A 72,089-nucleotide genomic window follows, 5' to 3' on the forward strand; every position below is an offset into this window, starting at 1 on the left:
TCGTGAAACTTGACACACACATCAGGCAGAGCAAATTTATCAATATTTTATACGTTAGTTGTGCAGCTTTTTTGAAATGGCTCGCCATGGCCCTCGAGAAATGTTCAAAAAAGCAGCCCTGGTTGAGTGTTTCACCTCGCTTTTTGTAAATTTTATGGAGTACAGTGAACCCTCGGTTATCGCGGTTAATGGGGACCGAGACCACCCGCAAAAACTGAAAATCCGCGAAGTAGCGGCGCACCTTCAAAAATGCTTAAAAAAATATACAATATATATAATAAATATATAAATATTTATATTTATATATATATATATATATATATACGGGGAGAGAGAGAGAGAGAGAGAGTGAAATTCATGTTATAACAAAAAAACCAAATTATTATTAAAACGTATTATTTTTTTATTCCCCAGCCATTCTTTTTGTATTTATTTAATTACTCCGACTTTAACCTGATGGTACGCCGTCCGGTGTGCCCTGTGAAAAAAAGGTGGCATTCTTTATTTATTTATTCTTTCATAACGGACAGCCTCGCGCTCCGCTCGTGCCCGGGCGGAAGAGGTGCTCCAATTCGGCTTAACTGTGACACACGCCCGACCTCCTCCTCGGAACTTCCATTCGGTTAAACTTAGGGGCCGCTTGGCACCGCCCGTGCCCGGGGAAGGTGCTCCTCTTCGGCTTACTGTGACGCGAGCATGCCCTCCTCCTCCGGAGCTTCCATTCAGTTAAACGTAGGGGCCGCTTGGAACCGCCCGTGCCTGGGGAAGGTGCTCCTCTTCGGCTTACTGTGACGCGAGCATGCCCTCCTCCTCCGGAGCTTCCATTCGGTTAAACTTAGGGGCCGCTTGGAACCGCCCGTGCCCGGGGAAGGTGCTCCTCTTCGGCTTACTGTGACGCGAGCATGCCCTCCTCCTCCGGAGCTTCCATTTGGTTAAACTTAGGGGTCGCTTGGCACCGCCCGTGCCCGGGGAAGTGTTAAAGAAATTTAAGTTTGTATGTTCATCTGTTAGTTTTGTTGTTTAGTTTGTCATCTTAGCAAGTTTCAAACTATAACTAATCTTACAGGCCCCCTTTGTTGCACATGCATTCGTATCTTTCTGGCCTCTAATTAAACTTTCGACAGCTACGGGTGCCAGGTACGGCCTCATCGCGAATGTGACTCCCCAACGCCAGAACCCTTTTCTGTAAACACCTCCCTTGGGGTGTTGATGACCCCTTTAACCCTTCGTAGATAATGTTGGGGCCCGAGGCCTCTTAAGGCTGTAACTTATGCATTTAGGGAGGTCCAACACAAGGCTTGGTATTTCTAAAGCAACAATATCGTCATGGCCATAAAATAAGTTCAACATGTTAAGCCTTGTGAAAATACACTACACAGGTCAAATGAAGTTCAGAGTGAACATGCTCCCTTTTGCTGTTAGAATAAGCAGAAGTATGAACAAAAGGTGTCTTGTAAGCTGAAACCGTTAGAATAGGCAGGAAGAGGGTGGGCAAGTGGGATGGAGTCAAATGTCAAGTTTTCCATTCTGTATGTATTGCATATTCAAATTGCTTATGCTGATGCAAATAAAAACCATGTGTGCAGTCGAACACGCTGGCTTCGCCTCGGAGTTCGAGGGCTGCCCAGCGCGGAAATGACAGACAATCTTGGCTGGTTGATTCATTTGTTCAGGCTTGTTTTGATAGAAACATCCTTAACATTACTTGGTCCTTCGAATGCCGGATGAAAACGTGTGATCTGCGGTGGACGATTGACGACGACTGAAAACGGCGCCATCGTGAAAAGTCCTCTCTTCCAGGAGGCCGGTCCTCGGCCATCCTCCACCGGAGAGAACACAGACTTCATCCATGAACCGCGAGTGTCTCGACCAGCGGAGAGATTGTCACAGGTCAGTGGTTGTATACAACAGATAGTAAAAAACTTTTTGGGGTTTTTGAAGGATAGTAGGGTTTCAGGGAGTTCCTTTACCCGAAGAGATAGTACATCTTAGCTTAGCTATTTTCTGGAAGAAATACAGATTTAACTTTGCTATTTTGGAAGACTTGTTGGAAGACTCGGACAGTACAGAATTAACTGTTGTTTATTCTGGAAGGCAGATTAAGGCATTCCTTGTCTGGTAGAGAGTACAAGTGTAGTTGATTATATCTGCTCGGATAGTACAGAATTAACTGTTGTTTTTTCTGGAAGACAGATTTAGGGGTCCTTATTTCTGGTAGAGTACAGATGTAATTATTACTATATTTGGAAGTGATAGTACAACGTTTGTTATTTATAGAAGACGAAAATAGTTTATCTATTTTCACAGACACAGAACTGATCAATCTGTGAGTGTGTATGTGTATTGTATGAATGTCCAACGTTTGAGAAATCTAAAACTGACCGAGGGTTGTGAGTAAAAACACCCAGGAATACCCGCTCCAAATTGGGAGTAGAAGCTTGGTATTCAACCCAAAGTCAGGCAATTTGAATTTTTCTCAACACTGAGGAACCATAACTAGACACCATAACAATTAAGACTGTCAGAAATGGCGGCAGAATTGATGAAGGAAGTTAACTGTCAACTTTCCGAATTTGAAATAAAGGAAAAATGTAGGTTAGTTGAAATTGAAAAATATTGATTAGCTTCTCGTTTGTAGCTGTTCAATGTTGAGAACTGTGTGTGTTGTTTTGTGGGCCCGTGTATATGTCTGAGTCTGACTATGTGTGTGTGTGAGAACAAAGAAGAGAAAGGGTGGGGGTTGAGTCAGTGAGCTGGAGTGTGTGCGATTGGGGATTACTAATACCACTTGGTATTTTATCCCATGTAATACAGTAGGATTATAAACAGCAGACTGTTGTGGATGTAATAGACAAGAAATCTCCACCTGAAAAAGTTGAAGTGAGAATTGCCACAACAGGAAAATTGAGTTGCTGTCCTACTGATGAGAAACCAGTTTTTAGAACACCCTAGGTGTTGACAAACTGGTCCAATTTTCTAAAATTGGGGTATTGGGTAGTATAGTAAAGTCCAGGGAAACTTTGCAGTGTAGAGATTGGAAGTTAATAAGAAAAGAAAAGGAATGTGTAAAGAAAGAAAAAGAATGTGTAGAAAAGGGAAAGGAACAATTAATGTTCCATAGAAAGGATTGATGAAGTCCAAATGATAGGGCAAGTGAGAAAGGTGTCATAGGCAGATTTGCAAGTGGAAAACTGTATAGAGTAACAGAATTAGAACCTATGTGGTTGAGGGATGTAAGACACTGAGTTGGTTGCATGAATTGAAAGAGAGAAGTAGGTGTTATGAAAGATGGAATGAAGGTTTTGAAAGTGAACATGAGGAATCTTTGCAAAAGCATAGGTGTTTCCTGATTTTGAATTTTAAGTGGTGTCAAACCTGAGGTGCGGGGGCAGAATTTGGTTCTCTAACTGAGAGGCAAGGTAGGTTGAGAAGGAAAAGCGTAAGTGAAATAGGATGAGCGGAAAGTTAAGAGGGGGTTGGAGATGACTGAGAGGTAAAGTAGGTTGGGCAGATGCCAGAAGGAAAGCGTAAGTGAATTGGAACGAGCGGAAAGTTTAGGGGGAAGGAGCTGTTGCCATTGGCTTGAGATTGCCTGCTCGTAAATTGGCAGGGAGGAGTGGCCAGTAAACTGGAGCCTTTGGTAGGGGGCGTAACCCCTGGCAGCTTGGTTGCCTGGGGACCGCGTGATTGGCGTATGAACAGTGAGGCCCCCCCCCTCCCTTCTTTTTCTGCTGTGAGCGTCTAGGATAGGCTTGCACACGAGGGCGGCCAAGGAGAAGACGAGTAATTTACATAATGAATGAAGGGTTTGAGAACTTGTTTTAAGGAAGTGTACGATTGGGAAAATGAATGACTAGGCCGGGACCCCAGTGGGGCTTCGGACTGCGAGTTGATGTCCAAACCTCTGGATTCCCCCTCTGACAGTGACAACAGTGAGGACATTGAGGAAGATATTAAACATATGTTTGACCTCGAGAATTACTTAATGCGTCATCAAACTGAACCGATGAGATGCAGCTGTTAAAAAAGGAAGTCACATATTTAGGCCGCATTTTGACTGAAAAGGGGCGCATTTTTGGTGACAAGCAAAAAGAAGGCGTTGCCCGAGCCCTAAAACCAATAACAAAGAAGTAAATGATGTCCCTTATAGGTGTACGCAATTATTGCCAGGCATGGATTGCAAAGTACTTAGAAATCACACGACTATTGCTGGACATCATTTATGACAAGCCAATGACATTTGAGGAAAAAAAAAATGTTTGAACACTTGAGGTTGACAAGCTTTTGAACTTGTCAAGTGTGAACTCATTGATTAAGATGTATTAGCACTACCAAATTACTATGAGCCATTTGAGCAAACAGTGACTGCAAAAAATGGTTTCATGACCTTGTGTGGCTGCAGACGCGCAGGGCTCATGAAATCACTTGCATATTAGTCACAACAATTGGATCAAGCAGCCTTCACCCACCACATTCACATTGCACGGCGACCTAATTGTCACATTACACTGATAAGGTGCGCTCAGCCCAGCGTCACTTTTTCCCGCACCAGTAGAAGGCACACCACACGACTGTGGAAGCCGAGTCCAAATTACCACCAAACAGCGACCTGACCTCTTGGACACCTTTCTCCCGACTGGAGAGACAGTTTTTTGACGGCCGCAAAGGGGTGGGAATTTTTTTTTTAACAAAGCATTTTGTTTCAAGGGATATTAAAATCTGTATGTGCAGGACAAGCAGCAGAAACTTCTGTGCTGATCCAGAATTGTAAGATGTTTTCTAAAAAACATTTTACAATTTGGACTGACTGCCAAGATATATGTTTATGTGTTCTGTCGACATTGGGCAAACGGCGTTTTAAAAAATCACAAAAGATGAAAGAAAAGTTGTGCATAAAGCACGTCTAAATAAGTATTTGTAAATGCAAAATTTTCTGAACAGAAAATGAAACGATTACAATTGAATACTGCCTCGCAGACAATGCAGCAAGGGGTAATGCACACACACACACACACACACACGCAGCAAATCAACTTGACAATTTGATCTCACGCCAGGGAAAAATACACCACTAATTGAATGCACACATTGGGAGAAAAAAGGTGCAAACATTGCTGAGGAGTAGAGGAGTAACATGAGTGACACATGTGTGTCAACAGGGGGAAGTATGATATGAAATTGTTCCCACATATAGACTTTTCAACAAAAAACTTTTTTTTAGACAAAGTGTTAGTTGTTTGGGTTGCAATATTGTTTGGTTATAATTAATGTGTTTTCAAAATGGATTACGTTGTTTCCAACAACACATGATGATGTTAAAACAGTTGGAAAAAGTGTTGTGTAATCGAATTATCCTGACATTTGGAATTTCAAGAGTGATTTAAAGTGAAAATGATGCATTTTGTGAATAATGTTTGTAACAAGTGGGACAGTTGTTGCAAAATTGACTCAAAGCGTCATTTTGCATACAGTCTGCAGGACTTGTGGAACGCACGAATGGAACTGACTTATCAAGACAAAGAAAAAAAAAAGAGACAATGGCCAGACTGTGTTTCAATCACAGCAATGAGGATAGTGCCAGCCGAAGGAAGGACACTATCCCCTTTTTATCCTATATGGCCTCACACATAGACTCTCAGGTTCATCAGAACCACCAGCGACTGGCACATCTGTCCCAGTCCACATGAAAGACATGTTTGACCACAATTACTGGCCAGTGTGTTTTGATCCACAGATAAACCACGTCCATGTGGGAGACCAACTCTTCCTCAAGGTGCTGAAACGACCTCGTTGGGACAGTGAACGCTGGGACGGCCCTCATCAGGTGATTGCAGTGACCCCGACGGCAGCAAAGGTCGAGGGGCGTGGCGGCTGGAACCATCAGTCGCAGTGCAAGCTTCTCCGGTCCCTGCTGAAGGCTGAGCGACGCAAGTCCCTTGGAGAGGATCTCCACCACGTACACTCCAATGTACCAACAAAAGACCACAGTTGGAAAGAGGGTTTTCCGTGGCAAACACACCCCTCTCGGAAGGATGGAGCAAGCCGCCGAACAGCAACTGGGCACTGCCCTGTCGACCAGATGCATCATCTACTTCCTTGCAGGGCTGTGCCTGGTCAGCGCACAACCTCGAGACCAGGACAACGTCAAACGCAGACGAGTTGCACAGGCGCAGACTGCTGACTACACGCACATCAAATAAAACCTGCAGCCTCTGAAAAAACGCTCAAGGTCACTGATTCATGTAACTTGCATCACAGAAAAGAGTTGCAGTTGTGAATGTTTGATGTTCCGGGTTTATTTTGTACATACATGTATTGGACCAAAAACTGCATTAGCTTTGCTTTATTATCTTTTAATTGTTATTATTTTTTTGGGCTTCTCGTTCGGGGCATGGGTTTCTACCCTTTTCTCCAAGAATTTTTGAGTTTTTGGGTAGTTTTTCTCCCCCCTCAAGCGACAGCCTTTGATGATGAGATTTGAAACTTGATAAACAGGAGGGATATGTTAAAGAAATTTAAGTTTGTATGTTCATCTGTTAGTTTTGTTGTTTAGTTTGTCATCTTAGCAAGTTTCAAACTATAACTAATCTTACAGGCCCCCTTTGTTGCACATGCATTCGTATCTTTCTGGCCTCTAATTAAACTTTCGACAGCTACGGGTGCCAGGTACGGCCTCCTCGCGAATGTGACTCCCCAACGCCAGAACCCTTTTCTGTAAACACCTCCCTTGGGGTGTTGATGACCTCTTTAACCCTTCGTAGATAATGTTGGGGCCCGAGGCCTCTTAAGGCTGTAACTTCTGCATTTAGGGAGGTCCAACACAAGGCTTGGTATTTCTAAAGCAACAATATCGTCATGGCCATAAAATAAGTTCAACACGTTAAGCCTTGTGAAAATACACTACACAGGTCAAATGAAGTTCAGAGTGAACTTTTGCTGTTAGAATAAGCAGAAGTATGAACAAAAGGTGTCTTGTAAGCTGAAACCGTTAGAATAGGCAGGAAGAGGGTGGGCAAGTGGGATGGAGTCAAATGTCAAGTTTTCCATTCTGTATGTATTGCATATTCAAATTGCTTATGCTGATGCAAATAAAAACCATGTGTGCAGTCGAACACGCTGGCTTCGCCTCGGAGTTCGAGGGCTGCCCCGCGCGTAAATGACAGACAATCTTGGCTGGTTGATTCATTTGTTCAGGCTTGTTTTGATAGAAACATCCTTAACAGGAAGGTGCTCCTCTACGGCTTAACTGCCACGCACGCCGGCCGGAGCTCTGGTACGGTCCGAACCGCGCGAAACGTCGCCACCGATCGTGCCCGGGGGAACGTGCTCTTCTTCGTCCACTCTCCTCTTCGCCCACGCTCTTCTTCGGCGCACGCCGGCCGTCTAACCGCTCCAGCGCCCTGTCGTGCCGCTCGGCGAAACTACAATGCCCCCGAATATTTTTTAGACCCGCGAAGCACTGAACCCACGAAAGGTGAACCGCGAAGTAGCGAGGGTTCACTGTATGTATAAGACCAAGACCTACAAAAAAGTCTCTTGGAGCAATGAGCTAGGTTTTACAGGAAGTCGGCCACTTTGAATTTACTTAAAAGGGGGCGGGTCACCACAATGGACTTTGTGTAGAAATTATTATTGGGGCCCGAGCAGCGACCACGGCAAGGTCCCTATTGTTTTTGTAGAAATTATTATTAGGGCCCGAGCAGCGACCGCTACGAGGTCCCCATTGTTTTTGTCGAAATCATTATTATTTTTATTATTATTATTAGGGCCCGAGCAGTGGCCGCTGCGATGTCCCTATTGTTTTTCTAGAAATTGTTATTAGGGCCCGAGCTGCGACGGCGGCGAGGTCCCTATTGTTTTTGTAGAAATTATTATTAGGGCCCGAGCAGCGACCGCTACGAGGTCCCCATTAACCGCGATAACCGAGGGTTCACTGTATTACTCTTACTCGATCTTGGCGCCGCTTTTGACACTTGATCATAACATATTATTAAAACGCCTTGAAACTTGTGTTGGCATTTCAGGTTCAGCGCTTTCTTGGATTAATTCGTATCTGTCGGAGACGACGCACCGTGTAATTTATGGCAATGCGTCTTCTGATCTTTGTAAGATCACACGCGGAGTTCCGCAGGGATTGGTACTAGATGCTACCGCTTGGTGATATTATACGGAAATATCACATTAGTTTTCATTGTTATGCTGATGATACGCAATTATACATGCCGTTGGATATAACGAATCCGTGTGATTGCTATAAATTAGAGGCATGCCTTGCCGAAATTAAACTATGAATGTCTTTCAATATTTTGCGTCTTAACTCAGATAAAACCGAGATGCTGATCATTGGACCAGCGCGTCATCTGTACCTTTTTCAAAGACACCACTATGAGTATCGATAAATTGCCCAAAAGGATTCAACAAAAAATCTCGGTCTTATATTTGACACAACTATGTCGTTTCAAATGCACATTAAAAATATTACTAGAACTGCATTTGTTCATCTGCGTAACATTGCTAAAATTCGCCCAATTCTATCAACTTGTGATGCAAAAATCTTAATCCATGCGTTTGTTACGTCTCGCCTCGACTATTGTAACGTTTTGCTCTCGGGTCTCCCCATGTCTAGTATTAAAAGTTAGTTCAAAATGCAGCAGCTAGACTCTTGACTAGAACGAGAAAGTTTGATCATATTACCCCGATACTTGCCAATTTGAATTGGCTTCCGGTCCACTTGAGATGTGATTTTAAAGTTCTGCTACTTGCCTATAAAATATTGCATGGCTTAGCACCTTCCTATCTCGTTGACCTCGTGGTACCATATGTTCCGTCCCGAAACCTTCGCTCACAAAATGCTGGTCTTTTAGTGATCCCGCGAGCCAAAAAGAAGTCCACAGGTTCTAGAGCGTTCTCTATTCGGGCACCAATGCTTTGGAATGTACTACCCTCAGGTATTAGAGGCGCCACCTCAGTAGAAATGTTCAAAACACTATTAAAGACGCATTTATACTCTTGTGCATTTAGTTGAACTATTTGTTGGCCTGTTTACTGCCGCTTTTTCTCTTATCTTCTCTTTTCTGCCCCCTTTTCCCCGGCTGGGGGATTAGGTGACGGTGACCCACTAGGAAGTTTAAGGCATTGACAAACTGGGCATGCACCTGTTCCAGTGATGTCGTCTTCCTGCAGCGCGACATTTATTTATATACTTTAGCATCTAATTTAATTATTTGTTGGCCTGTTTACTGCCGCTTCTCCTCTTTTCTGCCCCCTCTTCCCCTGCTTGGGAATTAGGTGATGGTGACCTGCTATGAAGATTACGGCACTGACCAACCGGGGAGGGACCTGCTCTGCCGAAGTCGTCTTCATGCAGCACCTCTTCTGATTTCCCTATATTTCAGCACTTCGTTGAACTACTTGTTGGCCTGTTTACTATTTCTGTTCTTTTTTTTCTGTTCCCAATTCCACAGCTTGGGAATTAGGTGATGGTGATTCACTTGGAAGTGGCTGTTCTGAATTTACCCCAAACTGACTATTTCAAGATCAAAGGCTCAACCTCGGATATGCTGCCATGGCGATTACGGTCCTGGATGAGGACCCACTCCACTAAAGTCATCTTCCTGCAGCACTTCATTTAATTGACTCTCACATTATCTCATCTAACATTGTATAGCATCATTGTATGTGTCAAATGTTGCCCACTTGGCATCCAAAGCAGCCTGGTCATCCTGGAAGGGGGTTTCCCCCCCATCTGTGGTCCCTTCTCAAGTTTTCTCACTTTTCCCCCAATGGGGTTTTGAGTTTTTCCTTGCCCTCCTGGGGGTTAAGATCAGTGGATGTTGATTGTGGTTATGTAAAGCCCTTTGAGACTGTCTGTGATTAAGGGCTATACACATAAAATTGACTTGACTCGACTTGGACCAGAATAGAAGTGGATGAGGGAAAAAGGGAGGGGCGGTGTTGACTGATATTGTGCAGATGGAAGTAGGCTGACCGGGTTGTGTTATTATGCTTATGGAAAGATAGAGTGCTGTCAAGGATGACACCCAGACTCTTGACCTGAGGGGATGGGAAAACAATGGAGGGGCCAACAGGAATGGGAAAACTGCCAACTTTGGATTGTATTGATTTTGTACTGAAAAGAATAACTTCTGTTTTGTCGCTGTTAAGCCTCATGAAATTATTAGAAAACCAGTCATTGATTTCAGATAGACAGGAGGTGACGGAGGTGGGAGGGAGTGATATGCTGGGTTTGCAGGAGAACTAGAGCTGGGTGTCATCCGCGAAGCAATGGAAAGCGATATTGAATTTTCGGAAAATTCTGCCAAGGGGAAGGAGGTATATGATAAATAATAGGGGGGCCAGGACCGAGCCTTGGGGCAAACCTGAGGTGACTGGGAGGGACTTTGATGAGAAATATTTAAGCTGGATGAACTGAGTGCGGTCTTTGAAGTATGAATGGAACCAGTTGAGGGCGGTGTGGGTGATGCCGATGGAAGAAAGTCTTTTGAGAAGGATGGTGTGTGAGATGGTGTCAAAGGCCGCAGTCAGGTTAAGAAGGATGACAATGGAGAATGAATCTGAGTCAGCTGCAATGAGGAGAGCAGAGGTGACCTTGAGTAGAGTTGATTCAGTGCTGTGAAGTGCACGGAAACCGGACTGAAAGGGTTATTGCAGGTGAGATGAGAGTGGAGTTGAGTGGCGACTACATTATCTAGGACTTTTGAAATGAATGGTAGGTAGGAAATAGGGCGGAGGTTCAGGAAATAGTACTGAGCGGCTTTTTCTTAATCTCATGAGAAAATGTACTTGGGCAAGCACAGTCGAAAAGAGTCGTGCGTTATCTCAGCCCAGCCTCACATTCTTCCCCCGGCACGGGTCTACGTCCAAGGGAAGGTCCTCTCCAGATTAATCATTGTCTGGATGGTTGATTCCCAGCTGGTCCCCAAGACTGGTATTCCACGGCTGGCCTTCTCCGGCGGGCAGTCTCTCCGTCTCTTCTGCTGGTATTCCCCTGTAATCTTGTCAGTGTGCATGTATGTGTGCTCCAAAATCAAATTATGTCTTTCAGAATGTGTTTTTGCAATGGCGTCCCCTTGAACCCTCCAATCAATCAATCAAATTTTATTTATAAGAGCACTTTTCATACATAAAATGCGGCTCAAAGTGCTGTACAATAAAAACATCCAAATTACAACGAAAAACTAAAACCCATTCCACCCACTCAACATAAACACAAGACACATCCACATACACGCCTGAACTCGCACACACACAGAACACTCGCATTCACACAACTTAATAAACCATCTTAGTAGAAAGACAGGGTAAGGCACAGAGAAACCATATGAGAAAATGTACCCAGGGTAGGTCATCCGCGCTGAGAGGGATGACGGCTCACGCCCACAGGGAGCTGCGCCAACACACAGACCCCTAGCCCAGACTGACCGGGGTAGACCCTACACATAGTGCAGAGGGCCCCGGTCCGCCGGGCCTAAGGAGCCTCCGGGATGAAGCCCCCTGTGAGAAGGCCAGCCACACCTCCCAGCGCGGAGGCCCCCCTTGAGGAAACACTGGAGCTAAAATATATAAAAGAAAATGATAATGCTAAACAAAAAAGAAGCTAAAAATTAAAGGACAATAATATAAAAAGACGAAGCTAAAATATATAAGAAAAATTATGATACTAAAAGACAGAGAAGAAGCTAAAAATTAAAAGACAATAATATAAAACGACGCAGCTAAAATATATAAGAAAAATGATGATACTAAAAGACAAAGAAGCTAAAAAAAATTAAAGACAATGATAATATATAAAATGACAATCCTGAATTAAAAGACTAAGATAAATTATTTAAAAGCCAAACAAAAAAGGTGAGTCTTGAGCAGGGGTGGGCAATTATTTTTTCCATGGGGCCACATAAGAAACATTAAATATTGTGGAGGGCCGGGCCAAAAGGCTGAACTCAATTCTGCATAATATTAATTGTATTTCTTTTTTAAAAAGCAGTAAATAGCACTGTTTTGACAAGCTGGCATTAAAGTTAAGCAATGAAACTAAATACCAAATAAACTGAAAAAATGAGGTTGCCTTACAAAAATGTATTCATTCAAATTTCTCAACACAATGGTAGACATAATATTAACATTTTTTACTATTTGTGACTCATATTAGTAAACATATTCTGTCACATTCACTTCAAAACACATTTTGAGTTCCATATACTGTTGGATAGTTGTGTAAAGGTTCTGAGCATTTTAAAGACATCACAATATTGTCTTTTTGCACCAAACATTAAGCAAGATACAACATATTGACTGTCACTGAACTGTGATTTTGAGAAAAAGTGTCCCAGTTCATTGTTATCTGGTGCCGTTTTTATATTTCTCTGCATGTTTCGTCTGGTAATGCCGACTCAAATTGTAGTCCTTCAACACGGCGATCTGCTCCCCGCAAACTAAACACACAGCTTTACCTCTAACTTCAGTAAATAAATACTTCGCTGTCCAATTTTTGTTGAAAATTCTACATTCGGCATCTACCTTTCTTTTTGTAGCCTGAGCGGACATTTTTGAGGACGAACGTTGTCTTGTTGTGATTCAATCGCGCGCATGTCTTGATAAACGCATTACGTCATTATGTGCGACGCACATTGTGCGGGAATAAAAAAAAAAAACAATTTCAGAATAAAAGCAGTGCAGCTTTCGCCCATGAATGAGGTGAAATTAAAAAGTATGTTTATTTTGAAATTTCCAATTAACCTTACACTCGCGGTCAGAGTCAACCAAAGGTATGTGGCCCGGGCCATACAATGCCCAGGTCTGTCATACGGGCCAGTCAGTGCCACCCGGCGGGCCGGATGTGGCCCGCGGGCCGTGCAATGCCCAGGTCTGGTCTTGAGCCTCCTTTTAAAAATATCAACAGTCTCTGCGGACCTGATGTCCTCCGGCAGGCTATTCCATAGACGAGGACCAGAATGGCTGAATGCAGCCTCGCCATGTGTTCCAGTCCTCACCCGAGGAATAATTAACAGGCCGGTGCCAGAGGACCTCAGGGTCCGCGAGGATGGCCCAAGACCGTTAAGGCATTTAAAAACTAATTGAAGAACCTTAAAATCAATCCTGAAACACACGGGGAGCCAATGCAGCGATTTTAAAACTAAATCCAGTGCCCAATTTGGTATGTTTGCATCTCTATGTCCTATGTGGAGAATGTGCTTTGTCATATTTGTCCATGAAGTGCTGTCTGGCTTGTCATCAGTTTGTAATGTGCAGACTGAATATGTATGATGTGAATGTGAGTGTAGGTCATGAAAATACTATGTTCACACATTTATAAACTAAGTAATATAACTTTAGCATGTGAAAATAATATCATAAATCAGTAAAGACCATGACTACAATCAGTCATTCCTATGCGTAGTAGAATTAGAATTAGAATTAGAAATCCCTTTATTGTCATTGTACTCAAGTGTGCAACGAGATTAGAAGGCTCCCCTCTCCAGTGCAATACAACAATAAGACAGACAAATATATAAATTAGATTAATAAATAAGAGAGTGCAATGGAATTTAGTACAGAATAGGGTATATAAAAACACATCACGATGCTGTTCTGCAAGGTAAGGGTGTTCTCGTGTGTGTGTGAGAGTTCAGAATGGAGATGGCTCTCGGAAAGCAACTGTTTCTCAGTCTATTGGTCCTCGATTTGATGCATCTGTAGCGCCTGCCAGAGGGCAACAGGTCGAACAGGTGTGAGTTTGGGTGGGTATTGTCTTTGACGATGTTGAGAGCCCTTCTGAGGCACCGGGCGGTGTAGATGTCCGACAGTGAGGGGAGAGGGCAGCCAATAATCCTTTGCGCTGTTTTGACTGTCCTCTGGAGCCTCACTCTGTCGGCCTCAGTGCAGCCGCTGTACCAGGTGGAGACACAGTACGTCAACAGGCTCTCAATGGACGAGTGGTAGAAGGCTAGCAGCAGCTTCCTGTCCAGGTTGAATTTCCTGAGGACTCTCAGGAAGTGCAGACGCTGGTGGACCTTCTTTACCACTGCTGTGGTGTTGTGAGTCCAAGAAAGGTCGTCGGAGATCTGTACTCCCAGGAACTTGAACGTGTGGACCCTCTCCACACACACGCCTTCGATGCAGAGGGGGGGCGGCACCGTCTTGTTCCTCCTGAAGTCGACGACAATCTCCTTTGTTTTTGCAGTGTTAAGGTGCAGTCTGTTGTCCTTGCACCAAGCTGTCAGTCTCTTTACCTCCTCTCTGTAGGCTGTCTCGTCACCTTCCGAGATCAGACCGACCACTGTCGCGTCGTCAGCAAACTTGACGATGGTGTTGTTGCCATGTGCCGGGCTGCAGTCGTAGGTGTAGAGGGCGTATAGGAGAGGGCTCAGCACGCATCCTTGAGGGGAACCGGTGCTCAGCATGCAGGTGGAGGACGTGTAGGGGCCGAGCAACACAGTCTGGGATCTGTTGGTCAGAAAGTCCTTAATCCAGATGCGTGTGAGGGCAGGGAGGCCGAGAATGTCAAGTTTGGCGACGTGGATGTCTGGGATGATTGTGTTGAATGCCAAGCTGTAGTCCACAAAGAGCATCCTTGCATAGCTCTGCTGTTGTTCCAGGTGGCCCAGCACAACATGCAGAGCAGTGTTGATGGCGTCCTCAGTGGATCTGTTAGCCCAGTATGCAAACTGGTAGGGGTCCAGAGTGGGAGGAAGGCAGTCCCTGATGTGCTGGAGAACCAGCCTCTCGAAGCACTTCATGATGACTGGTGTGAGAGCAACAGGACGGTAGTCATTCAGGTGGACGGCTGGTGACTTTTTGGGGACAGGAATAATGATGGAAGTTTTCAAGCAGGAGGGGATGACTGCTTGAGCCAGGGAGCGGTTGAAGATCCTGCAGAATACATGTGACAGTTGGTGGGCACATGTTTTGAGGACCTTGCCTGGTATTCCGTCGGGTCCAGTAGCTTTCCTGGGGTTAACAGCCAGGAGCGCGCGCCTCACATCGTGTTCCTCTACGGTGAGTGGGGGGGAGTTGGAGCATGAAGTGCGGGGGTGTGACGGTTGGGGCGAGTCAAAGCGAGCAAAGAAGCAGTTAAGCTCCTCTGCCAGCGATGCACTCGGGTCTGCAGAGGTCGTGCTGCTGCCACGGAAGTTGGTGATGCTCCGTAGACCCTGCCACACCTCCCGTGGTCTGTTACTGGCAAGGTGGGCCTCCAGCCTCCCCTTGTAGGTTGCCTTGGCTAGCTTGATGCCTTTGCTCAGGTCAGCACGAGCCACCCTGTACTGGGCTTTGTCGCCTGACCTGAAGGCAGCGTCACGGGCCTTGAGGAGAGAGCGAACCCTGCTGGACATCCAGGGCTTCGCATTTGGGAAGGTCCGTATAGTCCTGTGTAGGGACACAGTTTCCATGCAGAACTTGATGTAGTCCACTACACAATGTGTGTAGACATCAAGGTCCTGATGATCAAAGAGGCCCCAGTTTGTGTCTTGAAAGCAGTCCTGTAATTCACTCATGGCGCCGTCACGCCAGGTTTTCACAGTCTTTGTGGTGGGCCTGAATCTGCGCCTGAGAGGGATGTATGCAGGTGCGAGCTGCAAGGACAGGTGGTCTGACTGGCCGAGGGGGGCGAGTGGGAGGGCCCTGTATGCGTGCTTGATGTTCGAGTACACATGGTCGAGAGTGTTGTCTCCCCTCGTTGGGCACTTGACATGCTGGTGAAACTCTGGGAGTACAGTCTTTAAATTGGCCTTATTAAAGTCTCCCGCTACTACGTGAACGCCATCAGGGTGGGCCCGCTGATGTTTATTGATGACGCACGCGAGTAGCGAGAGCGCCGTGCTAGTGCTAGCGTCGGGAGGGATGTAAACAGCTGTGACAATCACGACCGTTAGCTCCCTCGGGAGAAAATAAGGCCGGCATTTAACGGACATGAACTCGATGTCGGGGGAAGAGTGCTTCTCGACGATCGTGCTATCGCCGCACCAGTTCTCATGCACGTAAACACAGAGCCACCCCGCCCCGTCTCTTACCGGTGTCCCTTGTCCGATCCGCGCGATGTAGCTAGCGCCCGGCCAGCTGGATGCTAGCATCGGGGACGTCTGCGTGCAGCCAGGATTCCGTGACGACGATCACACTGCTGTCTCGCACATAGCGGTTTCCCAGGATTTGTAATCCCAGGTCGTCGATTTTGTGGACCACGGATCTGGCGTTGGTGAGGTACAGACTCGGCAGTGGTTGCCTATGGGGCTGCCGTCGCAGCCGTTGCAAGACACCGGACCTGCAGCCCCGCTTCTGCTTCCTCTCTCTGCGTCGCCTGCGCCGCCTCCCGGTCCCGATGACAAGCCACGGTGAGCCGGGCAGCCTCGCCAGTTCGTCCGGAATTTTGCGATCATAGCATATTCAGTAAATATAAACCTGCTAAATTAAATAATTGACATTCTGTCCCATAAATGTTTAAAATGCCGGTAATTGCCATACAATCCTTCAAGGGTCGACGAGCGATGTTCGGGAGGAGGAGCAGTGGTGGTGGTGCGTTTCCCTCGGGCATGTGTCGGTAAATCCAGCGGAGTTCAGCGGCAGTGGATTGAAGTTGTCCTGACACAGGTTGATGACATGACAGGAACAGGCAGAAGTGCGAGAAGCAGACTGGCCTGCGGGTCCACATGGCAGACAGGTGCTAACTTTGATAGGTAAGCTAAACTTTAGCCACAGTAGACGCGTCAGCGACTATGCAATCGGTGGGTGGCATTCATGAGAATCGGGATCGCTCAACATACAGATAATAATAAATAAAATCACTGTAACTGGAGGGATTGTAAACTGCTAAAGCAGGTACAACAAGCGGATCCAAAAAATTTCTGAGAGTTACCGGTGAGCAGTGGCAGCCAAACGTGCCAGCGTCCACTCAACCGGGAGTTGATTCAATATTCACAATATTTTATTATTTTGTCGTACAGTTGTTTAAAAATGGCTCGCTATCGCCCCCTAGAAAAAAAAAAACAACAAAAAAAAACAGCCCCATATCTCTGTTTCACCAAACTGAAAATTTGATGAAGTGTGTACAAAGCCAAGACCTAATAAAAAGTCTCATGGAGCCGTATGCTAAATTGAACAGGAAGTCGGCCATTCTAAATTTATCAGAATCCGAAATCCTTTTATTGTCATTGTACAGTGTGCAACAAGATTAGGGAGCTCCCCTCTCCAGTGCAATACAACAATAATTTAATCAAATATATAAATTAGATAAATAAGAGAATAAATATTGTGATGGAAAATAGTATGAAATTGGAGAAATACAACACAATACGTCGCTGTTCAGCAAGGTAAGGGTGGTCGTGTGTGTGTGCATGTGTGTGAGAGTTCAGAATGGTGATGGCTCTCGGAAAGAAAATGTTTTTCAGTCTATTAGTCTTTGATTTGATGCACCTGTAGTGCCTGCCAACAAATTTACTTCAAACATTGACGAGGCTTTGAAAACAAAAGCTGCTCTAACTTTAACTACAAGCAAATTCCTCTTGAAGATTCCTCACGTTATTTCTCGGAAATATTTCACATTTCCAACGTGCCAGTACCCCAACGTTGTCCGGGTGGCGAGGGCCCTTTATAGCTGCTCGCAGCTCTAGTTTTTAATTAATTTTTTTAAATCAATGGTGATGACAGTGAAATATGTCTTGTCTGGTATCATGATAGCTGGAGGATATTTTGTCATGATATTTTAGTCAGGCCTGATAACAGTGATGTATGCTGATTTAAGGCTACTTTTATTTTGAAATGCCGTATCACATTTTGGTGGGACCGCATTTGATGGACAACTGGGGTTGTCTAGTGTCCCCCAAAATGGGTCTGATATCACGATAGCTCGAGGGTATTTTGAAATGATTATTTTAAAATCAGTGTTGATGACAATGAAATGTGCATATTTCAGGTGGGTTTTTTTTTTATTGTGAAATTACACATCAGATTTTGATGGGACCATTTTTGATGAACAGCTGGGGTCGTCTAGTGTCCAACAAAACTAGTCTGGTATTACGACAGCTCCAGCTCTTTTATTTTAAAATGCCTCCTTACATTTTGATGGGACTACTTTTGGTGGAAAGCTGTGTTGTCTTGTGTCCTCCAAACCTGGTTTGGTATTACCATAGCTAGAGGATATTTTTTAATGAAATTTTAAAGTCAGGCATGATGACAGTGAAATGTGCAGATTTCAGGCAACTTTTAGTTTGAAATTACAAATTAGATTTCGATGGGACCACTTTTTATGGACAGCTGGGGTAGTCTCGTGTCCCACAAAACTGGTCTGGTATCACGATAGCTTGAGCTATTTTTTTTTTAACTCAGTGGTGATGACCGTGAAATAAGCGAATTTCAGGCTACTTTTATTTTGAAGTGCCACATCACATTTTGATGTGACCACTTTTGGTGGACAGCTGGTGTGGTCTAGTATCCCCAATCCTGGTTTGGTATCACGATAGTTTGAGGATATTTTTTAAAGATTTTTCTTTTAAATCAGTGTTGATCACAGTGCATATTTCAGGTGATTTTTTTATTTTTAAATGCCACATCAAATTTTGAAGTGACCACTTTTTGTGGACAACTGGGGTGGTCTGGTGTCCCGCAGAACTTGTCTGGTATCACGATAGCTTGAGGATTTTGTAATGATTTTAATTTTTTTAATCATTGGTGACGACAGACAAATAAGCAAATTTTCACGCTTTTATTTTTAAATATCCCATCAGATTTTGATGGGACCACATTTGTTTTTACGGTTCCGTCACCACGCGAGTGGCTACCTGCTAAAGCAGCACGGCTCACTATTTGAGCCTTTTTCGCGTGTTTTTGCCTTTACCCAGTTTTATTTATTTTACCTCATCGCAGCAATGGACATCCAAATTGCGGTGGTTTTATTGCTGCTGGGGGCTGTTTTTTGCGTGATCGTGTCCGGAGATGTCACTGGGAGCTACGGATCAATCGTTTACACAAGAGATCAGCTGTTAGCACTTCGTGCTAACCCCGTGCCGACTCCCGGAGCGAGACCCGATATCCCCCACGAGTTGAGGAGGAAGAGACGGGGGATGTCGCGCGGGGGCGAAACGCCAGGCAAAGAGGAGGCGTGACCACCCCGTCCTCCTGTCCGTTTTTATGGGAAATGTTAGATACCTTCCCAAGAAAATGGACGCGGCACGAGAGGAACTTCCAATGAGCTAGCTTGCTGATGTTCACGGATTCATGGCTAACAGACCTAACGCCGGACACCGTCGTGGAATTTGACGGCTTCCAAATACTACTTGCGGACAGGACACTGGAAAGCGGTAAGAGGAAAGAGGAGGGCTGGCTGTGTTTGTTAATGATAGATAGTGTAACCCTAGGCACATCACAGCTAAGGAGCAACTTTCCAGTCGGGACAATGAGCTGCTAGCTGTTAGCATGCGTCCATACTTGACAAGCATCGCGAGTTAACAAGGACGTGCACGTAACAGGTGCGTGAGTAAACTGCTTAAAACTTTGATCGTCATTCAGCTGACCTACAAATTGAGACGCTACAGTCAGTTTGACGTTTTTGTTTGCTTGATTGTGGATTGACATGGAGGAACAAGACAGTGGAAAGCGGACATTAAAAATGACGGAGAAAAGCTGTAGAAGATCACAAGCCTAAACGGATGCAGGCACGCAGGTGCAAATTTGCTCAATTGACCTCCATGCAACGTCAAATTGAACAATTGATGGAGGATGATGCAAATGTTGACGCTGTAAAAAACTGAGCTTTGTGTTTGCTTTAGCGGCATGGAGCAAGAATTTGTGGACCTCAATTCCGGTGTGCAAAATTTAAAGACTGAAGAGGATTTTGTCGATGACCAAAATAACTGGTTTGATCCAAAAAATGTAATTAATGGAAATGTGAGCAATGGAAGAAGGACGTTTTGAAACGTGCAGAGGAAGGATGCAATAAACAAATATCACCTGATGATAGTAGATCTGCATCAACTAACTACACCCATAGAAGTAGAAGTAAAGAATCTAACAGACAGAAGCTCACTTCTGTCAACGTCTTCAATTAAATTAAAGGCTCAAATGGAACGAGCATGTTTAAAGGCAAAGGCTGCTGATTTACAACAAAGGTTGGCACTTGAGCAAGAAGAAGCTGCAATTAAGGCAAAGAAGGAAATGCATGCAATGCAAACGGCACTCCCTGAGTCTGATGCTAAATTGGATGTCTTGAGAAGATATGAAAATACCCAGGAGGATGGTATCCACATTCCTGATGAGTGTGTTACAATTTAAACAAGGAAAAACATTCAATTACCATCACAGCCTATCAGAGCAACAAGCAGTGTTGACCTGAAATGCTCCCACTTCGACTATTCCAATGGCTAGATTTCCACATCAGACAGAAAGTAGAGAACAACAGGGACATGTGCTTGATGGCCTTTGCCAAGCAATCTCACAGCAAGCCAGTGTCGCAGAATACTTAGCAAAGAGTCAAAAAGCATCGCTACTTCCCGAACTTTCCATTCCTACGTTTAAAGGCGACCCTCTGCATTATAAAACCTGTATAGGTGCCATTGAACATGGGATTGAAGGCCGTACAAGTGATAACCGTGATCATCTTCAATTTTAGTTGCAGTATACTAGTGAACAACCACATGAGTTGGTGAAGAGCTGCATCCATATGGAACCTCTGACAGGATATACCAAAGCAAAACAAATCTTGAAGGAGTTTTATGGTGATGACTTCATGATAGCAGAAGCATATTTAAAGGAAGCCATGGATTGGCCAACAATCAAGTCTGAAGATGGTGTTGCACTTCAGTCTTTCACATTATTCCTTATGGGCTGTTTGAACATAATGGCAGATGTTAATTATATGGAGGACTTGGACAACATGGCTAATATAAAGGCATTGGCAAACAAACTTCCATACAGACTTATAGAATCTTGGAGAAAATTTGCCTGCAATCTCCAAGAAAGAACAAATAGAAGAGTGAAGTTTAAGGATTTTGTTGACTTTGTTGACAAGCACGAAAGATTCTATAAAACAGAAAACAAAATCACAACACACAGAAACACCAAAATCAAAGAAAGTCTTCACAACAGTCATTGTGCCCGCCAAGATGGAAAACAACAAAACCACCACGCCAAAGGCAGAACCTGTTTCAGTGGATGCTATTGCCAAACCATGTGCTAATTGTAATGGAGAGCAACAGTCTCACAATTTGTAAGGAATTTAGGAGAAAGCATCACAAGGATAAGATTGACTTCTTGAGGAGCAAGGGTCTGTGTTTTGCATGTTTGATGCACGGTCGCATTAGCAGTTGCTGGAAACAAAAGCTTCAATGTCAAGAATGCTCTAGACTGCATCCTACAGCACTACACATTGTCCATAAACTTCTGCAAAGAAACAGCCTAAGACGATTGTGAATAGCAGTACCTATTAAGCGCCCTCGTACAAACAACAGAAACCTGGGGTGTCACTGGGGCCTGTAAATAGGACTGCATCCTTTCAATAATTCCGGGATGGGTCAAGGCACAAAAAGGAACCAAGACAGTGACGACTTACTGTCCGGTTTAAAAATGCCCTGACGCCTTTTTTAGACTGAAATAACTTACTAAAGTTTTCGTTTTGTGCCATTCAGAATGGGAGAGGGAGCCAGGAGGCGAAACAGCCGTCTTGCCAGTTCAATCCCGCACACCCTCTGACTCTCACCCTCCGTTCTGCCTTTTTATTGAAACTAACTCATCAATAACTAATCACCAGAAGACAGAAAAGCATCAACAACTAATCACCAAGAGACAGAAAACATCAATAACTCACGGTATAAAGGTCAGTTTAACTAAAGCATCAATAACTAATCACCAGGGACTCCAGCAGGCAGAAAATCATAACCCAAGGTCAGTTTAACTAAACACATCTTCAGGATACGGTGTCTGTGTGTGTGTGTGTTAAAATAACAAGTAAGTGTCTCTGTGTGTGTTAAACATTAATGAGTGTATAAAAACATGATTATGAATACACAAACTGATTACCTATCCTCAGCCCATCTTACATTTCCCCCCTGTTGTGGATTTAAAAATCATGTCCTTACGGCTTTAAGACAGATCATCATAATGAAATCATACAACAGTGTGATCATCAGTGGAGGAGCGAAAACCTCACATTAGGGAAAAATTCCCCTCCTCCCTTCCGGCGTAGAATGAGATCCTCATAATTTGATGACCATCAGGGAATAAAACTTGTCCCTGGGGTGACTTGGTGGAGGCCCTTGCCTCGTTGTAGGAGAGGACAGCCGTCCTTACCTCCCGGATCTTCGTGTATGGTGTGTGTGTGTGTGCACGTGTGTGGACAGGGGCAAGAAGTCCATGTGTTTTTACGTTTTAGTGTCCAGTTTGAGTTCGTCATTCTCAACATTAATCAGGTTGTAACGGTACATTTGGGCAACAAACCTACGATTAACCATCATCTTTGTCATAAAAATAATGCAACATGAACAGACTAAACATAACAAAATGAAAACTATAATTATCCCTATATATTGTTTTTTTAAATTCTTCATAGTGGTCATAACATCAATAATTGTTTCATTTTTATTAAAAATTTAAATGCAGTAATGTACTCCAATCAAGGCTGATATTCCTTTGTTATGTACGTCATTAATTTCCAAACAATATCTAATCTTTTTGTTCTGTGGCTTCAACATATTTATCATCTCATCAATATTAGCACCACAGAGTACTGAGTTTCGAGATCCTCACAATAGTCGTTCTCAAAATGATATTTTTTTTTATCAATTTAGCTTTGTTAAGGTAAGATATTTTATTGACAATCTAACATTAATATGCAAAGAACATGTACATTAGTACGAAATGTAAAAAAAAATTGTGGTGGGGGGGGGTGCGAATTGTTTTCTTCTTGGTAGGGGGGGCATGACAGGAAATAATTGAGAACCACTGGTCTAGTCACACACCAGCTCGGGTTCATTCCCTACCAGAGAAATGACATTCCATGTCCCCAGAGCTAGGCGCTTTATGTTGCCGGGGATTGGACTGCCTTTGACTGCCTCCTAGCTCAAAGGAAACCCAAATTCTTTGGTCCCGCCCACTGGTAGTGAGCCGAAGCCCTTGTATTAAATAATAAATAAATACATAAAATAAAAAAATTAATAAATTTAAAAAACGGACCGATCCACTGCTTGGGTTAGTTTGACCCACCTTGAGATCCGTTCCCACTCAGTGACAGTGTCTACAAGCCACTGCCACCAGGCCAGTGAACCGACGTCCAGGCAGTGACAAAAAACGTGATCAAATTACATTGCTCATCATAAGGTGTTTGTGAGACGCTCTTTGTATGTTTCCTCAATTAAGACCTGTTTTCCATTGGTGTATTTGAAAAAAGTGGTGAACCTGTTAAATTCACTACAAAACGTTAAGAAGATGAAAGTAATGTTTGAAGGAATATTATTTTTCTATCGACATGCCGGCGGGCGGGCACAGATAGAGAGTGATAAAGCAGCACCACCCGCGCGGGGCGTGCTGACGAAAAGGCAAGCGCTCCTCCTCTCATCGCGTCCTTATTAAGACAGAAAAAAGACGCTGTTGAATTTGACCTATTCGCAGTTCGAGCAGGTGCTTAACGCTGGAGAATATCACCACTTCGAAGTTCGAACTGCTGTTGAAACGGAGAGGTAAGTGTTTTTCGTTTGTTTTTATTCAAAACATGCCTCGAGTGCATTTGTTCATGGTTAGAGATAGTTGTGTGGAAAACACTATACAAAGTAGCACCATGGATGTGGGCCTACAACACTGGCCTAGCAAACATGTGCTCCTACATCGACATAATTGACGAGCTCCAGTTAAGCATTGAATAATTATAAAACGTCATGGTGCTTTTACTCATTTAAAGAACTAAACCGACGCGTATTTTCATTCGGTGGTCAGGTTTGCATTGAATGTGAGCACGAGGGACGCTAGCTTGTTGCGTTAGCTTTGCGGAGCTAACAGCTTGCACTTTTGTTATAGAACAACAGAATGCAAGTACCATGATAATTTCTGTCATTAATTTTTGTGTAAGACACGATGTTCACTGGTTAATTACATGATTCTTAAAGCAAAGGTTACTGTGAATGCAATTTTGGTAAGATTTTTGTAGTCACACTGCATAAATCTGTCTGTCTGTTGTTTAAACTTCAATATAAACTATTATGGTTGAAATCGTTAATTGGGATGGAGGGATTGATATTTTTTTAATTTATAATTTATTTTTCTTACACTGATATTGTTAAAACTCCATTTAGCCTATAGTATTAATAATTCTCAACACAAAACTGTCTTTTTTCTTTATAGAATAAACAATGCCTTCCCTGAGATGCAGGAAGTCCCCAAAGCAGGATACTATTGAACATGCAGTCAAGGGTCTGGACAAGACTGCAGAGTTAGAAGCGAAGTATATAAACTCATTTAAAGGTATGATGTTAACGCTTTTGCTAAGATATATTATTGTTTTCTGATAACCAAGCTGACATCGTTTTTTAAGTGGTTATTTTACATTAAGAGTGTCTTGACCTTTTCTTTTGTCAGTTTCAAGTTATTTCAGTGAGCGTGAAACCTGATGGTAGGAGTTCTATCTAAATTAAGGCTGTACTTGATGACGCCCTCCGGCATTTTTATACCACAATAGACCGGTGAACAAGTCCGATATTGATAGTCTAGTGTAAAGCACGTTATACGTCACAGAGATCACGTGACGCGATCCAATATGACTGTGTATACAGTGTATGTCATTGTTATGAAACTAAATAATCTTAAAGTTTTTTTTTTACGTAACCAGGTGCCATTGACATTTGTACTTTCAGTCCTAATACATACTGGCTAATGCAATGCTGGAAAATGAATTTTGGCTGGTCTGTTCCTTTAAAATCATAAAGAAGGGCTCTGCTCTATCCCTCACAAGAAGCAATGTTTCAAACCACCCTACATTAGTATAGTGGCCCAAATGAATATGATGACTCCTTATTTGTGTGCTTAAAAATATGACGAAGCTATCTTGATTTCCCTGTTAACTAGGTCGAGGAGTATTTACCAAGGCCCCTTTCAGGAAAGACGACTTTATTCTTTATTATGGAGTACAGAGGAAAATTGATAGATTCTGATAAATCTCAACGCAGGAAGATGGATGGAAGAGGCACTGTCTTTTTGTTTGACTTCCGCCGGCAAGAAAAAACTTGGAGGTGAGGCAAAGATTGAGATGTTATCTTATTTTTGTTTTTATTTAAAAAAATAAACACATACTCATCCCATAAGTGTTAGGGGAAAAATCATTCTCTAAGCAAAAATGTATACCGTATTTTCGCACCCAAAAGACGCGCCGTGTCAAAGGGCGCAACACCTGTTGAGGCCGCTATTTCTGTCTTTGTAACATATACTGGACGCACCGCCTGACAAGACGATAGCACAGCTGCTGTTAGCATAGCATGAACTTGGCAGAGCTGCCCACACTGACACAGCCGATAGCAGCCTACTATGCCCCAATAACATGAGCAATCACCCCATTGTTGCAGCAGACGCCAAGTCTCTATTGACAATAGCTGACAATGGCTCAGGCCAATATTAGGTGCATTGGCAATAGCCTACAAAGCAACGTCAGGGGAGGGACTTGGCTGCTCACCACACACAAAAAATAAAAAACTCATCATACAAGCAAACAATGAAACATAGAAATAAGATTAACACAAACATGTATCTCTCATGCCATCAATATACCCAAAAAAAATGAAAATAATACAAAAGCCACTCAGCCTTAGCTAATTCAAGCAATGCATTCTGGGAGCAGAGACCCACAATCCCATAGCTGTTTAGAGAGATTTGCATGGCTGTTTAAAGAGATGTGCTGTTATGCTTTGGACTTTTTGTCTGTTGTCTAAACCTGGGACGTTTCTTGCTTGCAATAACATAAATGATAAGACAGACTAAAACATTGTGGACAGCTGCCCTTTGTCCAGCTTTTTCCAACACCATCACCCAAACATTATAGTCAGATGGTGTATTTGTCACGGTCGATTGTAAGCATGGACAACTCACTCTTTGCCCAGCAGGGTGTGCTAACATGCACTTCCAACAGCTCGTTGATGACAAGGGCTGATGGACGTGAGTGGTACTTTGTCCATTTAATGGACGCATCGACTGACAGGGCGCTTTGTTTGCTTATGACTGCGAAAATACGGTGATTACTTTTATTCATGCGTTGAATCTGTACAAATGAAAATATAGACCATGAAGTCTCAAAGACAAGCTGTTAATAGGGTCTGATTCCAATAGAAATTTCTTGTATGATTTTATTTAGAAGATTTAAAAATTGTGGATTTCCTATTTTTATGTTTTGTGTACACAAGATTGTCTCAAAGATTAATTTCTGACATTGATTGAATAATTTTTTTTTTTTTTTTTAAATCTATTTTAAGTGTTGATGCCGCTCAAGAAGATGGCAGTCTGGGAAGACTGGTTAATGATGACCACATGCACCCCAACTGTAAAATGAAGAAGAAGACAACAGAGGACAGACCACACCTCTGTCTGTTTGCGCTCCGAGACATTGATGTTGGCGAAGAAATAACTTAAGACTATGGACCAGCTGGCCTTGGAGAACACAGGTTTGTAAGATGCATCTTTAAGTACAATAACAGAGCCCACTTGTGGTGTTCTGGTGATGTAGTTTCCAATTAGTTTGGCAATCTAATAAATGTATGTTGAGGTTTCTATGGAAGTTGAACATGCTGACTGACTGGGGGAGTTCTCCATTGTCCACTATCTGTAATTCAAATTTGTGGGTCTGAGTCAAAGTTTGGCTCTTCAGGAACAACGAACTGGTCAGGGAGTGACAGTATTACAAAGTTCTGCGTTACTCTTTTCTGGGCGGTGGCCCTGTTAGGCCATCATATGCCATGTTGCAAATATCCCCATTGTGGGACTAATTAAGGACATCTTTATGTTGTGGTTTCCCTACCAGAACCAGCACCAACCCTGTATATTCATGATATAAAACACTGTTTCAATTTGATATTTAGCCTTTCTATACTGTAAAAATAGAAGACCCCAGGCTTTCCTGCGCTCCCTTGCCCAATTGGTGGTGTTCAGGAGACAACCTGGGACTGAAATATCAGTCACAACCAGTGTTGTTTTCGTCACTGATGACTATGACGAAAATACTTCGTTAACGCCCCTTTTTTAATGACGATGACAAGCTAAACGAGGTTCTTTTATGACGAAAACATGACGTGATGTACATGAATTTTTTTCGTTGACGAGACAAAATTGTTAGCATGTGGTTCATAAATTATTTTATGTTGCTTTTAGTGAAATAAAGCCACAACAGTTGCCCAACAAAATGTTTTGCTTCTCTGCTTATTTTGGAGCAGTGAGCATTGATTCCACTGTTGCCACTTTTTTCTGTTTGTAATGAAGAATCCTTTGTAGTCCATCCAAAAGTCTTTGTTATTGGGTGGAAACCTTGAATGCCTTGTTTTAACTCAAATGGACTTAAACCCATCCATCCATCCATCCGTTATCTGTACCGCTTCTCCTCACTAGGGTCGCGGGGGGTGTTGGAGCCGATCCCAGCTGTCTTCGGCAGTAGGCGAGGTACACCCTTGAATTGGTGTCCAGCCAATCGCAGGGCATACATAGACGAACAACCATCCACGCTCACACTCATGCCTAGGGGCAATTAGAGTGTCCAAGCAACTTGCCATGCATGTTTTAAGAATATGGGAGGAAACCGAATTACCCAGAGGAAACCCACGCAGGAAGGCCGGAGCCAGAATCGTACCTACGACCTCAATATTGTGAGGCCATCCTGCTAACCAGTTGGGCCACCGTGCCGCTTGGACTAAAACCTTTGTGAATAAATTGACGAAAACTAGGGTAAAACTTTTTTTGCGTTTCCGTCGATTAAAACTGGACTAAAACCCTTTTTTTAGTTTTCGTTGACTAAAACTGGACTAAAACTATAACGAATTGGGATGACTAAATGTGATGTAAACAAATCAGCACTTTGTCCAAATGACTTGGACAAAATCTAAAATGCCTGCCAAAAACAACACTGGTCACAACACGTGTCTACAGAAGATTAATTGGCATGGGCGAAATTAATTAGTTTTATTTCATTCATGAGCTTATGTTTTGTTTTGGGTGGCTAAGGCTTAAAATGTGTAAAAATCTAATCCAACCTCAAATATAATTAATTCAATAAATTTATGATGCTACTAAAACATCGAAGCAGCCTCCTCCAGGCTTTACAGACTCAGAAATGGAGGTATGCGTATCGTGTACTCATCCTGTCGTGTCTCGAGATGTTAAAATTGCAGTTAGATAGACGTGTGCTGATTAGACAAGACTTCTAATATATCTGGTGTCACAGGATATTTGTCAGTGAATGTGTATGTCTGGTTTGAGGCTCACTCAGCTTTTTCAGAGTTTTGTGACGTTTTGGCAAAAGGCGTGGCTATTACGGTGCTGAAAAGTCCGATTGTACTTTGTGGCAACAAAAGCTCCGGCAACATGACTCAGATGATCCTATCTTCTCGAAGTTGTACACATTTGAGGATACTTCAGCCCTGAAGACATCTACCAACTTATTTTTCATCGTAGTAGTAGCGCCACCAACTGGTAAAAGCTAATACAAGTTATTTTCTTGGATGTTTTTCTCCGTGCAACTCAACAAGGTCACCCTCATATATGCTCGGAGGACTGTTTCGGCCATGAGGATGTCACAATACGAAATTCATCCTTTTTCGTGAAAAGTTGTGGGAGTGGCATTGCACTGTTTGGCAATAAAACAACGCTGATTATGAGGTTCTAAATATGAACGACAACTCGTGAAACTTGACACACACATCAGGCAGAGCAAATTTATCAATATTTTATACGTTAGTTGTGCAGCTTTTTTGAAATGGCTCGCCATGGCCCTCGAGAAATGTTCAAAAAAGCAGCCCTGGTTGAGTGTTTCACCTCGCTTTTTGTAAATTTTATGGAGTACAGTGAACCCTCGGTTATCGCGGTTAATGGGGACCGAGACCACCCGCGGAAACTGAAAATCCGCGAAGTAGCGGCGCACCTTCAAAAATGCTTAAAAGAAAATACAATATATATAATAAATATATATATATATATATATATATATACGGGGAGAGAGAGAGAGAGAGTGAAATTCATGTTATAACAAAAAAACCAAATTATTATTAAAACGTATTATTTTTTTATTCCCCAGCCATTCTTTTTGTATTTATTTAATTACTCCGACTTTTACCTGCTGGTACGCCGTCCGGTGTTCCCTGTGAAATGAAAGGTGGCATTCTTTAATTATTTATTTATTTATTCATTTATTCATTCATAACTGACAGCTTCGCGCTCCGTTCGTGTCCGGGCGGAAGAGGTGTTCCAATTCGGCTTAACTGTGACACACGCCCGCCCTCCTCCCCCGGAGCTTCCATTCGGTTAAACTTAGGGGCCGCTTGGCACCGCCCGTGCCCGGGGAAGGTGCTCCTCTTCGGCTTACTGTGACGCGAGCATGCCCGCCTCCTCCGGAGCTTCCATTCGGTTAAACTTAGGGGCCGCTTGGAACCGCCCGTGCCCGGCAAAGGTGCTCCTCTTCGGCTTACTGTGACGCGAGCATGCCCTCCTCCTCCGGAGCTTCCATTTGGTTAAACTTAGGGGCCGCTTGGAACCGCCCGTGCCTGGGGAAGGTGCTCCTCTTCGGCTTACTGTGACGCGAGCATGCCCTCCTCCTCCGGAGCTTCCATTCGGTTAAACTTAGGGGCCGCTTGGCACCGCCCGTGCCCGGGGACGGTGCTCCTCTACGGCTTAACTGCCACGCACGCCGGCCGGAGCCCTGGTACGGTCCGAACCGTGCGAAACGTCGCCACCGATCGTGTCCGGGGGAACGTGCTCTGCTTCGTCCACTCTCCTCTTCGCCCACGCTCTTCTTCGGCGCACGCCGGCCGTCTAACCGCTCCAGCGCCCGTCGTGCCGCTCGGCGAAACTACAATGCCCCCGAATATTTTTTATACCCGCGAAGCACTGAACCCGCGAAAGGTGAACCGCGAAGTAGCGAGGGTTCACTGTATGTATAAGACCAAGACCTACAAAAAAGTCTCTTGGAGCAATGAGCTAGGTTTTACAGGAAGTCGGCCATTTTGAATTTACTTAAAAGGAGCGGGTCACCACAATGGACTTTGTGTAGAAATTATTATTGGGGCCCGAGCAGCGACCGCGGCGAGGTCCCTATTGTTTATGTAGAAATTATTATTAGGGCCCGAGCAGTGACCGCTGCGAGGTCCCTATTGTTTTTCTAGAAATTGTTATTAGGGCCCGAGCTGCGACGGCTGCGAGGTCCCTATTGTTTTTGTAGAAAATATTATTACTTTTATTATTATTATTATTATTATTATTAGGGCCTGAGCAGCGACCGCTGCGAAGTCCCTGTTGTTTTTGTAGAAATTATTATTATTATTATTTTTCCGATTTGTACGATCGCATTTTTGACCCCGAAACATGCACAAAAACTCACCAAACTTGGCAGTCTCATCGGGCATGGCGAGAAATTTGATATTTTAACGTCTAATATGAACAGGAAGTGAGTTATGAATTTTTGAAAGTCCGACTTTTGCCCTTTTTTGCATGTTTACAGGGGTCATTCTTTTGCACCATGATCCTAAAGGCTTCATCTGATTGCCTTAAAATTCTGTCTGTAGCATCTTAAGACCTGGGACAAACACTGGGGCTAAAATCTTTTGTTTCCGAAATACTATATGACGGGGCGGGGCTTCAAAGTTTTCACTTAAGATTTCCTTCGCCGCAATGGACAAAATGCTTAATAACTCTCCTGCACATGCTGCTAAAAATCCAAAACTTCACATGTACATAAAGAGTCGGTACCTGAAGACATCTATATGTTTATATTCTGTTATACACCTTGCGCCAATCAATATCATTTTTTACATTTTGTCGTACTGCACGGTGCCTTTTAACGAATCCGATTGAAAATTGGCTAGAAAAGACTCAAGACATTGATCTTACTCTATCCCTATTTTTGTGACTTTCCTTCGAAGGGCGTGGCTATTGCGGTGCCGCAGAGTCTGATTATTCTCCGTGGCAACAAAAGTTCCTGCAAAATGATTCAGATGATCCATCTTCTCGAAATTTTTCACATTTGAGGATATTCAGGCCCTGAAGACGGCTGCCAACTTATTTTTGATCGCAGTGGTAGCGCCACCAACTGGTTAAAACAAATACAAATTATTTTCGTTGATGTTTTTCTCCGGGCAGGTTCACAAAATCTACCTTATATTTGCTCGGATGAGTGTTTAGGCCTTGAGGATGTCACAATACGAAAGTCTTTCGCCTTCTTCAGAGTGTCACATGATGGTGTCTTGTGACCCGTCTTTATCAGCTGATGTTCCATGAGGGCGTGACTTACCTGTCACAAGAATGAAGGCAAGTCACACCCCCCGCTGTCCGTTCACTCCGCCAAGATGCTGCTCTAGGTGGTAGAGAGGATGAAGGCTCCCTTGTCTCTGTTAATGGTTTTTATGCCTCGCTTGCAGATCTCAATGGCCTCTCTGATCCAGCGCTGTTGTTTGTTCTCTTCGGTGCGGATGACCCTGCCCTTCTCCCGGTCCATGATGTGGTTTTCCCTTTTGCAGTGGTCAGTGATTGCTGATTTGTAATGTTCATGTTGTGCTTGTTCTTTTACTGCTCTGATTTTTCATTTTTTTGACAGGTAAGTCACACCCTCATGGAACATCAGCTGATAAAGACGGGTCTCAAGACACCATCATGCGACACTCTGAAGAAGGCGAAAGACTCGCCGAAACATGTCAGGTAAAAAATTAACCTAAAACATAATTGTCTGCTTTTAATGAATCAGTCAAATATCAATAATAAGAAGACAAAATGAACCTAATACAAATAAATGAATGCTTAATAACTCCCCTGCACATGCTCCTGAAAATCCAAACCTTCACCTGTAAATAAAACGTCCCGACCTGAAGACATCTTAATGTTATTATTTTGTTATACACACAGCGCCGCCAAGTGGAATCAAAAATGTGTTTTTATTTTAATTTTCACATCCTGCACGGTGCCCTTTTGACAAATCCGACTGAAAATTAGTCAGAAAAGACTCAAGACAATGATCTTACTCTCTGCCGAATTTTGTGACGTTTTGGCAAAAGGCGTGGCTATTACGGTGCTGAAAAGTCAGATTGTACTCTGTGGCAACAAAAGCTCCGGCAACATGACTCAGATGATCCTATCTTCTCGAAGTTGTACACATTTGAGGATACTTCAGCCCTGAAGACATCTACCAACTTATTTTTCATCGTAGTAGTAGCGCCACCAACTGGTAAAAGCTAATACAAGTTATTTTCTTGGATGTTTTTCTCCGTGCAACTCAACAAGGCCGCCCTCATATATGCTCGGATGACTGTTTCGGCCATGAGGATGTCACAATACGAAATTCGTCCTTTTTCGTGTAAAGTTGTGGGAGTGGCATTGCACTGTTCGGCAATAAAACAACGCTGATTATGAGGTTCTAAATATGAACGACAACTCGTGAAACTTTACACACACATCAGGCCGAGCAAATTTATCAATATTTTATACGTTAGTTGTGCAGCTTTTTTGAAATGGCTCGCCATGGCCCTCGAGAAAAGTTAAAAAAAGAATAGAATAGAAATAGAAATCCCTTTATTGTCATTGTACTCAAGTGTGCAACGAGATTAGAGGGCTCCCCTCTCCAGTGCAATACAACAATAATACAGACAATATATAAATTAGATAAATAAATAAGACAGTGCAATGGAATTCAGTACTGAATAGGGCATATAGAAACACATCACAATGCTGTTTTGCAAGGTTAGGGTGGTCTCGTGTGTGTGTGTGAGAGTTCAGTATGGAGATGGCTCTCGGAAAGAAACTGTTTCTCAGTCTATTGGTCCTTGATTTGATGCATCTGTAGCGCCTGCCAGAGGGCAACCGGTCGAACAGGTGTGAGTTTGGGTGGGTATTGTCTTTGACGATGTTGAGAGCCCTTCTGAGGCACCGGGCGGTGTAGATGTCCGACAGCGAGGGGAGAGGGCAGCCAATAATCCTTTGCGCTGTTTTGACTGTCCTCTGGAGCCTCACTCTGTCCGCCTCAGTGCAGCCGCTGTACCAGGTGGAGACACAGTACGTCAGCAGGCTCTCGATGGACGAGTGGTAGAAGGCCAGCAGCAGCTTCCTGTCCAGGTTGAATTTCCTGAGGACTCTCAGGAAGTGCAGACGTTGGCGGACCTTCTTTACCACTGCTGTGGTGTTGTGACTCCAAGAAAGGTCATCGGAGATCTGTACTCCCAGGAACTTGAACGTGTGGACCCTCTCCACACACACGCCTTCGATGCAGAGGGGGGGCGGCAGCGTCTTGTTCCTCCTGAAGTCGACGACAATCTCCTTTGTTTTAGCAGAGTTAAGGTGCAGTCTGTTGTCCTTGCACCAAGTTGTCAGTCTCCCTACCTCCTCTCTGTAGGCTGTCTCGTCACCTTCCGAGATCAGACCGACCACTGTCGTGTCGTCAGCAAACTTGACGATGGTGTTGTTGCCGTGGGCCGGGCTGCAGTCGTAGGTGTAGAGGGCGTACAGGAGAGGGCTCAGCACGCATCCTTGGGGGGAACCGGTGCTCACCATGAGGGTGGAGGACGTGTAGGGGCCGAGCAACACAGTCTGGGGTCTGTTGGTCAGAAAGTCCTTAATCCAGATGTGTGTGAGGGCAGGGAGGCCGAGAGTGTCCAGTTTGGCGACGAGGATGTCTGGGATGATCGTGTTGAATGCCGAGCTGTAGTCCACAAAGAGCATCCTTGCATAGCTCCGCTGTTGTTCCAGGTGGCCCAGCACAACATGCAGAGCAGCCCTGGTTGAGTGTTTCACCTCGCTTTTTGTAAATTTTATGGAGTACAGTGAACCCTCGGTTGTCGCGGTTAATGGGGACCGAGACCACCCGCGGAAACTGAAAATCCGCGAAGTAGCGGCGCACCTTCAAAAATGCTTAAAAAAAAATACAATATATATAATAAATATATATAGATATATATATATATATATATACAGAGAGAGAGAGAGTGAAATTCATGTTATAACAAAAAAAACAAATTATTATTAAAACGTATTATTTTTTTATTCCCCAGCCATTCTTTTTGTATTTATTTAATTACTCCGACTATTACCTGCTGGTACGCCGTCCGGTGTGCCCTGTGAAATGAAAGGTGGCATTCTTTATTTATTTATTTATTTATTCATTTATTCATTCATAACTGACAGCTTCGCGCTCCGTTCGTGCCCGGGCGGAAGAGGTGTTCCAATTCGGCTTAACTGTGACACACGCCCGCCCTCCTCCCCCGGAGCTTCCATTCGGTTAAACTTAGGGGCCGCTTGGCACCGCCCGTGCCCGGGGAAGGTGCTCCTCTTCGGCTTACTGTGACGCGAGCATGCCCGCCTCCTCCGGAGCTTCCATTCGGTTAAACTTAGGGGCCGCTTGGAACCGCCCGTGCCCGGCGAAGGTGCTCCTCTTCGGCTTACTGTGACGCGAGCATGCCCTCCTCCTCCGGAGCTTCCATTTGGTTAAACTTAGGGGCCGCTTGGAACCGCCCGTGCCCGGGGAAGGTGCTCCTCTTCGGCTTACTGTGACGCGAGCATGCCCTCCTCCTCCGGAGCTTCCATTCGGTTAAACTTAGGGGCCGCTTGGCACCGCCCGTGCCCGGGGAAGGTGCTCCTCTACGGCTTAACTGCCACGCACGCCGGCCGGAGCTCTGGTACGGTCCGAACCGCGCGAAACGTCGCCACCGATCGTGTCCGGGGGAACGTGCTCTTCTTCGTCCACTCTCCTCTTCGCCCACGCTCTTCTTCGGCGCACGCCGGCCGTCTAACCGCTCCAGCGCCCGTCGTGCCGCTCGGCGAAACTACAATGCCCCCGAATATTTTTTATACCCGCGAAGCACTGAACCCGCGAAAGGTGAACCGCGAAGTAGCGAGGGTTCACTGTATGTATAAGACCAAGACCTACAAAAAAAGTCTCTTGGAGCAATGAGCTAGGTTTTACAGGAAGTCGGCCATTTTGAATTTACTTAAAAGGGGCGGGTCACCACAATGGACTTTGTGTAGAAATTATTATTGGGGCCCGAGCAGCGACCGCGGCGAGGTCCCTATTGTTTATGTAGAAATTATTATTAGGGCCCGAGCAGCGACCGCTACGAGGTCCCCATTGTTTTTGTGGAAATTATTATTATTATTATTATTAGGGCCCGAGCAGTGACCGCTGCGAGGTCCCTATTGTTTTTCTAGAAATTGTTATTAGGGCCCGAGCTGCGACGGCTGCGAGGTCCCTATTGTTTTTGTAGAAAATATTAATACTTTTATTATTATTATTATTATTATTATTATTAGGGCCTGAGCAGCGACCGCTGCGAAGTCCCTGTTGTTTTTGTAGAAATTATTATTATTATTATTTTTCCGATTGTTCGATTGCATTTTTGACCCTCCGAAACATGCACAAAAATTCACCAAACTTGGCAGTCTCATCGGGCATGGCGAAAAATTTGATATTTTAACGTCTAATATGAACAGGAAGTGAGTTATGAATTTTTGAAAGTCCGACTTTTGCCCTTTTTTGCATGTTTACAGGGGTCATTCTTTTGCACCCTGATCCTAAAGGCTTCATCTGATTGCCTTAAAATTCTGTCTGTAGCATCTTAAGACCTGGGACAAACACTGGGGCTAAAATATTTTGTTTCCGAAATACTATATGACGGGGGCGGGGCTTCGAAGTTTTCACTTAAGATTTCCTTCGCCGCAATGGACAAAATGCTTAATAACTCTCTTGCACATGCTGCTAAAAATCCAAAACTTCACATGTACATCAAGAGTCGGTACCTGAAGACATCTATATGTTTATATTCTGTTATACACCTTGCGCCAATCAATATCATTTTTTACATTTTGACGTCCTGCACGGTGCCCTTTTAACGAATCCGATTGAAAATTGGCTAGAAAAGACTCAAGACATTGATCTTACTCTTTCCCTATTTTTGTGACTTTCCTTCGAAGGGCGTGGCTATTACGGTGCCGCAGAGTCTGATTATTCTCCGTGGCAACAAAAGTTCCTGCAAAATGATTCAGATGATCCATCTTCTCGAAATTTTTCACATTTGAGGATATTCAGGCCCTGAAGACGGCTGCCAACTTATTTTTGATCGGATGAGTGTTTAGGCCTTGAGGATGTCACAATACGAAAGTCTTTCGCCTTCTTCAGAGTGTCACATGATGGTGTCTTGTGGCCCGTCTTTATCAGCTGATGTTCCATGAGGGCGTGACTTACCTGTCACAAGAATGAAGGCAAGTCACGCCCCCCGCTGTCCGTTCACTCCGCCAAGATGCTGCTCCAGGTGGTAGAGAGGATGAAGGCTCCCTTGTCTCTGTTCATGGTTTTTATGCCTCGCTTGCAGATCTCAATGGCCTCTCTGATCCAGCGCTGTTGTTTGTTCTCTTCGGTGCGGATGACCCTGCCCTTCTCCCGGTCCATGATGTGGTTTTCCCTTTTGCAGTGGTCAGTGATTGCTGATTTGTAATGTTCATGTTGTGCTTGTTCTTTTACTGCTCTGATTTTTCATTTTTTTGACAGGTAAGTCACACCCTCATGGAACATCAGCTGATAAAGACGGGTCTCAAGACACCATCATGCGACACTCTGAAGAAGGCGAAAGACTCGCCGAAACATGTCAGGTAAAAAATTAACCTAAAACATAATTGTCTGCTTTTAATGAATCAGTCAAATATCAATAATAAGAAGACAAAATGAACCTAATACAAATAAATGAATGCTTAATAACGCCCCTGCACATGCTCCTAAAAATCCAAACCTTCACCTGTAAATAAAACGTCCCGACCTGAAGACATCTTAATGTTATTATTTTGTTATACACACAGCGCCGCCAAGTGGAATCAAAAATTTGTTTTTATTTTAATTTTCACGTACTGCACGGTGCCCTTTTGACGAATCCGACTGAAAATTAGTCAGAAAAGACTCAAGACAATGATCTTACTCTGTGCCGAATTTTGTGACGTTTTGGCAAAAGGCGTGGCTATTACGGTGCTGAAAAATCCGATTGTACTTTGTGGCAACAAAAGCTCCGGCAACATGACTCAGATGATCCTATCTTCTCGAAGTTGTACACATTTGAGGATACTTCAGCCCTGAAGACATCTACCAACTTATTTTTCATCGTAGTAGTAGCGCCACCAACTGGTAAAAGCTAATACAAGTTATTTTCTTGGATGTTTTTCTCCGTGCAACTCAACAAGGTCGCCCTCATATATGCTCGGATGACTGTTTCGGCCATGAGGATGTCACAATACGAAATTCATCCTTTTTCGTGAAAAGTTGTGGGAGTGGCATTGCACTGTTCGGCAATAAAACGCTGATTATGAGGTTCTAAATATGAACGACAACTCGTGAAACTTTACACACACATCAGGCAGAGCAAATTTATCAATATTTTATACGTTAGTTGTGCAGCTTTTTTGAAATGGCTCGCCATGGCCCTCGAGAAAAGTTAAAAAAAGAATAGAATAGAAATAGAAATCCCTTTATTGTCATTGTACTCAAGTGTGCAACGAGATTAGAGGGCTCCCCTCTCCAGTGCAATACAACAATAATACAGACAATATATAAATTAGATAAATAAATAAGACAGTGCAATGGAATTCAGTACTGAATAGGGCATATAGAAACACATCACAATGCTGTTTTGCAAGGTTAGGGTGGTCTCGTGTGTGTGTGAGAGTTCAGTATGGAGATGGCTCTCGGAAAGAAACTGTTTCTCAGTCTATTGGTCCTTGATTTGATGCATCTGTAGCGCCTGCCAGAGGGCAACAGGTCGAACAGGTGTGAGTTTGGGTGGGTATTGTCTTTGACGATGTTGAGAGCCCTTCTGAGGCACCGGGCGGTGTAGATGTCCGACAGCGAGGGGAGAGGGCAGCCAATAATCCTTTGCGCTGTTTTGACTGTCCTCTGGAGCCTCACTCTGTCCGCCTCAGTGCAGCCGCTGTACCAGGTGGAGACACAGTACGTCAGCAGGCTCTCGATGGATGAGTGGTAGAAGGCCAGCAGCAGCTTCCTGTCCAGGTTGAATTTCCTGAGGACTCTCAGGAAGTGCAGACGTTGGCGGACCTTCTTTACCACTGCTGTGGTGTTGTGACTCCAAGAAAGGTCATCGGAGATCTGTACTCCCAGGAACTTGAACGTGTGGACCCTCTCCACACACACGCCTTCGATGCAGAGGGGGGGCGGCAGCGTCTTGTTCCTCCTGAAGTCGACGACAATCTCCTTTGTTTTAGCAGAGTTAAGGTGCAGTCTGTTGTCCTTGCACCAAGTTGTCAGTCTCCCTACCTCCTCTCTGTAGGCTGTCTCGTCACCTTCCGAGATCAGACCGACCACTGTCGTGTCGTCAGCAAACTTGACGATGGTGTTGTTGCCGTGGGCCGGGCTGCAGTCGTAGGTGTAGAGGGCGTACAGGAGAGGGCTCAGCACGCATCCTTGGGGGGAACCGGTGCTCAGCATGAGGGTGGAGGACGTGTAGGGGCCGAGCAACACAGTCTGGGGTCTGTTGGTCAGAAAGTCCTTAATCCAGATGCGTGTGAGGGCAGGGAGGCCGAGAGTGTCCAGTTTGGCGACAAGGATGTCTGGGATGATCGTGTTGAATGCCGAGCTGTAGTCCACCAAGAGCATCCTTGCATAGCTCCGCTGTTGTTCCAGGTGGCCCAGCACAACATGCAGAGCAGCCCTGGTTGAGTGTTTCACCTCGCTTTTTGTAAATTTTATGGAGTACAGTGAACCCTCGGTTATCGCGGTTAATGGGGACCGAGACCACCCGCGAAAACTGAAAATCCGCGAAGTAGCGGCGCACCTTCAAAAATGCTTAAAAAAAAATACAATATATATAATAAATATATAATATAATATATAATAAATATATAAATATATATATATATATATACGGGGAGAGAGAGAGTGAAATTCATGTTATAACAAAAAAAACAAATTATTATTAAAACGTATTATTTTTTTATTCCCCAGCCATTCTTTTTGTATTTATTTAATTACTCAGACTTTTACCTGCTGGTACGCCGTCTGGTGTGCCCTGTGAAATGAAAGGTGCCATTCTTTATTTATTTATTTATTTATTCATTTATTCATTCATAACTGACAGCTTCGCGCTCCGCTCGTGCCCGGGCGGAAGAGGTGCTCCAATTCGGCTTAACTGTGACACACGCCCACCCTCCTCCCCCGGAGCTTCCATTCGGTTAAACTTAGGGGCCGCTTGGCACCGCCCGTGCCCGGGAAAGGTGCTCCTCTTCGGCTTACTGTGTCGCGAGCATGCCCTCCTCCTCCGGAGCTTCCATTCGGTTAAACTTAGGGGCCGCTTGGAACCGCCCGTGCCCGGGGAAGGTGCTCCTCTTCGGCTTACTGTGACGCGAGCATGCCCTCCTCCTCCGGAGCTTCCATTCGGTTAAACTTAGGGGCCGCTTGGCACCGCCCGCGCCCGGGGAAGGTGCTCCTCTACGGCTTAACTGCCACGCACGCCGGCCGGAGCTCTGGTACGGTCCGAACCGCGCGAAACGTCGCCACCGATCGTGTCCGGGGGAACGTGCTCTTCTTCGTCCACTCTTCTCTTCGCCCACGCTCTTCTTCGGCGCACGCCGGCCGTCTAACCGCTCCAGCGCCCCGTCGTGCCGCTCGGCGAAACTACAATGCCCCCGAATATTTTTTATACCCGCGAAGCACTGAACCCGCGAAAGGTGAACCGCGAAGTAGCGAGGGTTCACTGTATGTATAAGACCAAGACCTACAAAAAAGTCTCTTGGAGCAATGAGCTCGGTTTTACAGGAAGTCGGCCATTTTGAATTTATTAAAAGGGGGCGGGTCACCACAATGGACTTTGTGTAGAAATTATTATTGGGGCCCGAGCAGCGACCGCGGCGAGGTCCCTATTGTTTATGTAGAAATTATTATTAGGGCCCGAGCAGCGACCGCTACGAGGTCCCCATTGTTTTTGTGGAAATTTTTATTATTATTATTATTATTAGGGCCCGAGCAGTGACCGCTGCGAGGTCCCTATTGTTTTTCTAGAAATTGTTATTAGGGCCCGAGCTACGACGGCTGCGAGGTCCCTATTGTTTTTGTAGAAAATATTATTACTTTTATTATTATTATTATTATTATTATTAGGGCCTGAGCAGCGACCGCTGCGAAGTCCCTGTTGTTTTTGTAGAAATTATTATTATTATTATTTTTCCGATTGTACGATTGCATTTTTGACCCCCGAAACATGCACAAAAACTCACCAAACTTGGCAGTCTCATCGGGCATGGCGAGAAATTTGATATTTTAACGTCTAATATGAACAGGAAGTGAGTTATGAATTTTTGAAAGTCCGACTTTTGCCCTTTTTTGCATGTTTACAGGGGTCATTCTTTTGCACCCTGATCCTAAAGGCTTCATCTGATTGCCTTAAAATTCTGTCTGTAGCATCTTAAGACCTGGGACAAACACTGGGGCTAAAATCTTTTGTTTCCGAAATACTATATGACGGGGGCGGGGCTTCAAAGTTTTCACTTAAGATTTCCTTCGCCGCAATGGACAAAATGCTTAATAACTCTCCTGCACATGCTGCTAAAAATCCAAAACTTCACATATACATAAAGAGTCGGTACCTGAAGACATCTATATGTTTATATTCTGTTATACACCTTGCGCCAATCAATATCATTTTTTACATTTTGACGTACTGCACGGTGCCCTTTTAACGAATCCGATTGAAAATTGGCTAGAAAAGACTCAAGACATTGATCTTACTCTATCCCTATTTTTGTGACTTTCCTTCGAAGGGCGTGGCTATTGCGGTGCCGCACAGTCTGATTATTCTCCGTGGCAACAAAAGTTCCTGCAAAATGATTCAGATGATCCATCTTCTCGAAATTTTTCACATTTGAGGATATTCAGGCCCTGAAGACGGCTGCCAACTTATTTTTGATCGCAGTGGTAGCGCCACCAACTGGTTAAAACAAATACAAATTATTTTCGTTGATGTTTTTCTCCGGGCAGGTTAACAAAATCTACCTTATATTTGCTCGGATGAGTGTTTAGGCCTTGAGGATGTCACAATACGAAAGTCTTTCGCCTTCTTCAGAGTGTCACATGATGGTGTCTTGTGACCCGTCTTTATCAGCTGATGTTCCATGAGGGCGTGACTTACCTGTCACAAGAATGAAGGCAAGTCACGCCCCCCGCTGTCCGTTCACTCCGCCAAGATGCTGCTCCAGGTGGTAGAGAGGATGAAGGCTCCCTTGTCTCTGTTCATGGTTTTTATGCCTCGCTTGCAGATCTCAATGGCCTCTCTGATCCAGCGCTGTTGTTTGTTCTCTTCGGTGCGGATGACCCTGCCCTTCTCCCGGTCCATGATGTGGTTTTCCCTTTTGCAGTGGTCAGTGATTGCTGATTTGTAATGTTCATGTTGTGCTTGTTCTTTTACTGCTATGATTTTTCATTTTTTTGACAGGTAATTCACATCCTCATGGAACATCAGCTGATAAAGACGGGTCTCAAGACACCATCATGCGACACTCTGAAGAAGGTGAAAGACTCGCCGAAACATGTCAGGTAAAAAATTTCCCTAAAACATAATTGTCTGCTTTTAATGAATCTGTCAAATATCAATAATAAGAAGACAAAATGAACCTAATACAAATAAATGAATGCTTAATAACTCCCCTGCACATGCTCCTAAAAATCCAAACCTTCACCTGTAAATAAAATGTCCCGACCTGAAGACATCTTAATGTTATTATTTTGTTATACACACAGCGCCGCCAAGTGGAATAAAAAATTTGTTTTTATTTTAATTTTCACGTACTGCACGGTGCCCTTTTGACGAATCCGACTGAAAATTAGTCAGAAAAGACTCAAGACAATGATCTTACTCTCTGCCGAGTTTTGTGACGTTTTGGCAAAAGGCGTGGCTATTACGGTGCTGAAAAGTCCGATTGTACTTTGTGGCAACAAAAGCTCCGGCAACATGACTGAGATGATCCTATCTTCTCGAAGTTGTACACATTTGAGGATACTTCAACCCTGAAGACATCTACCAACTTATTTTTCATCGTAGTAGTAGCGCCACCAACTGGTAAAAGCTAATACAAGTTATTTTCTTGGATGTTTTTCTCCGTGCAACTCAACAAGGTCGCCCTCATATATGCTCGGAGGACTGTTTCGTCCATGAGGATGTCACAATACGAAATTCATCCTTTTTCGTGAAAAGTTGTGGGAGTGGCATTGCACTGTCCGGCAATAAAACAACGCTGATTATGAGGTTCTAAATATGAAGGACAACTCGTGAAACTTGACACACACATCAGGCAGAGCAAATTTATCAATATTTTATACGTTAGTTGTGCAGCTTTTTTTAAATGGCTCGCCATGGCCCTCGAGAAATGTTCAAAAAAGCAGCCCTGGTTGAGTGTTTCACCTCGCTTTTTGTAAATTTTATGGAGTACAGTGAACCCTCGGTTGTCGCGGTTAATGGGGACCGAGACCACCCGCGGAAACTGAAAATCCGCGAAGTAGCGGCGCACCTTCAAAAATGCTTAAAAAAAAATACAATATATATAATAAATATATATATATATAGATATATATATAGATATATATATATATATATACAGAGAGAGAGAGAGAGTGAAATTCATGTTATAACAAAAAAAACAAATTATTATTAAAACGTATTATTTTTTTATTCCCCAGCCATTCTTTTTGTATTTATTTAATTACTCCGACTATTACCTGCTGGTACGCCGTCCGGTGTGCCCTGTGAAATGAAAGGTGGCATTCTTTATTTATTTATTTATTTATTTATTTATTCATTTATTCATTCATAACTGACAGCTTCGCGCTCCGTTCGTGCCCGGGCGGAAGAGGTGTTCCAATTCGGCTTAACTGTGACACACGCCCGCCCTCCTCCCCCGGAGCTTCCATTCGGTTAAACTTAGGGGCCGCTTGGCACCGCCCGTGCCCGGGGAAGGTGCTCCTCTTCGGCTTACTGTGACGCGAGCATGCCCGCCTCCTCCGGAGCTTCCATTCGGTTAAACTTAGGGGCCGCTTGGAACCGCCCGTGCCCGGCGAAGGTGCTCCTCTTCGGCTTACTGTGACGCGAGCATGCCCTCCTCCTCCGGAGCTTCCATTTGGTTAAACTTAGGGGCCGCTTGGAACCGCCCGTGCCCGGGGAAGGTGCTCCTCTTCGGCTTACTGTGACGCGAGCATGCCCTCCTCCTCCGGAGCTTCCATTCGGTTAAACTTAGGGGCCGCTTGGCACCGCCCGTGCCCGGGGAAGGTGCTCCTCTACGGCTTAACTGCCACGCACGCCGGCCGGAGCTCTGGTACGGTCCGAACCGCGCGAAACGTCGCCACCGATCGTGTCCGGGGGAACGTGCTCTTCTTCGTCCACTCTCCTCTTCGCCCACGCTCTTCTTCGGCGCACGCCGGCCGTCTAACCGCTCCAGCGCCCGTCGTGCCGCTCGGCGAAACTACAATGCCCCCAAATATTTTTTATACCCGCGAAGCACTGAACCCGCGAAAGGTGAACCGCGAAGTAGCGAGGGTTCACTTTATGTATAAGACCAAGACCTACAAAAAAAGTCTCTTGGAGCAATGAGCTAGGTTTTACAGGAAGTCGGCCATTTTGAATTTACTTAAAAGGGGCGGGTCACCACAATGGACTTTGTGTAGAAATTATTATTGGGGCCCGAGCAGCGACCGCGGCGAGGTCCCTATTGTTTATGTAGAAATTATTATTAGGGCCCGAGCAGCGACCGCTACGAGGTCCCCATTGTTTTTGTGGAAATTATTATTATTATTATTATTATTAGGGCCCGAGCAGTGACCGCTGCGAGGTCCCTATTGTTTTTCTAAAAATTGTTATTAGGGCCCGAGCTGCGACGGCTGCGAGGTCCCTATTGTTTTTGTAGAAAATATTAATACTTTTATTATTATTATTATTATTATTATTAGGGCCTGAGCAGCGACCGCTGCGAAGTCCCTGTTGTTTTTGTAGAAATTATTATTATTATTATTTTTCCGATTGTTCGATTGCATTTTTGACCCCCGAAACATGCACAAAAATTCACCAAACTTGGCAGTCTCATCGGGCATGGCGAAAAATGTGATATTTTAACGTCTAATATGAAAAGGAAGTGAGTTATGAATTTTTGAAAGTCCGACTTTTGCCCTTTTTTGCATGTTTACAGGGGTCATTCTTTTGCACCCTGATCCTAAAGGCTTCATCTGATTGCCTTAAAATTCTGTCTGTAGCATCTTAAGACCTGGGACAAACACTGGGGCTAAAATTTTTTGTTTCCGAAATACTATATGACGGGGGCGGGGCTTCGAAGTTTTCACTTAAGATTTCCTTCGCCGCAATGGACAAAATGCTTAATAACTCTCTTGCACATGCTGCTAAAAATCCAAAACTTCACATGTACATCAAGAGTCGGTACCTGAAGACATCTATATGTTTATATTCTGTTATACACCTTGCGCCAATCAATATCATTTTTTACATTTTGACGTCCTGCACGGTGCCCTTTTAACGAATCCGATTGAAAATTGGCTAGAAAAGACTCAAGACATTGATCTTACTCTTTCCCTATTTTTGTGACTTTCCTTCGAAGGGCGTGGCTATTACGGTGCCGCAGAGTCTGATTATTCTCCGTGGCAACAAAAGTTCCTGCAAAATGATTCAGATGATCCATCTTCTCGAAATTTTTCACATTTGAGGATATTCAGGCCCTGAAGACGGCTGCCAACTTATTTTTGATCGGATGAGTGTTTAGGCCTTGAGGATGTCACAATACGAAAGTCTTTCGCCTTCTTCAGAGTGTCACATGATGGTGCCTTGTGGCCCGTCTTTATCAGATGATGTTCCATGAGGGCGTGACTTACCTGTCACAAGAATGAAGGCAAGTCACGCCCCCCGCTGTCCGTTCACTCCGCCAAGATGCTGCTCCAGGTGGTAGAGAGGATGAAGGCTCCCTTGTCTCTGTTCATGGTTTTTATGCCTCGCTTGCAGATCTTAATGGCCTCTCTGATCCAGCGCTGTTGTTTGTTCTCTTCGGTGCGGATGACTTTGCCCTTCTCCCGGTCCATGATGTGGTTTTCCCTTTTGCAGTGGTCAGTGATTGCTGATTTGTAATGTTCATGTTGTGCTTGTTCTTTTACTGCTCTGATTTTTCATTTTTTTGACAGGTAAGTCACACCCTCATGGAACATCAGCTGATAAAGACGGGTCTCAAGACACCATCATGCGACACTCTGAAGAAGGCGAAAGACTCGCCGAAACATGTCAGGTAAAAAATTAACCTAAAACATAATTGTCTGCTTTTAATGAATCAGTCAAATATCAATAATAAGAAGACAAAATGAACCTAATACAAATAAATGAATGCTTAATAACGCCCCTGCACATGCTCCTAAAAATCCAAACCTTCACCTGTAAATAAAACGTCCCGACCTGAAGACATCTTAATGTTATTATTTTGTTATACACACAGCGCCGCCAAGTGGAATCAAAAATTTGTTTTTATTTTAATTTTCACGTACTGCACGGTGCCCTTTTGACGAATCCGACTGAAAATTAGTCAGAAAAGACTCAAGACAATGATCTTACTCTGTGCCGAATTTTGTGACGTTTTGGCAAAAGGCGTGGCTATTACGGTGCTGAAAAATCCGATTGTACTTTGTGGCAACAAAAGCTCCGGCAACATGACTCAGATGATCCTATCTTCTCGAAGTTGTACACATTTGAGGATACTTCAGCCCTGAAGACATCTACCAACTTATTTTTCATCGTAGTAGTAGCGCCACCAACTGGTAAAAGCTAATACAAGTTATTTTCTTGGATGTTTTTCTCCGTGCAACTCAACAAGGTCGCCCTCATATATGCTCGGATGACTGTTTCGGCCATGAGGATGTCACAATACGAAATTCATCCTTTTTCGTGAAAAGTTGTGGGAGTGGCATTGCACTGTTCGGCAATAAAACAACGCTGATTATGAGGTTCTAAATATGAACGACAACTCGTGAAACTTTACACACACATCAGGCAGAGCAAATTTATCAATATTTTATACGTTAGTTGTGCAGCTTTTTTGAAATGGCTCGCCATGGCCCTCGAGAAAAGTTAAAAAAAGAATAGAATAGAAATAGAAATCCCTTTATTGTCATTGTACTCAAGTGTGCAACGAGATTAGAGGGCTCCCCTCTCCAGTGCAATACAACAATAATACAGACAATATATAAATTAGATAAATAAATAAGACAGTGCAATGGAATTCAGTACTGAATAGGGCATATAGAAACACATCACAATGCTGTTTTGCAAGGTTAGGGTGGTCTCGTGTGTGTGTGAGAGTTCAGTATGGAGATGGCTCTCGGAAAGAAACTGTTTCTCAGTCTATTGGTCCTTGATTTGATGCATCTGTAGCGCCTGCCAGAGGGCAACAGGTCGAACAGGTGTGAGTTTGGGTGGGTATTGTCTTTGACGATGTTGAGAGCCCTTCTGAGGCACCGGGCGGTGTAGATGTCCGACAGCGAGGGGAGAGGGCAGCCAATAATCCTTTGCGCTGTTTTGACTGTCCTCTGGAGCCTCACTCTGTCCGCCTCAGTGCAGCCGCTGTACCAGGTGGAGACACAGTACGTCAGCAGGCTCTCGATGGACGAGTGGTAGAAGGCCAGCAGCAGCTTCCTGTCCAGGTTGAATTTCCTGAGGACTCTCAGGAAGTGCAGACGTTGGCGGACCTTCTTTACCACTGCTGTGGTGTTGTGACTCCAAGAAAGGTCATCAGAGATCTGTACTCCCAGGAACTTGAACGTGTGGACCCTCTCCACACACACGCCTTCGATGCAGAGGGGGGGCGGCAGCGTCTTGTTCCTCCTGAAGTCGACGACAATCTCCTTTGTTTTAGCAGAGTTAAGGTGCAGTCTGTTGTCCTTGCACCAAGTTGTCAGTCTCCCTACCTCCTCTCTGTAGGCTGTCTCGTCACCTTCCGAGATCAGACCGACCACTGTCGTGTCGTCAGCAAACTTGACGATGGTGTTGTGGCCGTGGGCCGGGCTGCAGTCGTAGGTGTAGAGGGCGTACAGGAGAGGGCTCAGCACGCATCCTTGGGGGGAACCGGTGCTCAGCATGAGGGTGGAGGACGTGTAGGGGCCGAGCAACACAGTCTGGGGTCTGTTGGTCAGAAAGTCCTTAATCCAGATGCGTGTGAGGGCAGGGAGGCCGAGAGTGTCCAGTTTGGCGACGAGGATGTCTGGGATGATCGTGTTGAATGCCGAGCTGTAGTCCACAAAGAGCATCCCTGCATAGCTCCGCTGTTGTTCCAGGTGGCCCAGCACAACATGCAGAGCAGCCCTGGTTGAGTGTTTCACCTCGCTTTTTGTAAATTTTATGGAGTACAGTGAACCCTCGGTTATCGCGGTTAATGGGGACCGAGACCACCCGCGAAAACTGAAAATCCGCGAAGTAGCGGCGCACCTTCAAAAATGCTTAAAAAAAAAATACAATATATATAATAAATATATAAATATATATATATATATATATATATATATATATATATATATATATATACGGGGAGAGAGAGAGTGAAATTCATGTTATAACAAAAAAAACAAATTATTATTAAAACGTATTATTTTTTTATTCCCCAGCCATTCTTTTTGTATTTATTTAATTACTCAGACTTTTACCTGCTGGTACGCCGTCTGGTGTGCCCTGTGAAATGAAATGTGCCATTCTTTATTTATTTATTTATTTATTCATTTTTTCATTCATAACTGACAGCTTCGCGCTCCGCTCGTGCCCGGGCGGAAGAGGTGCTCCAATTCGGCTTAACTGTGACACACGCCCACCCTCCTCCCCCGGAGCTTCCATTCGGTTAAACTTAGGGGCCGCTTGGCACCGCCCGTGCCCGGGGAAGGTGCTCCTCTTCGGCTTACTGTGACGCGAGCATGCCCGCCTCCTCCGGAGCTTCCATTCGGTTAAACTTGGGGGCCGCTTGGAACCGCCCGTGCCCGGCGAAGGTGCTCCTCTTCGGCTTACTGTAACGCGAGCATGCCCTCCTCCTCCGGAGCTTCCATTTGGTTAAACTTAGGGGCCGCTTGGAACCGCCCGTGCCCGGGGAAGGTGCTCCTCTTCGGCTTACTGTGACGCGAGCATGCCCTCCTCCTCCGGAGCTTCCATTCGGTTAAACTTAGGGGCCGCTTGGCACCGCCCGTGCCCGGGGAAGGTGCTCCTCTACGGCTTAACTGCCACGCACGCCGGCCGGAGCTCTGGTACGGTCCGAACCGCGCGAAACGTCGCCACCGATCGTGTCCGGGGGAACGTGCTCTTCTTCGTCCACTCTCCTCTTCGCCCACGCTCTTCTTCGGCGCACGCCGGCCGTCTAACCGCTCCAGCGCCCGTCGTGCCGCTCGGCGAAACTACAATGCCCCCGAATATTTTTTATACCCGCGAAGCACTGAACCCGCGAAAGGTGAACCGCGAAGTAGCGAGGGTTCACTTTATGTATAAGACCAAGACCTACAAAAAAAGTCTCTTGGAGCAATGAGCTAGGTTTTACAGGAAGTCGGCCATTTTGAATTTACTTAAAAGGGGCGGGTCACCACAATGGACTTTGTGTAGAAATTATTATTGGGGCCCGAGCAGCGACCGCGGCGAGGTCCCTATTGTTTATGTAGAAATTATTATTAGGGCCCGAGCAGCGACCGCTACGAGGTCCCCATTGTTTTTGTGGAAATTATTATTATTATTATTATTAGGGCCCGAGCAGTGACCGCTGCGAGGTCCCTATTGTTTTTCTAAAAATTGTTATTAGGGCCCGAGCTGCGACGGCTGCGAGGTCCCTATTGTTTTTGTAGAAAATATTAATACTTTTATTATTATTATTATTATTAGGGCCTGAGCAGCGACCGCTGCGAAGTCCCTGTTGTTTTTGTAGAAATTATTATTATTATTATTTTTCCGATTGTTCGATTGCATTTTTGACCCCCGAAACATGCACAAAAATTCACCAAACTTGGCAGTCTCATCGGGCATGGCGAAAAATTTGATATTTTAACGTCTAATATGAAAAGGAAGTGAGTTATGAATTTTTGAAAGTCCGACTTTTGCCCTTTTTTGCATGTTTACAGGGGTCATTCTTTTGCACCCTGATCCTAAAGGCTTCATCTGATTGCCTTAAAATTCTGTCTGTAGCATCTTAAGACCTGGGACAAACACTGGGGCTAAAATTTTTTGTTTCCGAAATACTATATGACGGGGGCGGGGCTTCGAAGTTTTCACTTAAGATTTCCTTCGCCGCAATGGACAAAATGCTTAATAACTCTCTTGCACATGCTGCTAAAAATCCAAAACTTCACATGTACATCAAGAGTCGGTACCTGAAGACATCTATATGTTTATATTCTGTTATACACCTTGCGCCAATCAATATCATTTTTTACATTTTGACGTCCTGCACGGTGCCCTTTTAACGAATCCGATTGAAAATTGGCTAGAAAAGACTCAAGACATTGATCTTACTCTTTCCCTATTTTTGTGACTTTCCTTCGAAGGGCGTGGCTATTACGGTGCCGCAGAGTCTGATTATTCTCCGTGGCAACAAAAGTTCCTGCAAAATGATTCAGATGATCCATCTTCTCGAAATTTTTCACATTTGAGGATATTCAGGCCCTGAAGACGGCTGCCAACTTATTTTTGATCGGATGAGTGTTTAGGCCTTGAGGATGTCACAATACGAAAGTCTTTCGCCTTCTTCAGAGTGTCACATGATGGTGCCTTGTGGCCCGTCTTTATCAGATGATGTTCCATGAGGGCGTGACTTACCTGTCACAAGAATGAAGGCAAGTCACGCCCCCCGCTGTCCGTTCACTCCGCCAAGATGCTGCTCCAGGTGGTAGAGAGGATGAAGGCTCCCTTGTCTCTGTTCATGGTTTTTATGCCTCGCTTGCAGATCTTAATGGCCTCTCTGATCCAGCGCTGTTGTTTGTTCTCTTCGGTGCGGATGACTTTGCCCTTCTCCCGGTCCATGATGTGGTTTTCCCTTTTGCAGTGGTCAGTGATTGCTGATTTGTAATGTTCATGTTGTGCTTGTTCTTTTACTGCTCTGATTTTTCATTTTTTTGACAGGTAAGTCACACCCTCATGGAACATCAGCTGATAAAGACGGGTCTCAAGACACCATCATGCGACACTCTGAAGAAGGCGAAAGACTCGCCGAAACATGTCAGGTAAAAAATTAACCTAAAACATAATTGTCTGCTTTTAATGAATCAGTCAAATATCAATAATAAGAAGACAAAATGAACCTAATACAAATAAATGAATGCTTAATAACGCCCCTGCACATGCTCCTAAAAATCCAAACCTTCACCTGTAAATAAAACGTCCCGACCTGAAGACATCTTAATGTTATTATTTTGTTATACACACAGCGCCGCCAAGTGGAATCAAAAATTTGTTTTTATTTTAATTTTCACGTACTGCACGGTGCCCTTTTGACGAATCCGACTGAAAATTAGTCAGAAAAGACTCAAGACAATGATCTTACTCTGTGCCGAATTTTGTGACGTTTTGGCAAAAGGCGTGGCTATTACGGTGCTGAAAAATCCGATTGTACTTTGTGGCAACAAAAGCTCCGGCAACATGACTCAGATGATCCTATCTTCTCGAAGTTGTACACATTTGAGGATACTTCAGCCCTGAAGACATCTACCAACTTATTTTTCATCGTAGTAGTAGCGCCACCAACTGGTAAAAGCTAATACAAGTTATTTTCTTGGATGTTTTTCTCCGTGCAACTCAACAAGGTCGCCCTCATATATGCTCGGATGACTGTTTCGGCCATGAGGATGTCACAATACGAAATTCATCCTTTTTCGTGAAAAGTTGTGGGAGTGGCATTGCACTGTTCGGCAATAAAACAACGCTGATTATGAGGTTCTAAATATGAACGACAACTCGTGAAACTTTACACACACATCAGGCAGAGCAAATTTATCAATATTTTATACGTTAGTTGTGCAGCTTTTTTGAAATGGCTCGCCATGGCCCTCGAGAAAAGTTAAAAAAAGAATAGAATAGAAATAGAAATCCCTTTATTGTCATTGTACTCAAGTGTGCAACGAGATTAGAGGGCTCCCCTCTCCAGTGCAATACAACAATAATACAGACAATATATAAATTAGATAAATAAATAAGACAGTGCAATGGAATTCAGTACTGAATAGGGCATATAGAAACACATCACAATGCTGTTTTGCAAGGTTAGGGTGGTCTCGTGTGTGTGTGAGAGTTCAGTATGGAGATGGCTCTCGGAAAGAAACTGTTTCTCAGTCTATTGGTCCTTGATTTGATGCATCTGTAGCGCCTGCCAGAGGGCAACAGGTCGAACAGGTGTGAGTTTGGGTGGGTATTGTCTTTGACGATGTTGAGAGCCCTTCTGAGGCACCGGGCGGTGTAGATGTCCGACAGCGAGGGGAGAGGGCAGCCAATAATCCTTTGCGCTGTTTTGACTGTCCTCTGGAGCCTCACTCTGTCCGCCTCAGTGCAGCCGCTGTACCAGGTGGAGACACAGTACGTCAGCAGGCTCTCGATGGACGAGTGGTAGAAGGCCAGCAGCAGCTTCCTGTCCAGGTTGAATTTCCTGAGGACTCTCAGGAAGTGCAGACGTTGGCGGACCTTCTTTACCACTGCTGTGGTGTTGTGACTCCAAGAAAGGTCATCAGAGATCTGTACTCCCAGGAACTTGAACGTGTGGACCCTCTCCACACACACGCCTTCGATGCAGAGGGGGGGCGGCAGCGTCTTGTTCCTCCTGAAGTCGACGACAATCTCCTTTGTTTTAGCAGAGTTAAGGTGCAGTCTGTTGTCCTTGCACCAAGTTGTCAGTCTCCCTACCTCCTCTCTGTAGGCTGTCTCGTCACCTTCCGAGATCAGACCGACCACTGTCGTGTCGTCAGCAAACTTGACGATGGTGTTGTTGCCGTGGGCCGGGCTGCAGTCGTAGGTGTAGAGGGCGTACAGGAGAGGGCTCAGCACGCATCCTTGGGGGGAACCGGTGCTCAGCATGAGGGTGGAGGACGTGTAGGGGCCGAGCAACACAGTCTGGGGTCTGTTGGTCAGAAAGTCCTTAATCCAGATGCGTGTGAGGGCAGGGAGGCCGAGAGTGTCCAGTTTGGCGACGAGGATGTCTGGGATGATCGTGTTGAATGCCGAGCTGTAGTCCACAAAGAGCATCCCTGCATAGCTCCGCTGTTGTTCCAGGTGGCCCAGCACAACATGCAGAGCAGCCCTGGTTGAGTGTTTCACCTCGCTTTTTGTAAATTTTATGGAGTACAGTGAACCCTCGGTTATCGCGGTTAATGGGGACCGAGACCACCCGCGAAAACTGAAAATCCGCGAAGTAGCGGCGCACCTTCAAAAATGCTTAAAAAAAAAATACAATATATATAATAAATATATAAATATATATATATATATATATATACGGGGAGAGAGAGAGTGAAATTCATGTTATAACAAAAAAAACAAATTATTATTAAAACGTATTATTTTTTTATTCCCCAGCCATTCTTTTTGTATTTATTTAATTACTCAGACTTTTACCTGCTGGTACGCCGTCTGGTGTGCGCTGTGAAATGAAAGGTGCCATTCTTTATTTATTTATTTATTTATTCATTTATTCATTCATAACTGACAGCTTCGCGCTCCGCTCGTGCCCGGGCGGAAGAGGTGCTCCAATTCGGCTTAACTGTGACACACGCCCACCCTCCTCCCCCGGAGCTTCCATTCGGTTAAACTTAGGGGCCGCTTGGCACCGCCCGTGCCCGGGGAAGGTGCTCCTCTTCGGCTTACTGTGTCGCGAGCATGCCCTCCTCCTCCGGAGCTTCCATTCGGTTAAACTTAGGGGCCGCTTGGAACCGCCCGTGCCCGGGGAAGGTGCTCCTCTTCGGCTTACTGTGACGCGAGCATGCCCTCCTCCTCCGGAGCTTCCATTCGGTTAAACTTAGGGGCCGCTTGGCACCGCCCGTGCCCGGGGAAGGTGCTCCTCTACGGCTTAACTGCCACGCACGCCGGCCGGAGCTCTGGTACGGTCCGAACCGCGCGAAACGTCGCCACCGATCGTGTCCGGGGGAACGTGCTCTTCTTCGTCCACTCTTCTCTTCGCCCACGCTCTTCTTCGGCGCACGCCGGCCGTCTAACCGCTCCAGCGCCCCGTCGTGCCGCTCGGCGAAACTACAATGCCCCCGAATATTTTTTATACCCGCGAAGCACTGAACCCGCGAAAGGTGAACCGCGAAGTAGCGAGGGTTCACTGTATGAATAAGACCAAGACCTACAAAAAAGTCTCTTGGAGCAATGAGCTAGGTTTTACAGGAAGTCGGCCATTTTGAATTTATTAAAAGGGGGCGGGTCACCACAATGGACTTTGTGTAGAAATTATTATTGGGGCCCGAGCCGCGACCGCGGCGAGGTCCCTATTGTTTATGTAGAAATTATTATTAGGGCCCGAGCAGCGACCGCTACGAGGTCCCCATTGTTTTTGTGGAAATTTTTATTATTATTATTATTATTAGGGCCCGAGCAGTGACCGCTGCGAGGTCCCTATTGTTTTTCTAGAAATTGTTATTAGGGCCCGAGCTACGACGGCTGCGAGGTCCCTATTGTTTTTGTAGAAAATATTATTACTTTTATTATTATTATTATTATTATTATTAGGGCCTGAGCAGCGACCGCTGCGAAGTCCCTGTTGTTTTTGTAGAAATTATTATTATTATTATTTTTCCGATTGTTCGATTGCATTTTTGACCCCCGAAACATGCACAAAAATTCACCAAACTTGGCAGTCTCATCGGGCATGGCGAAAAATTTGATATTTTAACGTCTAATATGAACAGGAAGTGAGTTATGAATTTTTGAAAGTCCGACTTTTGCCCTTTTTTGCATGTTTACAGGGGTCATTCTTTTGCACCCTGATCCTAAAGGCTTCATCTGATTGCCTTAAAATTCTGTCTGTAGCATCTTAAGACCTGGGACAAACACTGGGGCTAAAATTTTTTGTTTCCGAAATACTATATGACGGGGGCGGGGCTTCGAAGTTTTCACTTAAGATTTCCTTCGCCGCAATGGACAAAATGCTTAATAACTCTCTTGCACATGCTGCTAAAAATCCAAAACTTCACATGTACATCAAGAGTCGGTACCTGAAGACATCTATATGTTTATATTCTGTTATACACCTTGCGCCAATCAATATCATTTTTTACATTTTGACGTCCTGCACGGTGCCCTTTTAACGAATCCGATTGAAAATTGGCTAGAAAAGACTCAAGACATTGATCTTACTCTATCCCTATTTTTGTGACTTTCCTTCGAAGGGCGTGGCTATTACGGTGCCGCAGAGTCTGATTATTCTCCGTGGCAACAAAAGTTCCTGCAAAATGATTCAGATGATCCATCTTCTCGAAATTTTTCACATTTGAGGATATTCAGGCCCTGAAGACGGCTGCCAACTTATTTTTGATCGGATGAGTGTTTAGGCCTTGAGGATGTCACAATACGAAAGTCTTTCGCCTTCTTCAGAGTGTCACATGATGGTGTCTTGTGGCCCGTCTTTATCAGCTGATGTTCTATGAGGGCGTGACTTACCTGTCACAAGAATGAAGGCAAGTCACGCCCCCCGCTGTCCGTTCACTCCGCCAAGATGCTGCTCCAGGTGGTAGAGAGGATGAAGGCTCCCTTGTCTCTGTTCATGGTTTTTATGCCTCGCTTGCAGATCTCAATGGCCTCTCTGATCCAGCGCTGTTGTTTGTTCTCTTCGGTGCGGATGACCCTGCCCTTCTCCCGGTCCATGATGTGGTTTTCCCTTTTGCAGTGGTCAGTGATTGCTGATTTGTAATGTTCATGTTGTGCTTGTTCTTTTACTGCTCTGATTTTTCATTTTTTTGACAGGTAAGTCACACCCTCATGGAACATCAGCTGATAAAGACGGGTCTCAAGACACCATCATGCGACACTCTGAAGAAGGCGAAAGACTCGCCGAAACATGTCAGGTAAAAAATTAACCTAAAACATAATTGTCTGCTTTTAATGAATCAGTCAAATATCAATAATAAGAAGACAAAATGAACCTAATACAAATAAATGAATGCTTAATAACGCCCCTGCACATGCTCCTAAAAATCCAAACCTTCACCTGTAAATAAAACGTCCCGACCTGAAGACATCTTAATGTTATTATTTTGTTATACACACAGCGCCGCCAAGTGGAATCAAAAATTTGTTTTTATTTTAATTTTCACGTACTGCACGGTGCCCTTTTGACGAATCCGACTGAAAATTAGTCAGAAAAGACTCAAGACAATGATCTTACTCTGTGCCGAATTTTGTGACGTTTTGGCAAAAGGCGTGGCTATTACGGTGCTGAAAAATCCGATTGTACTTTGTGGCAACAAAAGCTCCGGCAACATGACTCAGATGATCCTATCTTCTCGAAGTTGTACACATTTGAGGATACTTCAGCCCTGAAGACATCTACCAACTTATTTTTCATCGTAGTAGTAGCGCCACCAACTGGTAAAAGCTAATACAAGTTATTTTCTTGGATGTTTTTCTCCGTGCAACTCAACAAGGTCGCCCTCATATATGCTCGGATGACTGTTTCGGCCATGAGGATGTCACAATACGAAATTCATCCTTTTTCGTGAAAAGTTGTGGGAGTGGCATTGCACTGTTCGGCAATAAAACAACGCTGATTATGAGGTTCTAAATATGAACGACAACTCGTGAAACTTTACACACACATCAGGCAGAGCAAATTTATCAATATTTTATACGTTAGTTGTGCAGCTTTTTTGAAATGGCTCGCCATGGCCCTCGAGAAAAGTTAAAAAAAGAATAGAATAGAAATAGAAATCCCTTTATTGTCATTGTACTCAAGTGTGCAACGAGATTAGAGGGCTCCCCTCTCCAGTGCAATACAACAATAATACAGACAATATATAAATTAGATAAATAAATACGACAGTGCAATGGAATTCAGTACTGAATAGGGCATATAGAAACACATCACAATGCTGTTTTGCAAGGTTAGGGTGGTCTCGTGTGTGTGTGAGAGTTCAGTATGGAGATGGCTCTCGGAAAGAAACTGTTTCTCAGTCTATTGGTCCTTGATTTGATGCATCTGTAGCGCCTGCCAGAGGGCAACAGGTCGAACAGGTGTGAGTTTGGGTGGGTATTGTCTTTGACGATGTTGAGAGCCCTTCTGAGGCACCGGGCGGTGTAGATGTCCGACAGCGAGGGGAGAGGGCAGCCAATAATCCTTTGCGCTGTTTTGACTGTCCTCTGGAGCCTCACTCTGTCCGCCTCAGTGCAGCCGCTGTACCAGGTGGAGACACAGTACGTCAGCAGGCTCTCGATGGACGAGTGGTAGAAGGCCAGCAGCAGCTTCCTGTCCAGGTTGAATTTCCTGAGGACTCTCAGGAAGTGCAGACGTTGGCGGACCTTCTTTACCACTGCTGTGGTGTTGTGACTCCAAGAAAGGTCATCGGAGATCTGTACTCCCAGGAACTTGAACGTGTGGACCCTCTCCACACACACGCCTTCGATGCAGAGGGGGGGCGGCAGCGTCTTGTTCCTCCTGAAGTCGACGACAATCTCCTTTGTTTTAGCAGAGTTAAGGTGCAGTCTGTTGTCCTTGCACCAAGTTGTCAGTCTCCCTACCTCCTCTCTATAGGCTGTCTCGTCACCTTCCGAGATCAGACCGACCACTGTCGTGTCGTCAGCAAACTTGACGATGGTGTTGTTGCCGTGGGCCGGGCTGCAGTCGTAGGTGTAGAGGGCGTACAGGAGAGGGCTCAGCACGCATCCTTGGGGGGAACCGGTGCTCAGCATGAGGGTGGAGGACGTGTAGGGGCCGAGCAACACAGTCTGGGGTCTGTTGGTCAGAAAGTCCTTAATCCAGATGCGTGTGAGGGCAGGGAGGCCGAGAGTGTCCAGTTTGGCGACGAGGATGTCTGGGATGATCGTGTTGAATGCCGAGCTGAAGTCCACAAAGAGCATCCTTGCATAGCTCCGCTGTTGTTCCAGGTGGCCCAGCACAACATGCAGAGCAGCCCTGGTTGAGTGTTTCACCTCGCTTTTTGTAAATTTTATGGAGTACAGTGAACCCTCGGTTATCGCGGTTAATGGGGACCGAGACCACCCGCGAAAACTGAAAATCCGCGAAGTAGCGGCGCACCTTCAAAAATGCTTAAAAAAAAAATACAATATATATAATAAATATATAAATATATATATATATATATATATATACGGGGAGAGAGAGAGTGAAATTCATGTTATAACAAAAAAAACAAATTATTATTAAAACGTATTATTTTTTTATTCCCCAGCCATTCTTTTTGTATTTATTTAATTACTCAGACTTTTACCTGCTGGTACGCCGTCTGGTGTGCGCTGTGAAATGAAAGGTGCCATTCTTTATTTATTTATTTATTTATTCATTTATTCATTCATAACTGACAGCTTCGCGCTCCGCTCGTGCCCGGGCGGAAGAGGTGCTCCAATTCGGCTTAACTGTGACACACGCCCACCCTCCTCCCCCGGAGCTTCCATTCGGTTAAACTTAGGGGCCGCTTGGCACCGCCCGTGCCCGGGGAAGGTGCTCCTCTTCGGCTTACTGTGTCGCGAGCATGCCCTCCTCCTCCGGAGCTTCCATTCGGTTAAACTTAGGGGCCGCTTGGAACCGCCCGTGCCCGGGGAAGGTGCTCCTCTTCGGCTTACTGTGACGCGAGCATGCCCTCCTCCTCCGGAGCTTCCATTCGGTTAAACTTAGGGGCCGCTTGGCACCGCCCGTGCCCGGGGAAGGTGCTCCTCTACGGCTTAACTGCCACGCACGCCGGCCGGAGCTCTGGTACGGTCCGAACCGCGCGAAACGTCGCCACCGATCGTGTCCGGGGGAACGTGCTCTTCTTCGTCCACTCTTCTCTTCGCCCACGCTCTTCTTCGGCGCACGCCGGCCGTCTAACCGCTCCAGCGCCCCGTCGTGCCGCTCGGCGAAACTACAATGCCCCCGAATATTTTTTATACCCGCGAAGCACTGAACCCGCGAAAGGTGAACCGCGAAGTAGCGAGGGTTCACTGTATGTATAAGACCAAGACCTACAAAAAAGTCTCTTGGAGCAATGAGCTAGGTTTTACAGGAAGTCGGCCATTTTGAATTTATTAAAAGGGGGCGGGTCACCACAATGGACTTTGTGTAGAAATTATTATTGGGGCCCGAGCCGCGACCGCGGCGAGGTCCCTATTGTTTATGTAGAAATTATTATTAGGGCCCGAGCAGCGACCGCTACGAGGTCCCCATTGTTTTTGTGGAAATTTTTATTATTATTATTATTATTAGGGCCCGAGCAGTGACCGCTGCGAGGTCCCTATTGTTTTTCTAGAAATTGTTATTAGGGCCCGAGCTACGACGGCTGCGAGGTCCCTATTGTTTTTGTAGAAAATATTATTACTTTTATTATTATTATTATTATTATTATTAGGGCCTGAGCAGCGACCGCTGCGAAGTCCCTGTTGTTTTTGTAGAAATTATTATTATTATTATTTTTCCGATTGTTCGATTGCATTTTTGACCCCCGAAACATGCACAAAAATTCACCAAACTTGGCAGTCTCATCGGGCATGGCGAAAAATTTGATATTTTAACGTCTAATATGAACAGGAAGTGAGTTATGAATTTTTGAAAGTCCGACTTTTGCCCTTTTTTGCATGTTTACAGGGGTCATTCTTTTGCACCCTGATCCTAAAGGCTTCATCTGATTGCCTTAAAATTCTGTCTGTAGCATCTTAAGACCTGGGACAAACACTGGGGCTAAAATTTTTTGTTTCCGAAATACTATATGACGGGGGCGGGGCTTCGAAGTTTTCACTTAAGATTTCCTTCGCCGCAATGGACAAAATGCTTAATAACTCTCTTGCACATGCTGCTAAAAATCCAAAACTTCACATGTACATCAAGAGTCGGTACCTGAAGACATCTATATGTTTATATTCTGTTATACACCTTGCGCCAATCAATATCATTTTTTACATTTTGACGTCCTGCACGGTGCCCTTTTAACGAATCCGATTGAAAATTGGCTAGAAAAGACTCAAGACATTGATCTTACTCTATCCCTATTTTTGTGACTTTCCTTCGAAGGGCGTGGCTATTACGGTGCCGCAGAGTCTGATTATTCTCCGTGGCAACAAAAGTTCCTGCAAAATGATTCAGATGATCCATCTTCTCGAAATTTTTCACATTTGAGGATATTCAGGCCCTGAAGACGGCTGCCAACTTATTTTTGATCGGATGAGTGTTTAGGCCTTGAGGATGTCACAATACGAAAGTCTTTCGCCTTCTTCAGAGTGTCACATGATGGTGTCTTGTGGCCCGTCTTTATCAGCTGATGTTCCATGAGGGCGTGACTTACCTGTCACAAGAATGAAGGCAAGTCACGCCCCCCGCTGTCCGTTCACTCCGCCAAGATGCTGCTCCAGGTGGTAGAGAGGATGAAGGCTCCCTTGTCTCTGTTCATGGTTTTTATGCCTCGCTTGCAGATCTCAATGGCCTCTCTGATCCAGCGCTGTTGTTTGTTCTCTTCGGTGCGGATGACCCTGCCCTTCTCCCGGTCCATGATGTGGTTTTCCCTTTTGCAGTGGTCAGTGATTGCTGATTTGTAATGTTCATGTTGTGCTTGTTCTTTTACTGCTCTGATTTTTCATTTTTTTGACAGGTAAGTCACACCCTCATGGAACATCAGCTGATAAAGACGGGTCTCAAGACACCATCATGCGACACTCTGAAGAAGGCGAAAGACTCGCCGAAACATGTCAGGTAAAAAATTAACCTAAAACATAATTGTCTGCTTTTAATGAATCAGTCAAATATCAATAATAAGAAGACAAAATGAACCTAATACAAATAAATGAATGCTTAATAACGCCCCTGCACATGCTCCTAAAAATCCAAACCTTCACCTGTAAATAAAACGTCCCGACCTGAAGACATCTTAATGTTATTATTTTGTTATACACACAGCGCCGCCAAGTGGAATCAAAAATTTGTTTTTATTTTAATTTTCACGTACTGCACGGTGCCCTTTTGACGAATCCGACTGAAAATTAGTCAGAAAAGACTCAAGACAATGATCTTACTCTGTGCCGAATTTTGTGACGTTTTGGCAAAAGGCGTGGCTATTACGGTGCTGAAAAATCCGATTGTACTTTGTGGCAACAAAAGCTCCGGCAACATGACTCAGATGATCCTATCTTCTCGAAGTTGTACACATTTGAGGATACTTCAGCCCTGAAGACATCTACCAACTTATTTTTCATCGTAGTAGTAGCGCCACCAACTGGTAAAAGCTAATACAAGTTATTTTCTTGGATGTTTTTCTCCGTGCAACTCAACAAGGTCGCCCTCATATATGCTCGGATGACTGTTTCGGCCATGAGGATGTCACAATACGAAATTCATCCTTTTTCGTGAAAAGTTGTGGGAGTGGCATTGCACTGTTCGGCAATAAAACAACGCTGATTATGAGGTTCTAAATATGAACGACAACTCGTGAAACTTTACACACACATCAGGCAGAGCAAATTTATCAATATTTTATACGTTAGTTGTGCAGCTTTTTTGAAATGGCTCGCCATGGCCCTCGAGAAAAGTTAAAAAAAGAATAGAATAGAAATAGAAATCCCTTTATTGTCATTGTACTCAAGTGTGCAACGAGATTAGAGGGCTCCCCTCTCCAGTGCAATACAACAATAATACAGACAATATATAAATTAGATAAATAAATACGACAGTGCAATGGAATTCAGTACTGAATAGGGCATATAGAAACACATCACAATGCTGTTTTGCAAGGTTAGGGTGGTCTCGTGTGTGTGTGAGAGTTCAGTATGGAGATGGCTCTCGGAAAGAAACTGTTTCTCAGTCTATTGGTCCTTGATTTGATGCATCTGTAGCGCCTGCCAGAGGGCAACAGGTCGAACAGGTGTGAGTTTGGGTGGGTATTGTCTTTGACGATGTTGAGAGCCCTTCTGAGGCACCGGGCGGTGTAGATGTCCGACAGCGAGGGGAGAGGGCAGCCAATAATCCTTTGCGCTGTTTTGACTGTCCTCTGGAGCCTCACTCTGTCCGCCTCAGTGCAGCCGCTGTACCAGGTGGAGACACAGTACGTCAGCAGGCTCTCGATGGACGAGTGGTAGAAGGCCAGCAGCAGCTTCCTGTCCAGGTTGAATTTCCTGAGGACTCTCAGGAAGTGCAGACGTTGGCGGACCTTCTTTACCACTGCTGTGGTGTTGTGACTCCAAGAAAGGTCATCGGAGATCTGTACTCCCAGGAACTTGAACGTGTGGACCCTCTCCACACACACGCCTTCGATGCAGAGGGGGGGCGGCAGCGTCTTGTTCCTCCTGAAGTCGACGACAATCTCCTTTGTTTTAGCAGAGTTAAGGTGCAGTCTGTTGTCCTTGCACCAAGTTGTCAGTCTCCCTACCTCCTCTCTATAGGCTGTCTCGTCACCTTCCGAGATCAGACCGACCACTGTCGTGTCGTCAGCAAACTTGACGATGGTGTTGTTGCCGTGGGCCGGGCTGCAGTCGTAGGTGTAGAGGGCGTACAGGAGAGGGCTCAGCACGCATCCTTGGGGGGAACCGGTGCTCAGCATGAGGGTGGAGGACGTGTAGGGGCCGAGCAACACAGTCTGGGGTCTGTTGGTCAGAAAGTCCTTAATCCAGATGCGTGTGAGGGCAGGGAGGCCGAGAGTGTCCAGTTTGGCGACGAGGATGTCTGGGATGATCGTGTTGAATGCCGAGCTGAAGTCCACAAAGAGCATCCTTGCATAGCTCCGCTGTTGTTCCAGGTGGCCCAGCACAACATGCAGAGCAGCCCTGGTTGAGTGTTTCACCTCGCTTTTTGTAAATTTTATGGAGTACAGTGAACCCTCGGTTATCGCGGTTAATGGGGACCGAGACCACCCGCGAAAACTGAAAATCCGCGAAGTAGCGGCGCACCTTCAAAAATGCTTAAAAAAAAAATACAATATATATAATAAATATATAAATATATATATATATATATATATACGGGGAGAGAGAGAGTGAAATTCATGTTATAACAAAAAAAACAAATTATTATTAAAACGTATTATTTTTTTATTCCCCAGCCATTCTTTTTGTATTTATTTAATTACTCAGACTTTTACCTGCTGGTACGCCGTCTGGTGTGCGCTGTGAAATGAAAGGTGCCATTCTTTATTTATTTATTTATTTATTCATTTATTCATTCATAACTGACAGCTTCGCGCTCCGCTCGTGCCCGGGCGGAAGAGGTGCTCCAATTCGGCTTAACTGTGACACACGCCCACCCTCCTCCCCCGGAGCTTCCATTCGGTTAAACTTAGGGGCCGCTTGGCACCGCCCGTGCCCGGGGAAGGTGCTCCTCTTCGGCTTACTGTGTCGCGAGCATGCCCTCCTCCTCCGGAGCTTCCATTCGGTTAAACTTAGGGGCCGCTTGGAACCGCCCGTGCCCGGGGAAGGTGCTCCTCTTCGGCTTACTGTGACGCGAGCATGCCCTCCTCCTCCGGAGCTTCCATTCGGTTAAACTTAGGGGCCGCTTGGCACCGCCCGTGCCCGGGGAAGGTGCTCCTCTACGGCTTAACTGCCACGCACGCCGGCCGGAGCTCTGGTACGGTCCGAACCGCGCGAAACGTCGCCACCGATCGTGTCCGGGGGAACGTGCTCTTCTTCGTCCACTCTTCTCTTCGCCCACGCTCTTCTTCGGCGCACGCCGGCCGTCTAACCGCTCCAGCGCCCCGTCGTGCCGCTCGGCGAAACTACAATGCCCCCGAATATTTTTTATACCCGCGAAGCACTGAACCCGCGAAAGGTGAACCGCGAAGTAGCGAGGGTTCACTGTATGTATAAGACCAAGACCTACAAAAAAGTCTCTTGGAGCAATGAGCTAGGTTTTACAGGAAGTCGGCCATTTTGAATTTATTAAAAGGGGGCGGGTCACCACAATGGACTTTGTGTAGAAATTATTATTGGGGCCCGAGCCGCGACCGCGGCGAGGTCCCTATTGTTTATGTAGAAATTATTATTAGGGCCCGAGCAGCGACCGCTACGAGGTCCCCATTGTTTTTGTGGAAATTTTTATTATTATTATTATTATTAGGGCCCGAGCAGTGACCGCTGCGAGGTCCCTATTGTTTTTCTAGAAATTGTTATTAGGGCCCGAGCTACGACGGCTGCGAGGTCCCTATTGTTTTTGTAGAAAATATTATTACTTTTATTATTATTATTATTATTATTATTAGGGCCTGAGCAGCGACCGCTGCGAAGTCCCTGTTGTTTTTGTAGAAATTATTATTATTATTATTTTTCCGATTGTACGATTGCATTTTTGACCCCCGAAACATGCACAAAAACTCACCAAACTTGGCAGTCTCATCGGGCATGGCGAGAAATTTGATATTTTAACGTCTAATATGAACAGGAAGTGAGTTATGAATTTTTGAAAGTCCGACTTTTGCCCTTTTTTGCATGTTTACAGGGGTCATTCTTTTGCACCCTGATCCTAAAGGCTTCATCTGATTGCCTTAAAATTCTGTCTGTAGCATCTTAAGACCTGGGACAAACACTGGGGCTAAAATCTTTTGTTTCCGAAATACTATATGACGGGGGCGGGGCTTCAAAGTTTTCACTTAAGATTTCCTTCGCCGCAATGGACAAAATGCTTAATAACTCTCCTGCACATGCTGCTAAAAATCCAAAACTTCACATATACATAAAGAGTCGGTACCTGAAGACATCTATATGTTTATATTCTGTTATACACCTTGCGCCAATCAATATCATTTTTTACATTTTGACGTACTGCACGGTGCCCTTTTAACGAATCCGATTGAAAATTGGCTAGAAAAGACTCAAGACATTGATCTTACTCTATCCCTATTTTTGTGACTTTCCTTCGAAGGGCGTGGCTATTGCGGTGCCGCAGAGTCTGATTATTCTCCGTGGCAACAAAAGTTCCTGCAAAATGATTCAGATGATCCATCTTCTCGAAATTTTTCACATTTGAGGATATTCAGGCCCTGAAGACGGCTGCCAACTTATTTTTGATCGCAGTGGTAGCGCCACCAACTGGTTAAAACAAATACAAATTATTTTCGTTGATGTTTTTCTCCGGGCAGGTTAACAAAATCTACCTTATATTTGCTCGGATGAGTGTTTAGGCCTTGAGGATGTCACAATACGAAAGTCTTTCGCCTTCTTCAGAGTGTCACATGATGGTGTCTTGTGACCCGTCTTTATCAGCTGATGTTCCATGAGGGCGTGACTTACCTGTCACAAGAATGAAGGCAAGTCACGCCCCCCGCTGTCCGTTCACTCCGCCAAGATGCTGCTCCAGGTGGTAGAGAGGATGAAGGCTCCCTTGTCTCTGTTCATGGTTTTTATGCCTCGCTTGCAGATCTCAATGGCCTCTCTGATCCAGCGCTGTTGTTTGTTCTCTTCGGTGCGGATGACCCTGCCCTTCTCCCGGTCCATGATGTGGTTTTCCCTTTTGCAGTGGTCAGTGATTGCTGATTTGTAATGTTCATGTTGTGCTTGTTCTTTTACTGCTATGATTTTTCATTTTTTTGACAGGTAATTCACACCCTCATGGAACATCAGCTGATAAAGACGGGTCTCAAGACACCATCATGCGACACTCTGAAGAAGGCGAAAGACTCGCCGAAACATGTCAGGTAAAAAATTTACCTAAAACATAATTGTCTGCTTTTAATGAATCTGTCAAATATCAATAATAAGAAGACAAAATGAACCTAATACAAATAAATGAATGCTTAATAACTCCCCTGCACATGCTCCTAAAAATCCAAACCTTCACCTGTAAATAAAATGTCCCGACCTGAAGACATCTTAATGTTATTATTTTGTTATACACACAGCGCCGCCAAGTGGAATAAAAAATTTGTTTTTATTTTAATTTTCACGTACTGCACGGTGCCCTTTTGACGAATCCGACTGAAAATTAGTCAGAAAAGACTCAAGACAATGATCTTACTCTGTGCCGAATTTTGTGACGTTTTGGCTAAAGGCGTGGCTATTACGGTGCTGAAAAATCCGATTGTACTTTGTGGCAACAAAAGCTCCGGCAACATGACTCAGATGATCCTATCTTCTCGAAGTTGTACACATTTGAGGATACTTCAGCCCTGAAGACATCTACCAACTTATTTTTCATCGTAGTAGTAGCACCACCAACTGGTAAAAGCTAATACAAGTTATTTTCTTGGATGTTTTTCTCCGTGCAACTCAACAAGGTCGCCCTCATATATGCTCGGATGACTGTTTCGGCCATGAGGATGTCACAATACGAAATTCATCCTTTTTCGTGAAAAGTTGTGGGAGTGGCATTGCACTGTTCGGCAATAAAACAACGCTGATTATGAGGTTCTAAATATGAACGACAACTCGTGAAACTTTACACACACATCAGGCAGAGCAAATTTATCAATATTTTATACGTTAGTTGTGCAGCTTTTTTGAAATGGCTCGCCATGGCCCTCGAGAAAAGTTAAAAAAAGAATAGAATAGAAATAGAAATCCCTTTATTGTCATTGTACTCAAGTGTGCAACGAGATTAGAGGGCTCCCCTCTCCAGTGCAATACAACAATAATACAGACAATATATAAATTAGATAAATAAATAAGACAGTGCAATGGAATTCAGTACTGAATAGGGCATATAGAAACACATCACAATGCTGTTTTGCAAGGTTAGGGTGGTCTCGTGTGTGTGTGAGAGTTCAGTATGGAGATGGCTCTCGGAAAGAAACTGTTTCTCAGTCTATTGGTCCTTGATTTGATGCATCTGTAGCGCCTGCCAGAGGGCAACAGGTCGAACAGGTGTGAGTTTGGGTGGGTATTGTCTTTGACGATGTTGAGAGCCCTTCTGAGGCACCGGGCGGTGTAGATGTCCGACAGCGAGGGGAGAGGGCAGCCAATAATCCTTTGCGCTGTTTTGACTGTCCTCTGGAGCCTCACTCTGTCCGCCTCAGTGCAGCCGCTGTACCAGGTGGAGACACAGTACGTCAGCAGGCTCTCGATGGACGAGTGGTAGAAGGCCAGCAGCAGCTTCCTGTCCAGGTTGAATTTCCTGAGGACTCTCAGGAAGTGCAGACGTTGGCGGACCTTCTTTACCACTGCTGTGGTGTTGTGACTCCAAGAAAGGTCATCAGAGATCTGTACTCCCAGGAACTTGAACGTGTGGACCCTCTCCACACACACGCCTTCGATGCAGAGGGGGGGCGGCAGCGTCTTGTTCCTCCTGAAGTCGACGACAATCTCCTTTGTTTTAGCAGAGTTAAGGTGCAGTCTGTTGTCCTTGCACCAAGTTGTCAGTCTCCCTACCTCCTCTCTGTAGGCTGTCTCGTCACCTTCCGAGATCAGGCCGACCACTGTCGTGTCGTCAGCAAACTTGACGATGGTGTTGTTGCCGTGGGCCGGGCTGCAGTCGTAGGTGTAGAGGGCGTACAGGAGAGGGCTCAGCACGCATCCTTGGGGGGAACCGGTGCTCAGCATGAGGGTGGAGGACGTGTAGGGGCCGAGCAACACAGTCTGGGGTCTGTTGGTCAGAAAGTCCTTAATCCAGATGCGTGTGAGGGCAGGGAGGCCGAGAGTGTCCAGTTTGGCGACGAGGATGTCTGGGATGATCGTGTTGAATGCCGAGCTGTAGTCCACAAAGAGCATCCTTGCATAGCTCCGCTGTTGTTCCAGGTGGCCCAGCACAACATGCAGAGCAGCCCTGGTTGAGTGTTTCACCTCGCTTTTTGTAAATTTTATGGAGTACAGTGAACCCTCGGTTATCGCGGTTAATGGGGACCGAGACCACCCGCGAAAACTGAAAATCCGCGAAGTAGCGGCGCACCTTCAAAAATGCTTAAAAAAAAAATACAATATATATAATAAATATATAAATATATATATATATATATATATATATATATATATATATATACGGGGAGAGAGAGAGTGAAATTCATGTTATAACAAAAAAAACAAATTATTATTAAAACGTATTATTTTTTTATTCCCCAGCCATTCTTTTTGTATTTATTTAATTACTCAGACTTTTACCTGCTGGTACGCCGTCTGGTGTGCCCTGTGAAATGAAATGTGCCATTCTTTATTTATTTATTTATTCATTTATTCATTCATAACTGACAGCTTCGCACTCCGCTCGTGCCCGGGCGGAAGAGGTGCTCCAATTCGGCTTAACTGTGACACACGCCCACCCTCCTCCCCCGGAGCTTCCATTCGGTTAAACTTAGGGGCCGCTTGGCACCGCCCGTGCCCGGGGAAGGTGCTCCTCTTCGGCTTACTGTGACGCGAGCATGCCCGCCTCCTCCGGAGCTTCCATTCGGTTAAACTTAGGGGCCGCTTGGAACCGCCCGTGCCCGGCGAAGGTGCTCCTCTTCGGCTTACTGTAACGCGAGCATGCCCTCCTCCTCCGGAGCTTCCATTTGGTTAAACTTAGGGGCCGCTTGGAACCGCCCGTGCCCGGGGAAGGTGCTCCTCTTCGGCTTACTGTGACGCGAGCATGCCCTCCTCCTCCGGAGCTTCCATTCGGTTAAACTTAGGGGCCGCTTGGCACCGCCCGTGCCCGGGGAAGGTGCTCCTCTACGGCTTAACTGCCACGCACGCCGGCCGGAGCTCTGGTACGGTCCGAACCGCGCGAAACGTCGCCACCGATCGTGTCCGGGGGAACGTGCTCTTCTTCGTCCACTCTCCTCTTCGCCCACGCTCTTCTTCGGCGCACGCCGGCCGTCTAACCGCTCCAGCGCTCGGCGAAACTACAATGCCCCCGAATATTTTTTATACCCGCGAAGCACTGAACCCGCGAAAGGTGAACCGCGAAGTAGCGAGGGTTCACTGTATGTATAAGACCAAGACCTACAAAAAAGTCTCTTGGAGCAATGAGCTAGGTTTTACAGGAAGTCGGCCATTTTGAATTTACTTAAAAGGGGCGGGTCACCACAATGGACTTTGTGTAGAAATTATTATTGGGGCCCGAGCAGCGACCGCGGCGAGGTCCCTATTGTTTATGTAGAAATTATTATTAGGGCCCGAGCAGCGACCGCTACGAGGTCCCCATTGTTTTTGTGGAAATTATTATTATTATTATTATTCGGGCCCGAGCAGTGACCGCTGCGAGGTCCCTATTGTTTTTCTAGAAATTGTTATTAGGGCCCGAGCTGCGACGGCTGCGAGGTCCCTATTGTTTTTGTAGAAAATATTAATACTTTTATTATTATTATTATTATTAGGGCCTGAGCAGCGACCGCTGCGAAGTCCCTGTTGTTTTTGTAGAAATTATTATTATTATTATTTTTCCGATTGTTCGATTGCATTTTTGACCCCCGAAACATGCACAAAAATTCACCAAACTTGGCAGTCTCATCGGGCATGGCGAAAAATTTGATATTTTAACGTCTAATATGAACAGGAAGTGAGTTATGAATTTTTGAAAGTCCGACTTTTGCCCTTTTTTGCATGTTTACAGGGGTCATTCTTTTGCACCCTGATCCTAAAGGCTTCATCTGATTGCCTTAAAATTCTGTCTGTAGCATCTTAAGACCTGGGACAAACACTGGGGCTAAAATTTTTTGTTTCCGAAATACTATATGACGGGGGCGGGGCTTCGAAGTTTTCACTTAAGATTTCCTTCGCCGCAATGGACAAAATGCTTAATAACTCTCTTGCACATGCTGCTAAAAATCCAAAACTTCACATGTACATCAAGAGTCGGTACCTGAAGACATCTATATGTTTATATTCTGTTATACACCTTGCGCCAATCAATATCATTTTTTACATTTTGACGTCCTGCACGGTGCCCTTTTAACGAATCCGATTGAAAATTGGCTAGAAAAGACTCAAGACATTGATCTTACTCTATCCCTATTTTTGTGACTTTCCTTCGAAGGGCGTGGCTATTACGGTGCCGCAGAGTCTGATTATTCTCCGTGGCAACAAAAGTTCCTGCAAAATGATTCAGATGATCCATCTTCTCGAAATTTTTCACATTTGAGGATATTCAGGCCCTGAAGACGGCTGCCAACTTATTTTTGATCGGATGAGTGTTTAGGCCTTGAGGATGTCACAATACGAAAGTCTTTCGCCTTCTTCAGAGTGTCACATGATGGTGTCTTGTGGCCCGTCTTTATCAGCTGATGTTCCATGAGGGCGTGACTTACCTGTCACAAGAATGAAGGCAAGTCACGCCCCCCGCTGTCCGTTCACTCCGCCAAGATGCTGCTCCAGGTGGTAGAGAGGATGAAGGCTCCCTTGTCTCTGTTCATGGTGTTTATGCCTCGCTTGCAGATCTCAATGGCCTCTCTGATCCAGCGCTGTTGTTTGTTCTCTTCGGTGCGGATGACCCTGCCCTTCTCCCGGTCCATGATGTGGTTTTCCCTTTTGCAGTGGTCAGTGATTGCTGATTTGTAATGTTCATGTTGTGCTTGTTCTTTTACTGCTCTGATTTTTCATTTTTTTGACAGGTAAGTCACACCCTCATGGAACATCAGCTGATAAAGACGGGTCTCAAGACACCATCATGCGACACTCTGAAGAAGGCGAAAGACTCGCCGAAACATGTCAGGTAAAAAATTAACCTAAAACATAATTGTCTGCTTTTAATGAATCAGTCAAATATCAATAATAAGAAGACAAAATGAACCTAATACAAATAAATGAATGCTTAATAACGCCCCTGCACATGCTCCTAAAAATCCAAACCTTCACCTGTAAATAAAACGTCCCGACCTGAAGACATCTTAATGTTATTATTTTGTTATACACACAGCGCCGCCAAGTGGAATCAAAAATTAGTTTTTATTTTAATTTTCACGTACTGCACGGTGCCCTTTTGACGAATCCGACTGAAAATTAGTCAGAAAAGACTCAAGACAATGATCTTACTCTCTGCCGAGTTTTGTGACGTTTTGGCAAAAGGCGTGGCTATTACGGTGCTGAAAAGTCCGATTGTACTTTGTGGCAACAAAAGCTCCGGCAACATGACTGAGATGATCCTATCTTCTCGAAGTTGTACACATTTGAGGATACTTCAACCCTGAAGACATCTACCAACTTATTTTTCATCGTAGTAGTAGCGCCACCAACTGGTAAAAGCTAATACAAGTTATTTTCTTGGATGTTTTTCTCCGTGCAACTCAACAAGGTCGCCCTCATATATGCTCGGAGGACTGTTTCGTCCATGAGGATGTCACAATACGAAATTCATCCTTTTTCGTGAAAAGTTGTGGGAGTGGCATTGCACTGTCCGGCAATAAAACAACGCTGATTATGAGGTTCTAAATATGAACGACAACTCGTGAAACTTGACACACACATCAGGCAGAGCAAATTTATCAATATTTTATACGTTAGTTGTGCAGCTTTTTTTAAATGGCTCGCCATGGCCCTCGAGAAATGTTCAAAAAAGCAGCCCTGGTTGAGTGTTTCACCTCGCTTTTTGTAAATTTTATGGAGTACAGTGAACCCTCGGTTGTCGCGGTTAATGGGGACCGAGACCACCCGCGGAAACTGAAAATCCGCGAAGTAGCGGCGCACCTTCAAAAATGCTTAAAAAAAAATACAATATATATAATGAATATATATATATATAGATATATATATAGATATATATATATATATATACAGAGAGAGAGAGAGAGTGAAATTCATGTTATAACAAAAAAAACAAATTATTATTAAAACGTATTATTTTTTTATTCCCCAGCCATTCTTTTTGTATTTATTTAATTACTCCGACTATTACCTGCTGGTACGCCGTCCGGTGTGCCCTGTGAAATGAAAGGTGGCATTCTTTATTTATTTATTTATTTATTCATTTATTCATTCATAACTGACAGCTTCGCGCTCCGTTCGTGCCCGGGCGGAAGAGGTGTTCCAATTCGGCTTAACTGTGACACACGCCCGCCCTCCTCCCCCGGAGCTTCCATTCGGTTAAACTTAGGGGCCGCTTGGCACCGCCCGTGCCCGGGGAAGGTGCTCCTCTTCGGCTTACTGTGACGCGAGCATGCCCGCCTCCTCCGGAGCTTCCATTCGGTTAAACTTAGGGGCCGCTTGGAACCGCCCGTGCCCGGCGAAGGTGCTCCTCTTCGGCTTACTGTGACGCGAGCATGCCCTCCTCCTCCGGAGCTTCCATTCGGTTAAACTTAGGGGCCGCTTGGAACCGCCCGTGCCCGGGGAAGGTGCTCCTCTTCGGCTTACTGTGACGCGAGCATGCCCTCCTCCTCCGGAGCTTCCATTCGGTTAAACTTAGGGGCCGCTTGGCACCGCCCGTGCCCGGGGAAGGTGCTCCTCTACGGCTTAACTGCCACGCACGCCGGCCGGAGCTCTGGTACGGTCCGAACCGCGCGAAACGTCGCCACCGATCGTGTCCGGGGGAACGTGCTCTTCTTCGTCCACTCTCCTCTTCGCCCACGCTCTTCTTCGGCGCACGCCGGCCGTCTAACCGCTCCAGCGCCCGTCGTGCCGCTCGGCGAAACTACAATGCCCCCAAATATTTTTTATACCCGCGAAGCACTGAACCCGCAAAAGGTGAACCGCGAAGTAGCGAGGGTTCACTGTATGTATAAGACCAAGACCTACAAAAAAAGTCTCTTGGAGAAATGAGCTAGGTTTTACAGGAAGTCGGCCATTTTGAATTTACTTAAAAGGGGCGGGTCACCACAATGGACTTTGTGTAGAAATTATTATTGGGGCCCGAGCAGCGACCGCGGCGAGGTCCCTATTGTTTATGTAGAAATTATTATTAGGGCCCGAGCA

This window comes from Idiotropiscis lumnitzeri, unplaced genomic scaffold (assembly GCF_059441095.1).
Source record: "Idiotropiscis lumnitzeri isolate Australia: NSW breed Sydney's pygmy pipehorse unplaced genomic scaffold, RoL_Ilum_1.0 HiC_scaffold_55, whole genome shotgun sequence".
Classification (NCBI taxonomy): Eukaryota; Metazoa; Chordata; class Actinopteri; order Syngnathiformes; family Syngnathidae; genus Idiotropiscis; species Idiotropiscis lumnitzeri.